This window comes from Hemitrygon akajei, chromosome 14 (assembly GCF_048418815.1).
Source record: "Hemitrygon akajei chromosome 14, sHemAka1.3, whole genome shotgun sequence".
NCBI classification, from domain to species: domain Eukaryota; kingdom Metazoa; phylum Chordata; class Chondrichthyes; order Myliobatiformes; family Dasyatidae; genus Hemitrygon; species Hemitrygon akajei.
The window spans coordinates 55,599,186-55,671,274 of NC_133137.1; the positions used below are offsets into that span (position 1 = coordinate 55,599,186).

The 72,089-nt window shown below is 42.0% G+C and overlaps 1 protein-coding gene and 1 pseudogene across 1 annotated transcript; one reads left to right on the top strand and one right to left on the bottom strand.

Moving 5' to 3' along the window:
- The first annotated feature begins 7,938 nt into the window (after positions 1 to 7,938).
- LOC140738598 (ATP-sensitive inward rectifier potassium channel 8 pseudogene) lies at positions 7,939 to 43,539 on the top strand (annotated as a pseudogene).
- Positions 29,503 to 35,675, bottom strand: LOC140738597 (ATP-sensitive inward rectifier potassium channel 8-like). The gene has a single exon (XM_073066120.1). The coding sequence runs from the start codon at positions 35,134 to 35,136 to the stop codon at positions 33,895 to 33,897; it is 1,242 nt and encodes a 413-aa protein (XP_072922221.1). The 5' UTR covers positions 35,137 to 35,675; the 3' UTR covers positions 29,503 to 33,894.
- Positions 43,540 to 72,089: the final 28,550 nt, after the last annotated feature.

The window sequence follows — 72,089 nt, forward strand, 5'->3', positions numbered from 1 at the left end:
CAATTAAGGGCTTATATAAGAGAAAAACTAGGTCAAACAATGTTATTGCCGAAATCTAAAGAAATAGAAATTTTAATTCAAAAAGGAAATATTAAAAAATTTATATCTTGTATGTATAATTTGATTCAAAAACAGGCAACTAAACAAGGAGTCCATAAGTCAAGACAAAAATGGGAAAGTGATTTGAATATTAAAATTGAAGAAACAAATTGGTCAAGACTGTGTCTTGATAGTATGACAAATACAATAAATGTTCGGTTAAGATTAGTGCAATATAACTTTTTACATCAATTATATATTACACCACAAAAAATAAATAAATTAAATCCAAGTTTATCTGATCAGTGTTTCCGATGTAAACAAGAAACTGGTACATTTTTACATTCTACATGGTCTTGTTCTAAAATTCAACCTTTTTGGATAAATTTAAGACTTTTATTGGAACAAATTACGGGAATAAAACTTCCTCATAATCCAATATTACTTTTACTAGGTGATATTGAAGGGACAAAACCAAAACTCAAACTTAATAAATATCAGAAAGAATTTATAAAAATTGCGCTGGCTGTAGCCAAAAAGGCTATTGCAATTACTTGGAAATCAGATACATATTTAAGTATAGATTTTTGGAAAAAAGAAATCTATGGCTGTATTCCATTAGAAAAAATTACATATAACTTAAGAGATAAATATGAAACATTTTTGAAAATCTGGGGCCCTTATTTACAAAAGACAGGACTAAATATATAGGTGCTCTGAAGAGAAAATTAATGGTTACTTGGGGAAAGAAATAAATATATATACTAAAGTTATTAAGAACTCCATGGAGCATGTGGAGACCTTCCAACAACCAGGCACTCTTTCTTTCTTTCTTTTCTTTCTTTCTTAATTTTTTTTATATAGGGAAGTTAGGGGGGAGGGATTAAGGGGAGGGGGGAAGGGTCACATACTTTTTTTTTCTACACTTGTAATCATTTAAAAATGCAATTAAATAAAATTTTAAAAAAAAAAAAAAATTCTGGTTCATTACACAACACCCAAACCAAAATAGCTGATCCCCTAGTGTGCTCAACTATGAACAACTCTAAACAGCCATCTCATAGGCTTTCTACAAATTGCCCCTCTTAGGATCCAGCATGATTGATTTTTCCAATCTATCTGTATTCTGAAATCCTGCATGACCAGCATTACATTGCTCTTTTGACGTGCATTTTCTATTTTGCGTTGTAATTTGTAGTGTACATCTTTACAACTGTCCGGAGGTCTGTATATGACTCTTATCAGGGGCTTTTTACCCTTACAGTTTTTTAGCTCTACCCACAATGATTCTATACTTTCTGATCCTATGTCACCTCTTTATAATGATTTGGTTTCACTTTTATCAACAGGGACACACTACCCCTCTGCCTACCTGCCTGTTCTTTCGATATCCTTGTATGTTATGCTCTCAGCTATAATTTTCTTTCAGCTATGACTCAGTGATGCCAATAACATCATACATGCCAGTCAATAACTGTGCTACAAGTTCATCTGTCTTATTCTGTAAACTCTGTGCATCCAAATATAACAGCTGTACTCCTGGGTTCATGACTCTTTTTGATTTTGCCCCTATTACAACTCATCCCCCTTGATTGCATTATTTCCCTAACATCAGCCTATCTTTGCTAGCAGTCTCATTACACACTGCCTCTGTTTGTAAAACAACAATGCCATCCTCAGTGCTATCACTCCAGCTCCCATCCCCCTGACAAAGGATATTGGGCCCCAATGGGTTCAGGTGTAACACATCCCTTTTCTACAGGTCATACCTTTCCCAGAAAAGATCCCAATGATCCAGAAATCTGAATCCCTGTAACTTGCACCAGTTCTTCAGCCATGCGCTCATCTACTATATCATCCTGTACTTTCCCTCAATTCAGAATCAAAATCAGGTTTATTATCACCGGCTTAGAAACATAGAAAACCCACAGCACAATACATGCCCTTCGGCCCACAAAGCTATGCCAAATATGTCCTTACCTTACAACTATATAAGCTTACCCATAGCCCTCTATTTTTCCAAGCCCCATGTACCTGTCCAGAAGTCTCTTAAATGACCCTATAGTTCCCGCCTCCATCGGCAGCCCATTCCACGCACTCACCACTCTCGACGTAAAAACTTACCCCTGACATCTCCTGTCTAGCTACTTCCAAGCGCCTTAAAACTGTGCCCTCTCATGGTAGCCATTTCAGCCCTGGGAAAAATCTTCTGACTATCCATACGATCAATGTCTCTCATCATCTTATACACCTCTATCAGGTCAGTTCTCATCCTCCATTGCTCCAAGGAGAAAAGGCCAAGTTCACTCAACCTGTTCTCATAAGGCATGCTCCCCAATCCAGGCAACATCCTTGTAAATCTCCTCTGCACCCTTTCTATGGTTTCCATGTAGTGAGGCGACCAGAACTGAGCACAGTACTTCAAGTGGGATCTGACCAGGGTCCTATATAGCTGCAACAATGGCATGTGACAGGAAATTTGTTAACTTAGCAGCAGCAGTTCAATGCAATATACAATCTAACAGGAGAAAAAATAATAATAAATAAACAAGTAAATCAATCGTGTATATTGAATAGATTTTTAAAAACGTGCAAAAAACTGAAATACTGTATATTTAAAAAAAGTGAGGTAGTGTCCAAAACTTCAATGTCCATTTAGGAATCGGATGGCAGAGGGGAAGAATCTGTTTCTGAATCACTGAATGTGTGCCTTTAGGCTTCTGTACCTCCTACCTGATAGTAACAGTGAGAAAAGAGCATGCCCTGGGTGCTGGAAGTCCTTAATAATGGATGCTGCCTTTCTGAGACACCACTCCCTAAAGATATCCTGGGTACTTTGTAGGCTAGTACCCAAGATGGAGCTGACTAGATTTACAACCTTCTGCAGCTTCTTTCGGTCCTGTGCAGTAGCCCCCCCATACCAGACAGTGTTGCAGCCTGTCAGAATGCTCTCCATGGTACAACTATAGAAGTTTTTGAGTGTATTTGTTGACATGCCAAATCTCATCAAACTCCTAAAGAAGTATAGCCGCTGTCTTGTCTTCTTTATAACTACATTGATATGTTGGGACCAGGTTACATCCTCAGAGATCTTGACAACCAGGAACTTGAAACTGCTCACTCTCTCCGCTTCTGATCCTCCTATGAGGATTGGGATGTGTTCCTTCGTCTTACCCTTCCTGAAGTCCACAATCAGCTCTTTCATCTTACTGATGTTGAGTGCCAGGTTGTTGCTGCACCAGTAGTTGGCATATCTCACTCTGTATGCCCTCTGATCACCTCCTGAGATTCTACCAACAATGGTTGATTCATCAGCAAATTTATAGTTGGTATTTGAGCTATGCCTAGCCACACAGTCAAGTGGATATAGAGAGTAGAGCAGTGGGCTAAGCACACACCCTGAGGTGCGCCAGTGTTGATTGTCAGTGAGGAGGATATGTTATCACCAATCCGCACAGACTGTGGTCTTCTGGTTAGGAAGTCGAAGATCTAATTGCAGAGGGAGGTACTGAGGCCCAGGTTCCGCAACTTCTCAATCAGGGTTGTGGGAATGATGGATTAAATGTTGAGCTATAGTCAATGAACAGCATCCTGATGCAGGTATTGGTGTTGTCTAGGTGGTCTAAAGCTGTGTGGAGAGCCATTGAGATTGCATCTGCCATTGACCTATTGTGGCGATAGGCAAATTGCAATGGGTCCAGGTCCTTGCTGAGGAGTTCAGTACAGTCAAAACATACCTCTCAAAGCATTTCATCACTGTCGATGTGAGTGCTTCTGGGTGATAGTCATTAAGACAGATCACATTATTCTTTTTAGGCACTGGTATAATTGTTGCCTTTTTGAAGCAAATGGGAACTTCTGCCTGTAGCAGTGAGAGGTTGAAAATGTACTTGAATACACCCATCAGATATTTGGCACAGATTTTCAGAGCCTTACCAGGTACTCCATTGGGACCTTCTGCCTTGCGAGGGTTCACTCTCTTTAAAGACAGTCTAACATCAGCCTCTGAGACAGAGATCACAGGGTCATCAGGTGCACAGATGTAGTTGTGTTCTCCCTTTTGAAGTGTGCATGGAAGGCGTTGAATTCAATTCAAGTTTAATTGTCATTCAACCATAGATGAATACCAATGAATACAGCCGAACGAGACAGTGTAGCTCCAGGACCAAGATGGCAAAACACAGTGCACACAGTCACACACAACACAAAGCACACGTAGCACATACAAGATAGTAAACACAAGTAAGATATCAGTAAAATACAGCCACTCAAAAAATACAGTGCAGACCCTGAGTCCATGAATGCTGCAGAAATCTGCACTTGACCACAACACAGCTTGTCTTCTGCTGAGTGAATACTGGAGGTGGGGTCAGTACTGACTCCAGCCTGGATGCTATATCACATCACCCCAGGGAGCACACCGGCTTTGATGTGTCTCTACTGGCAGCTGTAGTAGGGTAATTCTAGGCAGTTTCTAGAGTAGGTTACGGTACATGGTGGGCACAACTTTGTGGGCTGAAGTGCCTGTAATGTGCTGTAGATTTCAATGATTCTAAGATTCGATGACACCGCAGCTTGAGGCCTACTCCTCGCTTTCACTGAGGCCACACCATCCCTCACCATCCGCCCCAACTCTCAGCAAGTAAGTCAGTGAATTAAACTCACTGATGTATGGCACCGGCAGCAATCCAGGGATTACTACCCCAGAGGTCCTGCTTTTCAGATTTCCACCTAGCTCCCTCAAATCTCTGTTCAGGACCTCCTCACCTTTCCTACCCATGCCATTGGTGGCAATATTTACCAAGACTTCTAGCTGCTCCCCCTCCCCCTTAGAATGTTGTGGACCCGATCCAAGATATCTCTGGCCCTGGCACCTGGGAGGCAACATACCATCTGGGTGTCTCTATCGCATCCACAGAATCTCATCTCTATTCCTCTAACTATAGAATCACCTATCACTACTGCAGTCCTCTTCACCTCTCTTCTCTTATGAGCCATAGCGCTGTACTCAATGACAGAGACCCAGTCACCCCCTTGTTAGGACGTCCTCCTCAACTGTATCAAGTGGTCTGCTTACCTTCTCCCTTTCGAAGTGTGCATGGAAGGCATTGAATTCAATTCAAGTTTAATTGTCATTCAACCATACATGAATACCAATGAAAGTGGGAACGGTCACAGGGGTGCTCTGCACTGGCTATCCATTTCCCTTCCTTCTCCTGACAGTCATCCAGTTACCTGAAGACTACCAGTTATGAAGACTAGTTAAAAGCAGCAGTTCAGAATTAAACAATCTGAAGTGTTGAAAATCTGGTAAATAGATAAATAAGCAAACTTGAGTACAGATCTATCATATCATTTGGAGAAAATGAATTTAGTTTTAATGACAAAATCAAAAGTGGCCAAATGTCATATGCAAAAAAAACACAACCAAGTTACTGAAATTCTTAAAGAAATTCAACCTGCTTCCTTTATTGCCTCTGATCTGCCTGAATTCATCCCATACCAACATGATGAACCTCTAACTGCCCTGTGAGATAGCCTCACAAACACCTTGTCTGCATCCTTTTAAATCTGTAACTGGATAAGCTCCGTCATTCAGCTCTGGGACGTGTTCTCCCTGGAGCAAAGGAAGCTGAGGTATGATGTGATTAAAGTACATAAGATCATGAGGGACATAGATCAGGTAGACAGTAAAAATCTTTTTCGTGCAGTCGGGCTATAAAACAAGAGGGCATAGGTTTAAGGTGGGAGGAAGAAGATTTAAGAAGGATCCGAATGGAAGTATTTTACACAAAAGTAGTTGATTTCTGAAATAATTTGTCAGAGGACATGATGGAATTAAATAGAATTGCTGTATTTGGAAGGTGTTTAGACAGACATTTAATTAGGCAAGGCATGGAAGGATATGACCCTAATGCAGGCAAATAGGATTAGTGTAGATGAACAAAAAGGTTGGCATGAATGCAATAGGCTCAAGGACAAATTTCAGTGCTATACATGTGTCTCCATGACTCTATCTGTCCCTCTTGTAAGGATGTTAAAGATTGCAGGAAGAAGCAAAAGAATAGGATTGAGAGCTAAGTTACATCAGCCATGATTGAATGGAGGAGCAGACTAGATAGGCCAATTGACTGATCCTATATCTCACGGTCATTTTAACTAGACGCTGATAATCATTAATGACCTGCTAAAATGCAGAAAATGAAAGGATAACACTCTATTAAAGTTAAGCTTGAGAAATGTTTTCACCAATTAATTTATCATTAATCATTCTTATTTTTCTGTGCCCTTTCTACTGTGATATTATAGGCATCTTGGCAATAAAAGTTGATACGGTGCTTTGTAGGGAAGATTGGAGCGGGTGAACTGTTTTAATTTTGTTTTATTCCTTACTTTGACAATGACAGCGTTCCTGGAAGCCCACAGATCTCCAGGGCGGTCTCTGTGGTTGATGCATTATGATGCCCTGACAAAAATTTTATAGAGTTTAATGTTAATAGGGAGCCTCGTGATCAGCAGAGTTCTACTGGTCATGATTCTTTTGTTTTCCGTTAGTCCGTGTTAAAATGCAGTCAATAGCCGGGGATATCTCAACCATCTTCTCATTTCAGCTGTACATTATTTAAGGCACGTCGTTAAGTTTGTCTTCGTCTTTATCCGAATTTAACGAAGAGGAAAGGAAATGCAAAATTTGTTCATATAATTTGAATCTTGCAACAAGTTTTCCATGAGTTACTTGAAGCTTAACATCTTTAAGGTCACGATGGAGATTTCAATTGATTTGTTATGGAATACGGATTTCCCTCTAAGCATTTTCCGCGTGTGCTCTCTGCAATACGATGCAGTGTTTTCATTCACAAGGTCCAATGTGCAAACTGTTCGAGTCTCTGCTCTTAATACTCGTCGTGAGGCACAATATGCAGCAGGTAGCGCTACTGCCTCGTTCCTCTAATAACCTTCATTAGAGTCTAACCCCGGGTGCTAACTGTCCGAGGCTTCCACATTCACTTGTCAATTTCCTCAATTTGCTCTGGTGTACTCCCGCATCCTACAGACGCTCAAATTGGGCACTCAGGTGTATGTGAGTGATGGGGTAGTCAGTGGCATATGATAGAGAATACAGTGTAAGGAAATAAATAGAGGGGTGAGACTAATGAGATTACACTGGGAGGTTATATGGACATAATGCATGCACATTCTACAAAACACATAAACAAGATGCGGAACTTTTTCAGCGCTGAAAAAGAAGTCAGTATCTGCAGCAAGACACAGTTTGTTCCAGGAACTCAGCGGGTCATGAATCTCCCGATAGATGCTGCTTGGCGAGCTGAATTCCTTCAGCCGACTGCTTGTTGTTTCAGATTCCAGCGTCTACAGATCTCGTCCATCTAGACGACATCCCTCTCCCCATAGCCTACCAAGCCTATTTGGCTAGCTCCCCGTCTTTGGTTATTTAAAGAAACGCGGGGGTGTACACTGATGATGAAAAACTTCAACAATTGAAGCGTGCAGTCCTTTCACTCTGCCAGGTCAAAAGACAAGAAAAGGTCACAGAAGTACCCGCTCCGGGCTGTTCAGCTTTCAGAGCCGACAGAAACCATCATTGTTATGTGGAACCCGGCAGCGAAAGATATGAGTTCCAATATCAAATAAAACTTTAACATCATTCTCAACGTTTCGACTTTTTATGGGTCGAAATAAGTTTGAGAGACTGTTTGAAACGGGTTTCTCCCGTGCAGTCAGCCAGCGAAGGTTTCATCTAATTCACTCTCGGAAAATTACGCACCGCGGCGTCAGTCGCCTCTGGTGTTAATTTCAGGCGGAAGTGTTGAAGAACAAATGCATCAGATGGGAAGTCCTCTCGCAAACGTCAGAAGGTTCGTGACTGAAGGCAAACGGAGAGTTTGAAATTGGATTCATTTATGGACGTAACCTGCCCGACCACGCCCACTCGCCACCCCTACCCCTCCCAAGATTTAGGAGCAGCGAGCGAACAAGATCCAGAGTGCGGTAGGCTGACTGCCGAGGTCACTAGGTTCCTCGCGAACCCGCGTTGGATGGACCAACTTGTCAGGTGCCTCCTGAGCAGCATAGAGGAGGTAACGATATCGGGGTGGTTTAATTCGCTGTTGTGATTTAACTCCTAGAGGAGGGGGAGCGAGGTAGAAATCCTGGCGGGACATTGGTACTTGCATTCATGTGCAGGTTGGGCGCCTAAGTGAGGCTGAAACGTCCAACGGAAGCACAGTCGTTGCTCGGATTCCCTGCCCGGTGTGAAGTCAGGACTATGCTGCCAGAATGTTGGCCAGGAAGAGCATCATCCCAGAGGAGTACGTCCTGGCCCGGATCGCGGCTGAGAACGTCCGGCAGCCCCGCTATACAATACGTCCTCGCCAGCCCCGCTTTATTAACAAGAACGGAGCTTGCAACGCGGCGCACAAGAACATCAGGGAGCAAGGTCGCTTCCTGCAGGATGTCTTCACCACCCTGGTGGACCTGAAGTGGCGCTACACCCTTTTCATCTTCACCATGTCCTTCCTCTGCAGTTGGCTCCTCTTCGCCATGATGTGGTGGCTGGTGGCTTTCGCACACGGGGACCTGGACCACAGACAGAGCACGTCCGTTGAGCCGTGCGTCACCAAGGTGAGATCCTTCACCTCGGCCTTCCTCTTCTCCATCGAGGTGCAGGTCACTATCGGCTTCGGCGGCAGGATGATGACCGAGGAGTGCCCCATGGCCATCACCGTGCTCATCATGCAGAACATCTCGGGGCTGATCATCAACGCCGTCATGCTGGGCTGCATCTTCATGAAGACGGCTCAGGCTCACCGGAGAGCGGAGACGCTGATCTTCAGCCGGCACGCCGTGGTCGGCCTGAGGAACGGCAAGCTCTGCTTTATGTTCAGAGTGGGCGACCTGAGGAAGAGCATGATCATCAGCGCCTCCGTCCGGATGCAGGTTGTGAGGAAGACCACCACCACAGAGGGAGAAGTTATCCCCATCCACCAGATCGACATCCTGGTGGACAACCCCATCGACAGCAACACCATCTTCCTGGTGGCGCCGCTCACCGTCTGCCACGTTATAGACAAGCGGAGCCCTCTCTACGAGATCTCGGCCACTGACCTGCAGCACCAGAACCTGGAGGTGATCGTCATACTGGAAGGCGTAGTGGAGACCACTGGCATCACCACCCAGGCCAGGACGTCTTACATCGCCGAGGAGATCCTGTGGGGCTACCGCTTCGTCCCGATCGTGACCGAGGAGGACGGTACCTACTCGGTGGATTACTCCAAGTTCGGCAACAGGATCAAAGTGGCAACTCCTCGCTGCACGGCCAGGGAGCTGGATGAGCAACCCTCCATCCTGATCCAGACCCTGCAGAGGAGTGAGCTCTCGCACCAGAACTCGCCGAGGAAGCGGAGTTCCATGAGGCGAAACAACTCAATGAGGAGGAACAACTCTTTCTTAAATAAAGTGCAGTTTTTTACTCCGGATAGCACAGAATACTGATAAATTCTATCATTGACTGGGAAATGAATTTTACAGAGGTGCATGCATTTTGTTTGGAATTTTACACGTTTTCAAATGAGTCGTGACTTGCAGACTGAGAAAGACATCTTTAATAAAAATCGTTGTATTTTTCTTTCTGTGCCCATATGAAGTTAATGTATATTACACTACGAGCTCGGTTCTACGATGTTAACTTTTTTTTCTGTTAGATGTTCTGTAAACCCATTGGAAAGTTAGCGAGTCCTTTGCGGTTCCGCAGGTCTCTTCGCTGTTTGCCAAGAATTTGTCTTGTACCTCATTGGCAATACATCATTTATTGATGGAACAATCAACCAATGAGGTGAAGGATGCGTAACAGGTTATCCAATGCTCGATTAACTTCAATAAGCAAGGGAACAGAGAGTCTGCACTTTTTTTTGTTGTTCGGGCTAGCATCCTCGAGGAACCTCCTGCTCCCTGAGTGTTTCTCCTCACGCCCTTTGCCCTTGCATCTTGCCCCCAGTTTGGCGAGTTTCCAGTTCTGAGCTCAGTCCTTTTTCTCTTGCCTTTCTTCACCCTCTCAGTTTACATGACTGTGGAAATTATTTAAATTAGAATCCATTTATCTTTATTTAATTAGTTCAGTTGAAATAAATTGAACAAACAGTTGATCTGATTTCTCTGTTGCTTTGAAGATTGGTCTGGGCCCTGTGTCTGAGCAAGGGACAAAGCGAAGGTGCAGTAGAGAAGGATTTTTGATAGTGATGATAAGGGAATTGGACTTGGAGAAACCCTTTACAACGGGACTGAAAGGGTGAAGGAGATACAGTAGATCGTGTTAATGAGTTTTGTTGACTGCTGACTTGTGCTACAGGATAAAATAGACTGAGCTTGTGACACAGTATATATGGGATTTTCACAGGAAGAATGCTCTCTCAGAACGTGGCTTATGTATCACTAATATACACTGAGACTCATCTTGAGCCTTGGAGCAAATGGAATGTAAACATTGCTGTTCTGTAACTCTTTCCACTCAAATATGCCTATAAAATTTACAAGGACTGGGAACTATACTGTGTCAAGACTGAAGGCCAATAAAGATGTCAAAATATTCCACTTGAGACAGAGTTTGTCCAGTCAGTAAAATGCCTGTAGCAGCTCTCCACAGAAGAGTTTGGCTCTTTATGTCCGGGCATGTGATTAGAATAAATACTAAAGTGTGGCACTTGTTTAACATATGCTTTAAAAAAAGATAAAATAGAAATGTCTTTGCTGAATGTGACAGATTTTTTCACCATTTTAATACTCAGCAGATATAGCTCCAACTGTCACTCAAACTAGGAGGTATAAATGGCATCTTTAGTTGAATGAAATCAAAGTTTGCTAGAAGCACTCATGCCGCATTTGTGGAAAGGGAAACAGAGTTAACCTTACAAGTTGAAGTGACAGAGACTGTGGCAATACTGGTTTCTAGTTCCATATTGAAGAAGAGTCTTGGAGGTAAAATGTGAACTCAGTTTCCTTATCCACAGAAGTTACCTGACTTGTAGAATCTTTTCAGGATTGTCCATATTTATTTCAGACTTTCAGCATCTGCAGTAATTTTATTATTGTGTACCTTTAATACAATACTTGAAAACAGATCGCTGGCAGTTCTCTCAACATTGGGCAAAATAATATTAACAAGATGGCAGCTTTTAAGTGCAGCTGCATTCTGCAGGTCCTAGAATGGATAACTATGTTGCTAATATGTAGCTGTATCTACCACAACTGTAAATCGGTATATCATGATCACCAATTGCTTACAGACATTTGAAACTTTTTGGTTGCTCTGTAGAGTTTTAGAGAGAAGCAGGGAATGACATATTATATAATGGTTGTGACTTCAATTGTAATGTTAGCTTTATGAACTTGCTATTGGCTGAAAAAAATCATACATTTGCACATTTTCTCTGGATTCCAATATTGACACTTACCCTTCTCACCACTTTTAATCTAATTGTTGCATAAGAGGGAGTACCAACTCCTGGTATAAAAATATAGTAATTGTCTAAAAATTTCACACCAAATGAACAGGCTGGAGATGTGAAGATTGTGATGGTACAGTCTGATCAGTTTACTGGATTACAGAGTTGAACAAACCTGGCTAGAGAAAGTTCGATTTTATTTTTTGAATGAATCAATAATTCTTCTGGCCCCACACCAATGACCGTACCTGCGCACAGCCACACCAAGCCCCAGCCAGGCAGTCAAGAAAGAGTGTCCGTGTCACAAACTGTGCTGAGATTATCATCAGACTTCACTTGTTGCAACAGTCAGATTTAATTGTTGGCAGTGCCTCAGCATTACAGCTAGGTGCAGATGTCCAGCCCGAATCAGAAGTGCCCACTCTGCAATAATATGAAAATTTGCAATACTGCAACAACTTTAATGATTCTGAGGTATGCAGCTTCTCTGTGTCCTTGACCAGTCTGATCTACCTTAAGATGAAACCATCAGCTATCTCTCTGTGTGGTTATATCTTAAAAGTCTCCTCATCAGTAGTTTTCCATTTTTTCTTTGTTCTGGCTTGGAGAATTTATTTATATACAGCTTCTTCTCTCTTCCTTTCCCATCCTGATGAAGAGACTCAGGCTGAAACAATGCCAATTTTATTGCTTTCTATAGATGCTGCCTGACCTGCTGAATTCCTCCAGCATTGTGCGTGTGTTGCAGGATTTCAATCTTTTGTGCTTATGATACTGCAGAGTGACTTGTGCAAGTGTTTCCTTCGCTCATTCTCACACGCCCATCTCTCAATTACCTCAATGCTTCTTGATTTAACTTATCATGTTTATCTAAAGTTTATCCTTTGATAGTATTGGCCAATCAGTTGGATTCTCTGTGAAGAATCATGTGTTTACAATTTATTCCATTTTCTTGAAGTAGATTTGATTCCTTTTTCTTAACAAGCACATCTTTTCTTGAGGAATTCTTAACTCATAATAAAACCTTCACAGACTAATCAGTTAAAGATCTGAAACCTTCTTTTAATTTCTAAGAAAATCAATTAAGATTCTCATCTCTAGTTTATGAATTCTTGATTTCTGCACCCGAACTTCCAAATTTATTGAAGTTCCCAAGATCAAATCTTTCTTTACCATATCTTTCTAAGCTCTAATGTGCCATTTATTCAACACCTTTGCTATGTTCAAATCAAATCATTTACACAGTATTTTTTTATTTGCAATTACCGTAATTTAATCTCTCTTGAGTAATTCTTTGCTTTCTTAACTTTTTCACCATAGGTCATAGTCAAAGAGTCACGGAAAGATGCAGCATGGGAGCAGACCCTCTGGCCCACTGAATATGTGCCAATCATCACTTGTATTATCCTTTTGTAAGGCATTTTATTTTCCCCTCATCAACCTCTCCCAGATTTTACAACTCGCCTGTACTAGTGGTAATCTAGAGCAGCCAATTAACCTACCACATTTTGAGAAGGTGTGAGGAAATTATACCACTCAAGGGAAACCCATATATTCACAGACAGCATGCCAACTCCATACAGACAGCACCAGATGTCAAGACTAAACCCAGGTTACTGGGAGCTGTGAGGGAGTAGCTCTACTAGCTGCTCACCGTGCTGTCCCAAAACTTCAGCTGCAATTTAAAACTTGAGGATTCATTTTTTTCAGCTTTAGGTTTCAGAAACTTGTTGGTTTGGCAATGTGGAATCATAGAATAACAGAATATAGAGCAAGGAAATAGGCAATTAGACCCAGTCCATCCACGCTGAAGTGTAGGCATTTTCCCATGTTATTGACTGCACCCAGTGATTGGTCCACAGACCTTGGTACCTAAGTGATTGAAGAGTTTGTCTAGAAGTGCTCAGCTAGAAAAGTCTTGGAAAATCTTGGCACTTTAATGTGGAGTCTCAAAAAAATCTGCATGTTTAAATAAATAGTTTGTTGCTGCTTAGTATATTTATATCAGTGCACTGCTCTTTTTTACTGTAGTCCAAAATATTGCTATAAATACAGCTATTTATTATTATTTATCTATTTATTCCTTAACATCAGACTGTTCTTACTCATATAGTGGTGTGCACATAACTGTTAGGTAGGAGTTGTGGACTTAGCCTTCTCTTCCAGGCTGAAATAAAGGCTTGTATCTCTTTTCTAAGAGTAAATATTTGTATCGGCACTGAAACAGAAAACAATGCATACAGGATAAGTGTGATTTGGACACAGATTCTGGCTTATTGCTCCAACACAGCACTGAGGGATTGCTTTAAATCTTTAAGCAACACTCATGAAATGCTGGAGGAACTCAGCAGGCCAGGCCGTGACTATGGAAAAGAATACAGTCGATGTTTCGGGCCAAGATATCAACTGTTTACTCTTTTCCATAGATGCTGCCTGACCAGCTGAGTTCCTCCAGTATTTTGTGTGTGTTGCTTGGATTTCCAGCATCTGCAGATTTTCTCATTGTTAAAGATTTAAAGATTAGCTTTATTTGTCACATGTACATCGAAACATACAGTGAAATGCATTGTTTGTATCAGGGATGAGATGGTGGCAGCCTACAAATTGTCGCCGTGCTTCCAGAACTAACATTGCATGCTGCACTGTTGGAGGCACTTTTAAGTGAGATGTTAAGTAAAACATCTATCTGCAATTTGAATGGAAATTCTCCCATGTCTTTTGTCCTCATTAAACCAGACTACCTGGCCATTGTTCTGTTCTTGGTTTGAAAGCTTGCTGAGCACAAATTGACTGCGCTGCTTCTATTTCTACAACATTGGATACACTTTAAAGCTGTTCCATTGTCTGCTTAATGTTTGGGACACCATACATTAATGAAATATGCAATGCAACAGTAAACCTTTGTTCTTAAATTTGATAAGTGGCAATTGAAAGGCCTAGTTAGCACAACTTTAGTTATGGAGTAAAATTCATGTTATAGGGAGACTCTTATTAATTGCAATCAAGTCTGCTGGGGTATAAACACTAAATTCGATTTACTGTCTGCTTTATTTTATGCACATCTTTTAATCTGCTTGTAACACGTGTGTAGCAATAGACTACAAAATTGTTTTTGTTGCTTTGTTTCATTAATATGTATTAGTAACATAATCAGAGCAGCAATTTCACTCCTCCATTTTCTGTAGAGTATTTAAAGAAATCCTGAAATTGTGAATGATGCCATATTAGTGCAAGTGAATTTTTTTCCTAAAGAAAATAACCTTGTATCCAGATTCTTACTATGATATGTATATCTAGTAGTAGTTATTTTAATATTTTTGCTTGCTACTGAGCAGCAGCTCCATTTTATTAAACTCTGGAATTTGAAATATCTTTTAATTAAAAATAAATTAAAAATTAAAAAAAAATGAACAAGTGGATTCCATTGGGAAAAAGAATAAAGGTTAAAGTATTATCCATTTACTGTATTTGGATACATTTATCACAAAAATTCCATTCAAAATAGTGACCAATTTTCAAGTGTTCGTTGAAAATATAAGTGATACATATAAATTTGTAAAACAGCAGTAAAATCAAACAGTACTTCACAATTATTGTCATAGCCTGTATAAATGAATGGCAAAGCTAATGCTTTCATAGATGCAATTGATAATTACATCCACGTTAGTTGTCATCCTCATCTGAGATATTCTTTATCAAATATGTTGGCTGTACTGCTGCCACGAAACAACAAATCTCACATTATCTAAGACAGTGATAATAAATCTGTTTCTGATGCTGTACCTAAGCAAGAATTAAATTGAACTCATTTGTTGTATGTATTTTTCAGCAGCAAAATATTTAATACACTGCACACATTATTTCCCCTTTTCATGTGCTGGTAATACTTAAACTAACAAATGGTTATACTCAGACAAAGCAGTTAAGTAAACAGTAACCGATATAACAAGGTATATGTAACAGATCTCACACATGCCCTCTTTCAGAATTAGAAGTTTTCCACTAATATCTACAATTTAGCTGAGCACATTTGTTAAACTGCCGTTAAATATTAGCTTTAGCATAGAGAGGTCTTTTATTCTTCACTGACAAATTCATGTTCATTTGACCACACTTCCAATATAAAATATTTTGGCACATCATCAGCCATGAATGTTCCCAAGCAACTTCTACATCTTTCTTCCACTAGTTGAAATGGATCATGAAGTAGGAATATATTTCTGCCAGAAGAAGGACCTGACAGCAATTTTATTTTTAGCCTGTGAGTGGACTGTAGTAAAATTTGAAAATGCTGGATACACATCAGGGAGTAATTGTGGAATGAGAGTTTCAAGTCCAATTTGCAATTCTGATGAAGGTACTTTGACCTGAAATTATAATGCAGTTTGTTCTCTAGATCAGGGGTTCCCAACCTTTCTTATACTATGAACTCCTACCATTAACCGAGAGGTCCCAGGTTGGGAACCCCTGCTCTAAATGCTGCTTGACCTGCTGAGTATTTTCAGTGTTTTCTGTTTTGTTTTATTTCAGATATCCAGCATTTGCAGTTTTTGATTTTCTTTTAGTGTGCCTGCCCAAATCTAATTAGTTGATAACCAAAATCAAGTTTTGACCTCAGAATGACCTTTAAGATTCCTAATAGAAATACATCTATATCTGATTAAACTGAAGAAAATATTTATTGATTATTATTGAACAGAAGTATGTTATGATAGAAGCAAATAGGTTATCCCCACCTAACCAATACCTGGAGATGAACCATGTGATGCACAGTAAACAATATTGATTTGACCAATCATAAGATAAGGAAATGTGGCTAAGTATATAAAGGACTATCATTGTTTTACCCGTTTTGCACCACTAAGCAAGACAGATTTTATCTTCCTAACAATTAATCTTGTGCATCACATTCCCTCTTTATACTTATGGAGGAAACTACACTCAGTTTGTTTATCTTCAAGAAGTACACATCATGATAGTTTTAATCCTTTAAATGCTGATTTTTGTAACACAAAATCTTGTATGAAAAGTTTAATTTAAAATATGGACATATGTTTACCCGTGTCTGCACACAATATTCAGTTGGAAATGATTAGGTTGAAAATTTCCAAAATATTATTTTTTGATTGCTGTACGTTCCTGTCATTTGTCATGTGTACCTGAGCATGAGATTGATTTGTTTCTAGAAGTAAGCAGAATGTGCAATATCAGCTTTTGGTTACTTAAATATTGATATTAAATCATAAAGAGTCAACATAGGTAGTAAGCACACTCAGTATCTGTGGAATGATTGAAATATTACGTGTCTGACATTACCAGTTAAAACATATTAACAGAAAAGTCTTGGCAAAGCTTTATTTCTGTACAATACTAAAACTACCCCAAGCCAGCTTGAATGGGCAGTGAGAACAGACACAACATTAACTCTCAAAATGTATTTTAATGAATACCTAAATAGGAGAACTTTTGCAGTGATATTAACAAAGCACTGGGTAATGGTACTTATCAGATAGCTCTTTGAAAGAGCCAGCACAGATACAGAGGGTGAAAGTCCCACCATTACTTGACCTGGTAGATGCTGCAAAGTCAATTGCCCTCGAAGACCAATTTGGAACATGAGGGTAGGGGGCATAACTTCATAAAAAGGGATTGCCCATTTCAAACAGAAGAAAGAGAGATGTTGTTTTTCTTGGAAACACAAAGTACACTGCAGATGCTGGGGTCAAATCAACACGTACAAACAAGCTGGATGAACTCAGCAGGTCGGGCAGCATCCGTGGAAACGAGCAGTCAACGTTTCGGGCCGAGACCCTTCATCAGGACTGAAGAAGAAGGGGGCAGGGGCCCTATAAAGAAGGTGGGGGGAGGGTGGAAGGTGCCAGGTGAAAAACCAATCAGAGGAAAGATCAAGGGGTGGGGGAGGGGAAGCAGGGAGGGGATAGGCAGGAGAGGTGAAGAAGGAATGTAAGGGGAAAGCACTATGGGTAGTTGAAGAAGGCAGAGTCATGAGAGAGGTGATAGGCAGCTAGATGAGGAGGCAGGGTGAAAGTGGGATGGGGGAAGGGAGAGGGAGGGAATTACCGGAAGTTGGAGAATTTGATGTTCATACCAAGGGGCTGGAGACTACCCAGACGGTATATGAGGTGTTGCTCCTCCAATCTGAGTTTGGCCTCATCATGGCAGTAGAGGAGGCCATGTATGGACATATCCGAATGGGAATGTGAAGCAGAGTTGAAGTGGGTGGCAACTGGGAGATCCTGTCTGGTGTGGCGGACGGAGCGGAGATGCTCGGCGAAGCGGTCCCCCAATCTGCATCAGGTCTCGCCGATGTAGAGGAGGCCATTTCAATTCCTGTCCCCATTCCCATTCCGACATGTTGGTGCATGGCCTCCTCTTTTGCCATGATGAGGCCACACTCAGGATGGAAGAGCAGCACCTCATATTTCATCTGGGTAAACTCCAACCTAATGACATGAACGTCAATTTCTCCTCCTTGTAGAAGTTTTGCTCCTCCTTCCCTCTTCTTCTATTCCCCACTCTGGCCTCTTACCTCTTCTCCTCACCTGCATTTCACCTCCCCCTGGTGTTCCGCCTTCTTCCCTTTCTCCCATGGTCCACTTTCCTCTCCTATCAGATTCCTTTTCCTTCAGCCCTTCACCTATCCCACCCACATGGCCTCACCTATCACCTTCCAGCTAGATCTCTCTATCACCACCCCCTGACTTTTTATTCTGCCATCTTCCCCTTGCTGCTCCAGTACTGAAGATGGGTCGCCATCCAAAATGTCAACTGTTTATTCATTTCCACAGATGCTGCCTGACCTGCTGAGTTTCTCCAGCATTGTGTGTGTGTCGCTCTGGATTTCCAGCATCTCTTGTGTTTATGGATATAATCTAATGGACACCTGCACTTAGCTCAACGAGATCTTTCGTGTGCACCACCACAGCCCTTGGCCATCTCAGAAAGACCAAGGCCCAGGGTCAGATAGCAGTGCAGTCTGAGATCTGAATTGTGTGCAGCATGGCACCTCAGAAGTACTAGCAGGATACCATGAATGTTAACTCTGTGTAGTGGTTCGTGCATTGCTGTTATAGCTTGGAGCGTTCTGGAGTTCAAAGTTAAATTCGGCATTGTCTGTATGGAGTTCTTATGTTCTCCCCATGACTGCGTGGGTTTACTCCCAGTGCTGGTTTCCTCTGACAGTCCGAAGACTTCCGGTTAGTAGATTAATTGGTCATTGTAAATTGTCCTGTGATTAGGCTAGGGTGAAATAGGTGGGTTGCTGGGTGGTACAGCCTGTTGGTCTGGAAGGCCGTATTCTACCCTGCATCTATAATAAAATAAAAAGCTCTAAATCCACTGGCTGATGTTTCAGGCATTGAGGCTAGACATACATTCATTCAGCTGATTTGGATATACAGTACTTATCATTTGCACATGGTATCAGATTTCAGACACTCTATTCCAGGCTCCAAAATGGGTAGAGCTAACCAGATGGACAGACAAAATGATTTAGAGATGTCCTTTGAGCCTCCTTGAAACAGTATAAACATCCAAAACAACTCATGGGAATCTTTGGCTATTTCTGCTGAAAATGGAGAGAGGGCGTACAGAACCAAGAGAAAATCTGCGGATGCTGGAAATCCAAGCGGCACACACAAAATGCTGGAGGAACTCAGCAGGTCAGGCAGAACCTATGGAAAAGAGTAAGCAGTCGACGTTTCAGGCCAAACCCTTCATCAAGACTAGAACAAAAAGATGAGGATTCGGAGTAAGAAAGTGGGGGGAGGGGAGGAAGAACCACAGGGTGACAGGTGAGAGGGGGAGGGGCGAAGTAAAGAGCTGGGAAGTTGATTACTGAAAGAGGTACAGGGCTGGAGAAGGGGGAATCTAATAGGAGAGGACAGAAGGCCTTGAAAAAAGAAAAGTGAGGAGCACCAGTGGGAGGTGATAGACAGATAAGGCGATAAGGTGAGAGAGGGAAATGGGAAAGGGGAATAGTGAAGGATGGATTGGGGGGCATTACCAGAAATTTGTGAAATCAATGTTCATGTCATAAGGTTGGAGTCTACCCAGGTGGAAAATAAGATGTTGCTCCTCCAACCTGAGTGTGGCCTCATTGCAACAGAGGAGGAGGCCATGGATTGACATGTTAGAATAGGAATAGGAAGTGGAATTAAAATGGGTGGCCTCTGGGAAATCCCAGATGGAGCGGAGGTGCTTGGTGAAGTGGTCTCCCAATCTACTTCGTCTCACCAATATATAGGAGCCACACTGGGAGTGCCGGATACAGTAGATGGCCCCCTCAGACTCATGAGTATTCAGTACGGCATTGGCCACTGCAAATCCAGTCTTCTGGAGCCCATGGAAGCTCAGTATAAGTGTCCGAAGGAGGGGACACTTCCCATAAAACCCACCTCCTGGCTCCATCAAGCACCTCCTGCCTCACCTGTGGCAGAGTGTCCTGAGTGTGCTGACTAGCCTCATCAGCCAGCTCAGATCCCAAAGAAATGGAGTGGAAACAAGCTTTCCATAATTATGCAAGACTGCTTCAGATGAAGTTCCAAGGAATGACTCCACACTACATTTGGTCCAAGGTAATGATGAGTAAATCACCTAAAATCCAAAGCCATTTGGATTTCAGTGAATATACCAAAGGTTGTATTAAAAGTAAAGATGAGTGCAACCCACACTCTCTTCTAGTCTAAAAACATCCATTTGCCTTTGCCTTGAATATAGTCAATGACTCTACAGACATGAGTGATTCTGCAGATGTTGGAAACATTAAGTAACACACACAAATTGCTGGAGGAACTCAGCAAGTTAGGCAACATCCATGGGGAGGGGGAATAAACAGTCAAAACTTTGGGTCCTGATGAAGGGTCTAGGCAGAAATGTTAACTGGTTATTTCCCTCCATAGATGCTTAATAACCTGCTGAGTTCTTCCAGCATTTTATGTGAGTTGCGCAATGATCCCATCATGAGTCTCTGAGGGATAGAATTCCAAGATTCACACGTACAAACAAGCTGGATGAACTCAGCAGGTTGGGCTGCATCCGTTGAAAGGAGCAGTCAACGTTTCGGGCCAAGACCCTTCATCAGGACTGAAGAAGGAGGGGGCAGGGGCCCTATAAAGAAGGTGGGGGGGGGGAGGGTGGAAGGTACCAGGTAAAAAACCAATCAGAGGAAAGATCAAGGGGTGGGGGAGGGGAAGCAGGGAGGGGATAGGCCGGAGAGGTGAAGAAGGAATGTAAGGGGAAAGCACTATGGGTAGTTGAAGAAGGCAGAGTCATGAGAGAGGTGATAGGCAGCTAGATGAGGAGGCAGGGTGAAAGTGGGATGGGGGAAGGGAGAGGGAGGGAATTACCGGAAGTTGGAGAATTTGATGTTCATACCAAGGGGCTGGAGACTACCCAGACGGTATATGAGGTGTTGCTCCTCCAATCTGAGTTTGGCCTCATCATGGCAGTAGAGGAGGCCATGTATGGACATATCCGAATGGGAATGTGAAGCAGAGTTGAAGTGGGTGGCAACTGGGACATCCTGTCTGTTGTGACGTTTGGAGTGGAGGTGCTCGACGAAGTGGTCCCCCAATCTGCGTTGGGTCTCGCCGATGCAGCCTCCTCTACCTCAGCGAGACCTGATGCAGGTTGGGGGACCGCTTCGTCGAGCACCTCCGTCCTATGGATTATGTCCATGTCTGATTGAGAGTCTGCAATAATGCTTGCATCAGCCACACCATAAACAGGTAACATCAACATATACAAAATGCTGCAGGATCTCAGCAGGTCAGGTAGGGGAATTAACAGTCAATGTTTCAGCCAAGAACCTTCATCAGGACTGGAAAGGAAGGGGGAAGAAGCCAGAATAAGAAGATTTTGGGTGGGGGGGGAGGGTAGAAGTACAAGCCGGCAGGTGATAGGTGAGACAGGTGAGGGTGGGTGGGTGATGGGGAATGAAATGGGAATCTGGAAAGTGGTGGGTGGAAAAGGTAAATCAAGGACTGTTGAACTGACTGCTTCCTAATGTGCACTTTTATCTCCAACAGCCTGATTGTTTATAGTTTCTGCACGGCTCTGAAATCCCCTAGAATTAATACCTTTGAGGAGACCCTTCATCTGTCCCAGACTGGTAAAGATCTCTTGTGCTGGGAGTGCACATATGGACAATCTCATCTGTTCCCTCAACACCACCTCTTTGGTGAAGAAAGCGTGGCAGTGTCTCCACTTCCTGAGGAGATCGAGGAGAATGAGGCTTCCCTCCTCCCCCATTCTATATAACTTTTACAGGAGCACAATCCAGAGTGTCCTAACCACCTGTATAACTGTCTGGTATGAGAATTATAAGTTCCTACAAAGGATTGTGAGAACTGCTGAGAGGATCATTGGAGTCTCTCTTCCATCCATCGGAGATATTTACCAGGAGTGCTGCTTACACAAGACCTTTAGCACCAGCAATGATCCCTCCCATCCATCCAACAATCTCCTTGACTCCCTACCATCGGGCAGGAGGTACCATAGCATTAGGACAGGAACTGTTAGGATGGGAAACAGCTTTATCCCCCAGGCTGTAAGGCTACTGAATTCTCTATCACCACTCAGGTCTCATCATGCGTAAAGCACCAGTAGCATTACATGAGTTACTTCTTAATATGTGTCGCAAATGCCTCTTATTATTTATTTTTATTTATCTTATTTACTGAAATGCAGCACAGTATAGGCTGTTCTGGCCCTTAGAGCCATCCCATGCAGCAATCCCTTGATTTGTTTTTTTAACCCTAGCCTCAAAGGAAAATTTACAATGACCAAATAATCTACCAACCGGTATGTCGTTGGACTGTGGGAGGAAACTAGAGCACCTGAAGGAAACCCACGCGGTCACGGGGAGAATGTACAAATTCCTTACAGGCAGCAGCAGGAATTGAACCCAGGTCACTGGTACTACAGAGCATTGTGCTAACCATTACACTAACATACCACCATAATTTTTAATTTACTAGTGGTAATAGTAACTTAAGTGTGTGAGCTACAGTATATGTATGGTGGTGTGAAACTTGGTCTGGAGGAACCTTGTTTCATTTGGTAGGTATACATGTGTATGGTTGAATGACAATGAGCTGAATTTGAAATTGAAAACACCAGAAATGGTTTGCTGAAGTCATGAGATATTCTAGCCAAAGAAATCCCCTTAGATAATTCTGCAAACACTTTCTCACTTTTGCTACCAATAATACTTCAGCCTAGTCTACCACAAGCTAAAGATTCTAAGTTGTCTAAGTTTCATACTATAATATTCCTCTCTAAATAGCCTAGGAGTTTTATCCTCAGTTAATTCTCATTACTCATTGATTTGTAGTGTAATCGCAATACGTAATCTGAAACCTCTCTCTAACAAATTCTACTGGGCACTGCTTTCTAGGACTGCAATCAGACTCTTATTTAATAAAGCTTCCTGTTTCACATCATTCACTCTCTTGAATATTTTAAAGTCTGGAATATTAAGTTCTCAGGCTCATTCTGAGCGAGTTAAGTTTCCAACGTGATAGCAATGTCAAGGTGACATTGTAATTTAATCTACGATGTTAAGTTTTTTATACTATGCAGGGCAGGGCTCACAGTGGACAAAAACATATGGTACAGTTTGTCTTTGGGATAGGCTGTTGGTGATATGCTGACATTTATTGTAGCTACCATTTGTCAGACTAGCTGCTGTTGGTTCATTTGCCACAAATGCTGATACATTGAAAGCTCAGTCTTTCACTGAAAGAACCAACCCAATGGATGTAGACAGATAAGTGAACACCCCTTCACCACAATTGAAATCATCTTCCTTCAAAAGGCTGGTACGAGTTTGAAACTTGCTTCTGATTCTGTAACCATTGTAACTGACTATGTAGGAGTTTATCAAAAAATCTCAGGTGCTGGAAATGAAGATTAAAAACAGAAAATGCAGGAAAAACAAAACAGGTAAAAGTAATAGTTATTATTTAATGTTAATGGCCCTTCATCAAAACTTATTAAGTGAAAAGAGAAGATAAGAATCTCGACCCTTTGCAATTTGCCTATTGCCACAGTGGGTCTATGACATATGCAATATGAATGGTTTTTCACATTTCCTTAGATTACCTGGACAATACCAACACCTATGTCAGTATGCTGTTTATTGACTAAAGCTCAGTGTTTAACACCATCATTCCCAGAGACCTGATTGATAAACTACAGAAACTGGGCTCTGTTCCTCTCTCTGCAATTGGATCCTTGATTTCCTAATCAGAAAACCACAATCTGTGTGGATTGGTAATAATATCTCCTCCTTGCTGCTGATCAACACTGGTGCACCTCAGAAATGTGTGCTTAACCCACTGCTCTACTCTCTCCATACTCATGACTGTTTGGCTAGGTATAGCTCAAACGTCATCTATAAATTTGCTGATGATACAAACATTTTTGGTAGAATCTCAGATGGAGACAAGAGGGCGTACAGGAGTGAGATATACCAGCTAGTGGAGTGATGTCACAGCAACAACCTTACACTCAACGTCAGTAAGGCCAAAGAGCTAACTGTGGACTTCAGGAAGGGTAAGTTGAGGGAATATGAACCAATCCTGATAGAGGAATCAGAGGTGGAGAGAGTGAGCAATTTCAAGTCCCTGGTTGTCAAGATTTCTGAGGATTTAACCGGGTCCCAATATATCAATGCAGCTATAAAGAAGGAAAGACAGTGGCTATATTTCTTAGGAGTTTGAGGAGATTTGGTTTGTTACTTAAAATACTTGAAAACTTCTACAGATGTACCATGGCAACATTTTGACAGGCTGCATCACCATCTGGTATAGGGGTGGGAGGGGCCACTGCACAGGATTGAAAGAAACTACAGAGAGTTGTAAAATTAATCAGCTCGGCCTTGGGTACTAGTCTCAGTAGTATCCAAGACATCTTCAAGGAGCAGTTCTTCAGAAAGGCGCTGTCTATCATTAAGGACTGCCGTTACCCAGGACCTGTCCTTTTCTCTCTGTTACCATCGGGAGGGAGTACAGAAGCCTGAAGGCACACACTCAGTGATTCAGGAACAGCTTCTTTTCCTGATTCCTGAATGGACACTGAACCCATGAACACTACCTCACTTTTAAAAAATATTATTTCTGTGTTTGTACTATTTTTAATTTAATAATTTAATATGCATATATATATTACTGTAATTAATTACTTTTTTCTGTATTTTCATGCATTGCATTATACTGGTGCCACTATTTAGCAAATTTCACGGCATTTGCCAGTGATATTAATCTAATTCTGATTCTGATTCTGATTCTGGTCTTAAGTCCCTGGGAGGGCAGGTGAGGGATGGAGTGGGAATATCTCTGGTAGAGTGAGGCCAGGGTTGCTATGGTGATGAGTTGTTGATGGAGTCATCGATGGATAGGCTAGAGACACAAGAGACTGCAGATGCTGGAATCCGGGGTAAGAAATAATCTATTGAAGGGCCTCAACAGGCTGAACAGCATCTGTGGGATGAAAGGCTCTGTCAGCGTTTTCTTTCCTGCCATAGATGCGGTTTGAGCCATTGTATTCCTCCAACAGATCGTTTGTTGATCTATAGCTTAATCAGGGAAGTTAGGGAAAGAGAGCATAAACAAAGGGACAGGTAAAAGCTGTGAAACATGGAAACATAGAAAACATACAGCACAATACAGGCACTTCGGCCCACAAAGCTGTGTTGAACATGTCCCTACCTTAGAACTACCTAAGCTTTACCCATAGCTCTCTATTTTTCTAAGCTCCATGTAGCCATCCAGGAGTCTCTTAAAAGACCCTATCGTTTCCGCCTCCACCACTGCCAGCAGCCCATTTCATGCACTCACCACTCTCTGCGTAAAAAAATTACCCCAACATCTCTTCTGTACCTGCTTCCAAGCACTGTAAAACTGTGCCCTCTCATGCTAGCCATTTCAGCTCTGGGGAAAAGCCTCTGACTATCCATGCAATCAATGCCTCTCATTAACTTGTACACCTCTATCAAGTCACCTCTCATCCTCCGTCACTCCAAGGAGAAAAGGTCGAGTTCACTCAAACTATTTTCATAAGGCACTCTCCCCAATCCAGGCAACATCCTTTAAAATCTCCTTTGCACCCTTTCTATGGTTTCCATGTCTTTCCTGTAGTGAGGTGACCAGAACTGAGCACAGTACTCCAAGTGGGGTCTGACCAGGGTCCTATATAGCTGTAACATTACCTCTCGGCTCCTAAACTCAATCCCACGATTGATGAAGGCCAATGCACCCATATGTTGTGAAGCGCAGAGCTTTACAACATTCAGGGAAAGCAAGTCTGTAGATAGGAAAAAACAGACAATTTTACAGGTGAGTGACAAAATGAATGCTTGATGGGCACAAATATCAAGTGATATGAAGTTAAAGGAGTTAAATGGACTCCAAGGTCTGATTGGCCTCTGAGCAGGCTTTCCATATTATTCTGCTATCTCATTCCTAATGCTCCCACTTTTTCATTGTGGGAATTTCCAGTCTGAAAAATAGACTGCCTGCATTTGTGCAGACAGGTAAATTCATAATTCTGCAAAAGCATTTCAAATAAAAGGTAATAATTTTTTTTTTAAATCAAAAGGTTCAAAGTAAATGTATTATATATATATCACTTATATGTATATTAATACAATATAATATATAATATAAAACAATATGTAATATATAACAATATATGTATTATATATATCACCGTATGCTACCTTAAGTTTCATTTTCTTGCAGGTATTGACAGGAAAATAAAGAAATACAAAAGAATTTATGAAAACTATACCCAAGCAAAGTCCAAGAAACAAACAATAGGCAAAAGAAGCCAAATTGTGCAAATAATAAAAAGGTAAATAAATAATACTGAGAAAATGTGTTGTAGAGTCCTTGAGAGTGAGTCTTTAGGTTGTGGAATCAGTCATTATCAGAGTGAGTGAAATTATCCTGGTTCAGGAGCCTGGTGGTTGTAGGGTAATAACTTTCCTGACCCTGGTGGTGTGGAACTTCTTGCCCAAGGGTAGTACAGTCATTGTAGCAGGTGGTAGTAATAGATAGGTTATTTGGCCATTTCCCTAGAGATTAATCTGGGGGAAGTTGGTGGGGATATAGTGAAAATAAAAAGAGAATAGTATAATATTAATGTAGGTGAATGTGTGATGGTCAGGGCAGACTTACTGTCCTGTTTCTATGTTCTGTGATTCTCAAAAAATCAATTCTAATTCATTCATAGATCCTGTTCACTGCTGGTCTCAGCCTAACCTCCAATAATAGTGTATTTTTTCCAGAAATAAGTGGTTGATAAATTCATACTGTTTTAATAATCCCGAGCTGTCCAGGATTATCATTTAGTGAAAAGAGGGAACATGATTTTTCAACTGCAAAGTAGTATTTTTTTTATTTGGAAACAATTCAGGATTAACTCATCTAAAATATGTACAGTTTAAATAAAGATCGACCGACTTGTGACAGTGACAGACTCTGAAAGCCAAGTTTTTGCAGGACAGGGTGTGTTGAAAATCTTCTCTTTTGTGGCTTTACAGAAGAAAAACAGTTTTCCATAGGATCTAACCCAGATGTGATATTCCACAGTGTTTACAAAATATGCACAAATCAGCTTCAAATTAAACTGGCAAAATTAACCAGACCAGGTAATTTGTGTATCTTTATGACAATGATGCAAACAACTGATCAAAGAAAATACAATGAGAGTTCAATAGCTACAAGGTAAGCAGTTTCAGCGACAGGTTACTATCGATGCAATGCTCCTCAGACAGGATGAAGAGGTCAATACTCCCCAATGCCATTAGGCTTTACAATTCTACCGCCAGGACTTAAGAACTTTTTAAAAGCTATTATTAATGCTTTTTGAGATAGTGATTTAGATGCATATCATATTTTTTTACTGAGTTAAGTATGTAATTAGTTTTGCTACAACAAGTGTATGGGACATTGGAAAAAAGTTGAATTTCCCCATGGGGATGAATAAAGTATCTATCTATCTATCTATCTATCTATCTATCTATCTATCTATCTATCTATCTATCTATCTATCTATCTATCTATCTATCTATCTATCTATCTATCTATCTATCTATCTATCTATTAAAACAAATTCCCTTGTGCAAAAAATAAAACATGTTGAAATGTAACTTTAAACAGACTTTGTGGATTAAACGTGCTAGACAAATTGAACAATTATTTAATATAATGAAATGTTTTGAACCGTTATTTAACCTTTCACTTTGAGTGAAATGCCAGCTCCATCCAATACGCACATTCTCCAAATCTAATACACATTTCCCACTTGTTCCCTTGTTTCACTAAGTTTTTGCATCGTGTCTGTGAATTTCTTATGGGATTTTACCCTTTATTTGCATGCTGGTGAAGAAAAGTCACCTGCACAACCACTAAAGGGCTTATCTTGTAGGTTTTCGCTCAATGGCTATACTCACGTCAATGATAAATATCAAACGTTCATATTAACCAGAATGTAGCCCTTTCAAAACAAAACACTTCATGATCCTTTTCAGAGAAAGGCAATGCTGTTATTCACTCTGTTCTGACAATAGCGACACAAATTATGCCTAAAATAAATTTAACCATTCTTTCCATTGTTGTATGTAAAGTTTACTTCATATGAAATGGCTGTAATCTTTTCAACAGTACAACAGTAAACAAACTGTCAAGGTATAAGGAGCTTTGTGAGCCTATGAGGCTATGGTAAGTGCCCTATTGTTTCCCTCTCTCTTAAATTAACTCCAAACACAATCTCCTAAAGCAGCATTAAATAAAACAAGTGCTGTAAAGAACACTCTTGAAAAAAACAGGCTCCAAATTTATTTATTGAAACTGTTATTTTGAACATCCATAATAATATCAAGTTTAATTGTGTTCATATTAAGACTGATGCGAGTCCTCTGCACCATATACTTATAAATTACTAGCTCCACACATGCTTTACAAATAGAAGTCCAGATTTCTTTTCATTTCTTTCCAGATCTGTCTTCCACCGACTTCCTAATGTTTGGAAGTCAGCAGACAATATGATCAGATTTTATTTGATCTGACGGGCAGTAAGTTAACATGTTTCCATGAGACATAGAAATAAGTCATTTCAGCCCACTGAACATATGCTAGCTCAGAGTAGGCACAGGAAATTAATAATTTTCCCCTGTAATTTATCAATTTCCCCTGGATTCTTCCACTTAGCTACACACTAGAAGCAATTTACATTGATTGATTAACCCAACAACCTGCAAGGAAACTGGTGGAGAAAGTGAAAACCGCATATAGATAGCACCTGAGGTCAGGATTAAATATGGGTCACTTGAGATGGGCCTCTTGCCTTAGGTAGTTAGGTTTGCTTTAGTTACATTTCATCTAGTTAAGATAATATTACTTTCTTCACACAATTTAGATTATAGGACGATCATACATTGGAGAAGAATTAGGTCATTTGGCCCATTGAATCTGCTCCATCATTCACTTTCCTTCTTTCTATAACCTTTAATGCCCTTAGTAAATCAGTACCTATCAACCTTCTCTTTAAATATACCCGATAATTTGTCCTCCACAGCATCTGTGGCAATCTGGCTAAAGAAATTCTTCCTCGTCTCTGTTCTGAAGAATAGCTACTTCTATTCTGAGTCTGTGCCCCTTGGTCCTAGACTGTCCCATTTTTGGAAACATCCTCTTGAAATCCAATCTATCTGTATCTTTCAATATCTGATAGATTTCAATGAGTTGTCTCCCCTCCCCCCATACTTCTGAGTTCTGGCAACTACAGACCCAGGACCATTAAATGTTCTTCATACTGCACATTCCTGGGATCATTCTTGTAATTCTCCAACTGTATTTCCTTAGCGTTTAGTGTTATTTTGTTAGAGTGTTATTTGTCTCAGCTGATCTGTGCCCATGATGATCAGGAGTACAACTTTTGTATGCAGGATTTTGTGAAATGATGAAATGATCAAATAATCATTACAAACAGTGTTAACTCCTGAACTCCTTCCACCAATCACTGGAAAATATATGAGAGAGCATCACAATAATTCTCTTATTTCACAGAAGACAGAGTGGAAAACAGATTTTGAGTCAATGTTCTTTATTTTCATAAGATGTAAGAACAGACAAGATAGAGGCTTCATAACAGGGATACAGCTTTCCTTACATCCTTGATATATAACATTAATATATACATATTGGAGCTTAGAAGAGTGGAAGGTGATTTTTTCAGATATGAAATATTATCTCAACATCAGAGCTGCTAAGAGATGTTTTCTTCCAACTAGAGAAGAAAGAGCTAGTCTGTTAAAGCTCCAAACGAAGATAAACATCTCTATGCAGAGACTAGTGAGCTTTTAGAATTTCCACTTCCATCGGCTGTGGATACTTAGCCATTAATACTGTATATTCAAGGTGAGCTTGCTGGAATGTGTTATTCTTAAGAAGTGGGAAGATATGAAGATTGAGCCAGAAAGTGGTTCTGAATTGAATGGGAGGGGTACGGAATGTTTGAGTGCCTATATGTGTGACCAAGGTGTTTCATAGACATTGAAACGCTTCTGGCATGCTTAGAAGAGGGGCAGATAATCTTCATGCAATGAAATTCCAGGTACCCAGAATGAGGTACTGACCAGATATCTATATTGAGCAAGGTGACTAGCAAATATTGGTATGCTGTTGTTCAAAATGAAGCCATTAGATCTTGTGAACTGGGATCTAATCTAGTTGTCCACTGCTCCCTATCTTTGTTACTGATCACCCCAATCCAATAAATTTCTAGTGATACAGTTTGGCAGCCATTATGTCCCACTATATTTTGCTGTAACATTCCAGATATTTTAAAATGATCAGCATTAACTAATAGAAATTAACTTTCTCCATGTATGATGTGTGCAAAACAGATCATTACCAAGTAAATAAATGCAAGAGCATGTTGGAATTTAATTTGCATTGCTAACATAAATGTCCGGATTACACTGACAAATGCCATCTGTGCTGGTTACTAAAACTGAAGTCTCAGATTTCTGTGTATGTGTCCCAATAAGGCAGTAACTTGTTGACAGATTTAATTGGACAATAATGATGGGGGGGGGGGGGTTGTTGGGAGATTTCCCAGCTTACACTGGAGAATCGTCGGACAAGGGAAATAATGGGATGGATGTATAATTAGGGGAAATGAGTGCTTGATGATTAACGTGGATCTTATGATCTGAAAATCCTGTTTCTGTGCTGAATGACACTATGACTCCAGAAGTTGCACCCAGTCAAATCGAGCAGTTCAGTTCCAGATCCCACTATGTTCAATGGGGATTGTAGAGCCAAGGAATAGGAGGCAAAAGAGTAGGATATAATATACAAAGGAGTAATAAGGAGAAAAATATTTTGCCTTGTTAAATATTTAATTATATGATTTATGAGCATTTGGTGTATGTTTATTGTTCTAAAGGTTTATTTAATTATTTACTTCTGTCAGTAGTTTTCAATGTCTGAACTTTCAACAGTTTAAAAGCTGACACTCCAAAGCTAACTGTACAGCCCTATGACACAGCTGGTGGAGCCATTGCCTCACAGGTTCGATCCTGATGTCCAGTGCTGTCTGTGTGGAGTCTGCATGTTCTCCCTAGGGTTTCTTGCAGATGCATGAGTTTCCTCTCACCTCCCAAGGACTGCAGGTTGGAGGGTTAATTGGCCACCTCAAATAGCCCCTCCTGTATAGGTGAGTAGTAAAATCTGGTGAAACTGATGGGAAACTGGGAAAATAAACTAGAATTAGTGTAGGATTGGTGTAAATGAGTGCGTGCAGATTCAGTAGGCTGAATGGCCTCTTGCTGAGCTCTATGGCTATGACTTTCCCAACTGGCAATGTTTCACACATGCTTTGCCAGCTGTCACAGACAGTCATGGGCAGTCCTCCAAACTGGCCTCCTGATGAACAGAGTGGTATCTCGAGTAGAGAGAGTCAAAGAGAAAGACCCCCTACTTGTGCCCCAGTTAAATGCAGATGTGTGTAGGCCAAGTGGTTAACCCAGGTATGCAGACTGTATGGACACCTTTTAGATAAGTTTGTACAGGTGTATTTATCCCTTCAGTGCATATAATTACCCTATGCTATTACTCTGAACAAAAGTATACCATTTATCCCTCATATCCTGGCTGATATTTATTCCTCAATCAAGAATGAATTTTTTAAAAAAGTCCTTTATGTAGTAAAATCAACAAAAATTTGTAAACTCTAGTCTGGGTAACTAAGCACAGTTAGGGTGTAGAGTGTCACAGATTTTGCAGTGCAATTAAATGGACTTGCTTCCATGTTGTCTTTCATATCCCAGCCCAAGCTAAAAACAATTCACACCAGTAAAGTACTTTGGATGTGTATTCCTTCTAAGGAAGCATGACGACAACTTGCCTACTCCAAGACACCACAAATTTCAATATGAAAAAAACACATTTTTAAAATTCATGATTGAGGAATAAATATCAACCAGGATATTAGGGATAAATCATCTACTTTTGTTCAGAATAATAGCATAGGGTAGACACAAGCTCACCTGAAAGAAGGTGTCTCAATTGTGAAATATTTCAGGACTCAGGTGTCAGCTTGCACTTTTCATTCAACTCTGAACTGGGAATTAAATCAAGCCCAAAGCAGAAAAAAAACTATGGGAAATTCCACTCTTCCCCCTCATCTCCCTTAAGCACAGGGGTGGTGGGGTTGAATATGGACCACATGCATGTTGCCTGCTCATTTCCAATATGCATGAATATAAGAATATGCAGAGAGGAGTGTTCACAGCCTACCTCACCATCAGAAATATCTACAAGTCTCTGCCTCAAGAAGGCAATATCCATCATTCTTACTCTGGCCATGAGTCAACCTATAGCTGGGGAAGTGATGACCCCCCTTCTGCTAGACTGTTGCAGGCAACTTATTTTTTATTCTCTCTTACTTCTCTTCTAATATTCTATACTTGTATAACCGTGCACTTGTAATCCATGTGATACTGTAACTTCCTTTGGAATCAATAAAGTATCTATCTGTCTATCAAAGGTCCCCACCAGCCTGACCATTCTGTCTTCTCACAGCTGCCATTTGGCAAGAGGTGCAGAAACCCAAAGTCCTACACCACTAGGTTCAAGAATAGTTACTTCCCTTCAACCATTCCACTCTAGAAGCAGCCTGCATAATCCTAATCAGTACAGTTCAGCACCATTCTGATCACTTTAAGTATTTTACACTAAAATGGATTTTGCTTTTTGTTTGAATTGTGTTCTTTGTTGTAAAAATTGTTCATGTTTATCTTGTTTCTCTTTTTTGTGAATGCTGCTTATCTGATGTTCTATGCCTGTGATGCCGCTGCTGGTGAGTTTCTCCTGTCACCTGGGCATGGATGTACTTGGTGCATATGACTATAAACTTGAGTTTAACTTTGACAAGCTGCACTTTATATGGTGCTGCATGATAGGTAGTTTTATAGAAAAGCACGGAATTATAAATTTAGGATTGTAGTCCGCAACTCTTGGGGCAGGGAGGGAACTTTACACTAGAGTGTAAAATCCATTACACAAACCAAACGCTAGTTTCCAGACAATCTTAAAACCGAGTGGTAATGGTTAAATGGGTAGAATACCTTGGCCAAATTCAAAGTTGGCAGGAGAGAGAAACACTCATGTGATCTATACAGAAAGAATGCAAAACAAAGATATTCACTATACTTCAGCAAATATGACAATAATAAATCAACTTAATTTAACTCAGTGCATGCAGGTCTTCGTGAGTTGTTCTCCTGGTCCTCGCGCACCCACTATGGGAAAGAGTGGGGAGTTGGAACAGTGAGTTTCATAATTGCCACCGTTATCAATATAACTGGAAACGGGGACTGTCCCTTTCCCTGACCTGCCGAGTTCCTCCTGCTTCTCGTGTTTGTTGCATATGTATCACAGTCCCTGCCCGTGTTGTTAGTGCTTATAGTGCCGCTGTACTGCGAAATCAAGTGAACTAGTGTACTGTAAACATCAAAGTTCAAATGTGCAACTGTTGACAAACATCCAAGGCTCTAATAATTCGATGAAACGATGTCACTTTCAACATTAAAGGGCAAAAACAAAGAGGTTGGTACTGAACCGTTCTTACTGAGTCACATTCAGTTCCATCAGTTCGGCTGAAGGATCTCGATCCGAATGTCGATTGCCGAATCCCCTCCAGAAATGCCGCCTGACTTGTTGATTTCCTCCGGCGTTTGATGTGTTCCTTGGTTAAATCAAGGTGAACGGAAAGTGGCAAAGATTCCATGTGGCATAATTGTTCATTTGCTCGTAGTTGGAGATCTGAAGTCAGCAGTGAATTCTGCAATGCCGAGGTTGCATCAGTTAAACTCGGAGTCAGCAGCATCAATATTGCCTTCGGGAGTAAGGAATTGGACTTTAGGGATCAGAAGGGACGAGTTGTTCCTCCTCATTGAGTTGTTTCGCCTCATGGAACTCCGCTTCCTCAGCGAGTTCTGGTGCGAGAGCTCACTCCTCTGCAGGGTCTGGATCAGGATGGAGGGTTGCTCATCCAGCTCCCTGGCCGTGCAGCGAGGAGTTGCCACTTTGATCCTGTTGCCGAACTTGGAGTAATCCACCGAGTAGGTACCGTCCTCCTCGGTCACGATCGGGACGAAGCGGTAGCCCCACAGGATCTCCTCGGCGATGTAAGACGTCCTGGCCTGGGTGGTGATGCCAGTGGTCTCCACTACGCCTTCCAGTATGACGATCACCTCCAGGTTCTGGTGCTGCAGGTCAGTGGCCGAGATCTCGTAGAGAGGGCTCCGCTTGTCTATAACGTGGCAGACGGTGAGCGGCGCCACCAGGAAGATGGTGTTGCTGTCGATGGGGTTGTCCACCAGGATGTCGATCTGGTGGATGGGGATAACTTCTCCCTCTGTGGTGGTGGTCTTCCTCACAACCTGCATCCGGACGGAGGCGCTGATGATCATGCTCTTCCTCAGGTCGCCCACTCTGAACATAAAGCAGAGCTTGCCGTTCCTCAGGCCGACCACGGCGTGCCGGCTGAAGATCAGCGTCTCCGCTCTCCGGTGAGCCTGAGCCGTCTTCATGAAGATGCAGCCCAGCATGACGGCGTTGATGATCAGCCCCGAGATGTTCTGCATGATGAGCACGGTGATGGCCATGGGGCACTCCTCGGTCATCATCCTGCCGCCGAAGCCGATGGTGACCTGCACCTCGATGGAGAAGAGGAAGGCCGAGGTGAAGGATCTCACCTTGGTGACGCACGGCTCAAAGGACGTGCTCTGTCTGTGGTCCAGGTCCCCGTGTGCGAAAGCCACCAGCCACCACATCATGGCGAAGAGGAGCCAACTGCAGAGGAAGGACATGGTGAAGATGAAAAGGGTGTAGCGCCACTTCAGGTCCACCAGGGTGGTGAAGACATCCTGCAGGAAGCGACCTTGCTCCCTGATGTTCTTGTGCGCCGCGTTGCAAGCTCCGTTCTTGTTAATAAAGCGGGGCTGGCGAGGACGTATTGTATAGCGGGGCTGCCGGACGTTCTCAGCCGCGATCCGGGCCAGGACGTACTCCTCTGGGATGATGCTCTTCCTGGCCAACATTCTGGCAGCATAGTCCTGACTTCACACCGGGCAATGGTGGCTCCTTGTGGCTGTCGTTTAACCACAGGTGCGCAATAGTCGGGATCACCTTTCAAATCTCCAAATTCCCCATTCAGATCAAGGGGAACTTTGGGGTGCATGCAAGTTGGATAATGCAAATTTGGCTCCAAGGACTTCAAGAGATCTCCGACTCGCGCTTTGCGTCTTTCTGTCCTTTTTTTTTGTTGATATCTAGAGGTTATGAGATTTTCTTCCGTGAGTCCCTTCCTTATCCAGGGGTAATGCTGCCAGGGCGGGATCCCGGTGCCGTGATGGGCAGCCTCTCCCCCCGCTACCTGTGACTTGCCAGGATGCTGCGAGAGAGCGCTATCCAAGAGCTGAACGGATCCAAGATCTGGACTTCCACACGGTGCTGGGGAAGAGTGTCATCGCTGAGGGGATCCCACATCGGCGCCGCCGGACCAGAGGGATGTGCCGCGTGGCGCTGAGTAAGAGCCGGCCTCAAGGAGAGACAAACTCTGCCGCTGTTCCGCAGTAACTAGGGCCTCAACAGCCAGTCCGTTTTCAACCTAGTTCCCGAGCCCCCGGCTCGAACTTTCTGACGTAAATAGGAGGACCGTTCCTTCTTATTCCCAATGGGAAATCCAGAAAATAGAGGTCATTCTGTTAACCCTTTCAGATCCTCAACGACATCAAAGACACAAGAGTTTGCAGATGCTGAAATCCGGAGCAACAAACTCCCGGAGAAGCTCAACTCTGTGTGTGTGTGTGTGTGTGGGGAGGGGGGTGGGGGTTGCGGAATATATTGTCGGTTTTTCACGTCGAAACCCTGTATCAGGAGTCAGTTGATAATTGTTGATAACGAAATGTCGACAACCCCTTTCCTCGCACAGATGCTATTCCACCCGTTGGGTTCCTCCAGCGGGTTGTTCGCTGCCCCAACAACTTCTGTTTTATTTGGCTTGTTTAATTGGGATGGCTTGATTCAGAGCAGAGGCTTCACTTCTCTAATGACCCTTAGAATCGTGGAACATGGACACTTCCCCACCTCCCCACGCCCCTGAGGTACGATAATTTCCCGCTCCCCTTTTCAGTCCCAAAGAGCGGCAGAACCCGGTAAACCAGTCTCCCAACCCCAACACTGCCTCCCTCCCCCCCCCCCCCGGAAATGACCAATCTCTGCCCCGTAGAGTCCGCTCCGAGAAACCGCCTCCTCCTCCACTGTCACGTATAGGAAACCAGGAGAGAAAGAGGGACGAATGGACTGGAATTCCGGTCCTAAGTGGAAGGAGAAGAGTCGAAGATCGGGGTTGGGGCGGATGTAAGGAAAGGGTAGCAGCAATGAAGTACTAAAGTGAGGCGAGAATAAATCCCATTCATTCACATGTTGTATTCGTCTGTGTTGTGAGGCTGAACCCAAGAGTCAAATCTCAGTCAGCTTTGCAGGGTCGCGACCGCCAAAGGAAGTCACAACCCATATTCACTCTCTTTCAATACGTGCAAAATAGACCGTCAGCACACGGTGAAATGAAGCACAGTTGGGGAAATGGGACTGGGGCGTTTGGGGCGAAGTGAACGGGGTTGTCGGTAGTTAACTGGGTCAAGTTGATTCACTACATTGAAAGGGGTTTGCTGAAAATATAATTGTAATATTGCATCTGCTGTAAAGGAGGCACCCTGGCTGAATTTTGACAGGGTAACAGGGTACAGATGGGCAGACACACGGACCCGTCACGACCTCAGGTCGTCGGTTGAGTATTCTGAGCTTTTTTTTGGCTTTTTTTTATTATCTGTGTTTTATTAATTAAAATTATCCGTATTGTTGTGTTTGGGTTTTATTATGTCTTATTGTTAAGTCTTCTCTGGTTTATATTTAAGTTACAATTGTCCCTTGATATTTCCAATTAATGCTCTGAGACTTTGCAGGTGTCCAATTAAGTATCCTTGGACTTTTTTCTCTTATTAGAATGACTGCTTGTAAGCTTGTTCTGAGAATGGACACGGATTCCTTCGTGCTCTGGAGTATATTTAAAGGGGCAGTGCTAACTCCTCCGTGTCTCGGTCCTTGCCTAGTGAAGTTCTGGTTGAGTTATTTAAGACCGTGTAAGTTCTGTTGTTTTGTCTCTTGTTAATAAAATTCCTAGCTTTGTTTAATCCTTCTGGGATCTCTGTGATTACGTGCTTGGGTCCAAAGATGCAGCGTGACACAGACAGATAGAACATAGATAGATCCTAGTAGGTGCCAGAACCATTGAAATCCATTATAGGCATATGGGAGTCAACCCAAATCAGAAACTGACTTCCATACAACAGCCTTAATCATGAGCTCTAAGCTCCCAGATGCTACTACACCTCTTCAAGTAAAGTTAGGCATGACAAATATTGTACACATAACTAAAGTGCAGTATTTAACATTTTACTCTAAGCATTCAGAGTAATTCTTCTCCCTCATCCATCTTAATGAATACACTCTGAATCAAACTGTGCCGAACACAAAGGTGACGACATCAATCACTTCCTTTCACTTTAAGGTACTTTACAAGGTTATCGCCTTCAGTGATAATGAGGACTTGAAGTCTATGATGAGGACTTTTAATCTTAAAATTAAAATGATGAACATAACTCTACAGGGGCATTGGGTGCTATCTGCCAAATTGGTATCCTAGTGGTGAAATTGATAGCTATTATGTGGTGCAGTGCAGAATGTGGTTCCTATTGAAATCATTTGCCTTATTTGCAGTACCAGCATTACTTTCTCTTCAGCTCTTTCGTTACTACATTGTCTTCTCCAATTCAGTAAGCTATTCTGATATTGCATGGTATTTCATCCACTAGGATCTTTGATTCCACTCAGTCAGAACTTATGGGGTAGAGATGCAACTCTACCAACTAAATCATATTGGATGGCAAGAACTATAATTTGCCTTTTGTACAATACCCTTTCCTTGGAAAATATCTCATGGCACCTCAGGGATAACATAAAAATACACAGACTTTGAAATATGAAGGAGATAGGAGCAACATAGTTAAGATGGTGATATTTATTTATTTAGTAATACAGTGCGGAACATGTCTTTCCAGCCCAACAAGCTGTACCACCCAGCAATCTATTCTAGTCTAATCACAGGACAATTTACCAATCAGTATATATTTTGACTGTGGGAAGAAACTGGAGCACCCATAGAAAACCCATGCAGTCAATGGGAGAACATACAAACTTCTTATAGGTGGTGCTAGAATTGAACTCCAAACTCTGACACCTCGAGCTTTCAAAGTGCCGTGCTTACCACTACAGTGTTGCTCTTAAGGAGAGCCTCAAAGAAAACACTTGTGGTGGAGACTGACAGGAACCTAGAAAGGACATTCCTGAATATGAGGTCCAGGTAAGAAAAGCCAAAGCTGTCAGTTTTTAAGAGGACAGAAAGTGGAAGAGACGAGAGATGTACAAAAGGCCAGTGTCGAAGAGCTGGTTGATGTGGGATTAGATGTGAACTTAGCAATTTCAGAGACAATAAAATTGTGGATAACATCGCCATTTCTACCTTTCCATCAATGAATCATAGGGTCAGAGCCATTTTTTGCCTCATGCTAAGACTTATAATTAATTACCATGGTAATCATTATTACCATCTAATTTTATTTGCCATGAAGCAACGTGATCCTGGGATTCTATTATCAGCCAGCAGAGGGCAGGGAATTGACTGCACGGACAGTTCTTGTTAGCAACAACTCTACTAGAGGAAGAATTAACTCTTTCTGAGCGATTTAAAGGAAAAATACTCAGACATTGCCTGTCAGCCCTGCCTCATTCCTTAGCAGAAATACCACAGACTATTGTTGGACTAATAGCTAGAGCAAAAAAATCCAAGATGCTGGATAAACTTAGCAAGTCAGGCAGCAACAATGGAGAGAACTGGAGTGTTAATGTTGCAAAGTCAAAGTAAACTTATTATTAAAGGATGTATATGTCTCCATTTACTACCTTGAGGTTCATTTTCTTGTAGGCATTTACAGGAAAATAAAGACATATAATAGAATTTGTGAAAAAACATGCATAAACAAAGACCGACAAACAACCAATGTGCAATAGAAGACAAAATGAGCAAATTAAAAAGTAAATAAATAAGTGAATTATAGAGAATATGAGTTGTGAAGTCCATGACAGTGAATCTATAGGTTGTAGAATCAGTTTACTCTTCATCTGGACTGTGTCCTAATATCCTGATACCTTGGGCAATCTCAATGAAATTCAACAGAGTGGCCGGTGTGAGGATGCTTCCCTTTCTGGGTGAATTTAGGATTCGGATATCTTGCCTCAGGCTAAAGGATCACTCTTCTCCAGTATTGCAATCCATCTGCAAGTGAATGGTGCTGTCTACCTATACTAGGTGTAGGCGTTAGTGCTGTAGGTCACATTGTAGCTTGGAGCAGGAACTTCTAAGGAAGAACAACAATCAAAGATCTGCTGCCACTGAACTCTGAGGAACTGAGTCCTGTTTATTTGCCTCTGCAACATTCTGTGGGTGTCTTGTATAAAGAGTAAACATAATTAGCACTGCTGATTTGTAAGAGTACTATTTGTTTGAAGACTCACTAAATATAAAGAAAGACTTGAACGAGTTTTATTGCACTTTCCACATTTTTTATGAATAAAATGTATATTTGAAATAAAAATGATCAGAGGGCTATAAATCTTAGGAATTATATAGGATAAATAATTATGTTACGCTGTGTCACTGAGTAATTTCAAGTCTGAGATAGACACATTTTGGACTACAGAAGAGCTAAAGGTCATAGAGATCAGACAGAAACGTGAATCAGATCAGCTACTACATTATTGAAAGGCAGGAGACTCTCAGCTGTTGTGTGGTCTACTCCAGTTCCAGTTTCTCATATTCTAATGTTTTAAAAAATGTTTGAACATCTCAAGAAGCTTTAATTCTGAAAGTAAACATATTAGTCATATTGTTTGATGTGACGGATGCACTCAGTGAAGCTCTCAAAGGATTCATGAAAGACTTGGCAGGGGACATTCACTCTCTGCAAAGTCTCTCAAATGCAGTCTCTGCTCATGGAAATTGTTTTCACTCCCACAGTAACAATTTTAATCATCAGATCCAACTGATGCAGTTTCCTTCTGTATGTGTAATAGGCTGAAACATCTACTCAATCTTTTCTCATGATATATCAAGTGCAGAAAACTGAAACTGTTCTGTCATTGTGTTTAATCCACACTCACTTACATTCCTTTTTTAAATTCCTTTTTAGAGTACGCACTTTATTATAAACTAACTTTTAACTTTCTCTGCTCTGCATAAGAAATCAAAGTTAAAGTCAAGTTCATTGTCATACGAATAAATACATGTATGCACAAGCACAATGTACAATTTACTTGCAACAGCATCAAAAGCATATCTTATCAAGCAAGCAAAATACAAATTAAATATTATACACAATTTTTACAAATAAGAACAATAGAAATAAAGTTTATTGTAGTGCAATAATGCTGCTATACTGAAGTAATGATTATTAATGTGTAGGTTGGTTCAAGAACTGAATACTTGAAGGGAGTGTCGGCCAGAAAGAATTAAAATTGGCAAAATCACTAGCTCAAAAGAGCCAGGGACAGTGGAAGCAGACAAACCAAATGTTTTTGTTCTTGCCATGTGATCAAAGGAATCGATGCTGCCATTTTATGAGGATGAGCTTGTGGTCACTATTTGGTGAACTGTTTTGTGAACTGATTCCTGCTCAGGGATAGCAGCTGAAAATGGGCACAATGAGGTTTCCACTGATGATCTGCTAAACTTACAATCATTTCCAAATAAGAAGCTGTTTTTTAGTTAGTTTATCATGGCAGGCCTGTGGAAAGAACAGCCTGTGACCTGAAGCAGCCTGAGCCCAGCTGGCTGACGTAGGTAAACTGCTTTGATTCAGTGAATACAAAGAAAGTGATGAGGCACAAGTCTGGTGGAGGAGCAATAAAATATAACTGCTTGTAGTCTTGGGCCATATGCAATAATAAGCTGACAGAGGTGAGCCAGATAAGGCTGAGCCAATAAAATCAAAATGCAATGATTTGATCTGAAAATAAAGAGGGATAAGAATGGAGGCTTTGGGAATAGAAAACTCTGGAGACCAACCATCGCAAAAGTGGCCGAATGTGTCATTGCTGATTAACAGGACTCTGAATACTTGCACTCATTTGTTGAACACACTTTACTTACTTGTGCACAAGGAGAAAGCCTGACCCTCTGTCACTAAGTTGTTCTGAAATCTGAGCTAAGAACTGCTATTTTTATACCAAATTAGCTAGTTGGATACAGATCCTGACCAAATGGTAACCTTGTGTATGTTCAAGTTCCTTATTTGCATGATCCATCCTCAATCACACTACAATAATATTGGTATTAATAGCCAATAGAATTGACACAGAAAATGATTAAAAAGTATCAGAATTGGTAAAGTAACTGATCAATAGTAAGTGTCACCCTAGAGTGCTTTGGTTGTATTCTTACCTTGTTTTGGTATGCCAAATGGCTCCAGTACCCTGCTGTGTAAAGAAAAGCTATGTTCTTCAAAGACCTTTCTTGTCTGTGCTGCCTGCATGCCATCATAAACTATCCTTGCCTGGACATGATCTTAACCCTTGCCTTGCTGCAACTTCCACAATCCCATGTCCGAAGGATAATGTTGCAATCAAGAGAAACACTGGGCCATCATGAACTCCTATTCCCAGGTGTTATCTTTTCTATTTTTGACTGCTCATAGAGGTTGAGGGAAACCTAGTAGGTATGCGCACAGACACCTGTTTTTACATGACATGAGTATTTGTCTTAAACTGAACCAATAAGTTTATCCTTTAATACAGATTTTCTCTGTGCCTAGCCAGTCATTATTGTTGCGGTTAATCATGAGGAACAGGAAGCAGCAGACCTTGAACGGGGGATAAGAATAGAAGAAAGAGAAGCTGGAGGCAGTCTTGTGTTGCACAGTGCCCGCTCCACCGTGCACTAAGATTATGGCACTTTATCACCTAATCACCCCATCTCTTTCATCCTTTCCATGATAAACATTTGTTAGACTTAGCATTACATATACTCAGCATAATTATACAAAACATTAAACTCATATTTCCTTTATTGCCACTGTCATGTTTCATCAGCTGTGAAGGGCTTCCTGGCCCCATGAATGTGCCATGTAAATACTTAAACTTTCTTCTTTATTAGGTGAGCAAGATTAGCATTCAGAGGTCATTTTTGACTTTTGAAGAGCATCATGCTGAATAATAAGGCAGATATGCTAACAATCATTCATACTAGTGTATTAACATGGCTACACTGCTACATGTTTTCCTGTTCTCATATGATAACCAGTGACCTAATCCCTGGTTTAATTGAAGAACAAACTGCATGAAGCTACATCAACTCAATTTCATTCACTTGGTTTATTTGCAAGGGGCCTGGTCTCTGTCACTGTCAGTTTGGTCGTCCCCTGCCAAAGGAAGAGACTCACTCAAAGGCTTAGAGACCTTCGGTGATGCTCTCCAGAACAGAAAGACAGTTTAATGTTGAGCTGAGTGCTGAGATTACTAAAGTACTCATGCCTCAATGGACAATAATCAAACTCTGAACATCATAGTTAAAACTCCAAATATTCCATAAAAGAAAGACATGTTTATACAGTAAAGTGTCTCTAACACCAACATCTCATCCCAATGCTTTTGAAAGTCTAAAATTAAACCTTAACTGCCCGATACAGGTGGGTTTGAATCAGATAATAAGTTACAAATTAAAAGCCCCGAGGAAGGCTCCAACCTGCTCCTTCATCTCAAACTATAGTAGAAGTTAAACGAGGAATCATCTAGCCTCAGTAGAATTAGTTATCTCAGCTCAACCTTAAACTATGCTTCTGCTTTGGTAAAGTCCTTCAGGACACCCGTTTTGGGTTTCTTGCATGGAGATTTCAGTAATTCAAATACTAGTAGTTCATTTTAAGTTATTCTATGTTTTAAAAAAGAGCTATTGGAAACCGGGCAGGTGAGGGAAGGGTGGAAGGACTGAACCCATGGGGTATGTGATTTTACAACCACAATTGAGGGAGGGTAGTGCAGATATACTCGACAAGTTAATCAGTAGTCCCTGCTCTACCCCATATCATACCTATTGGCTACTATCTCTATCTCATCTATCAGCAATCCTCAGTGCCAGCGCTCCATCACATTACCATAAAGCACATCCCTCCATCCAATCGCTATCATCATAATTCTAAATAATCTTTTGTTCCATGCAACCATCCCAGACAGTCCCATTGATGGAAATTCTCCTACCAGCAAGCAAGATTCGTTCCCCTCCTACCAACGATCTTTTCATCAAATCACTTCCATCCTGGATCTACCTGGTCTTCTGAGCAGTGGCCTTATATTATGGGCTTTCCCATGGAACAGACTGATGCTTGTCAATCAAGCTGCCTGTGAGGAACCAACAAAATCAATTTGAAAGGGGATATCCAACTGAAAGCACCATCCAAAAGGAATCATATCACTGAGGAGAATCTACTTCTCCTCAGTATTACACAAGCAAAATAAGGTAAGATACCGCTGCGTTCCCAGTGTTTTCTCAGTATACAAGACTCCAGTTGACTTAGTATTTTATAAGTGTCCAGATACCCTCTGTCTACAATAATCCTATTGAATAATTTATACATTAAGAGGAAGAATTTTAGAAACCAAGGATTTTCTGGTGCTTACATCAGGGAAGAATATTTCATTAAATGTTGGAGCCTGTTATTGTCAGCCTGAAGGAATGTTTATGACATTGCACTTCAATGTAATATAGTGAGTCAGATGGAGATTTTCTCTTTGACATCGTTTGTGTAGAAGTCAGACTTTGGTTTGCTGCACATTCCTTAAAGCAACTTCTCAGGGTTGTCTGAATTCTCTGTGTCCAAGGCATGTTATCCCGAGGATATAAATATCTTCTTGTCTTGTTCAGAAGAAACATCTGGTTCAAAATGACCAAATTGTGCATCAGTACTTTAAGCAATGTTTAAAGTGAACAATGTTTCCTTGGAATTGAATGCTTTAAAAAAAAAACAGCTATATGCTCTGCACAAATCTCTTCCCAACCAACCTGGTTTATCCCTTACTCTATATTCTTATAATATATTTAATTTTTAAATTATCTTTTGTTATAATGTGGGAGGTGGCCCTTTGGTCCATTGTGCCTATACTAGCTCACAGAGCAATCTCATTAACACCATTCCAAAACTACTTTCTCTGTAACCTATCTCTTACAAACATACATTAATACCTGCTGACTCATTCACCAGCCAATGACCACAACTTGGACAGAAGAGAGGAAACTGTAGTAACTGGGGGATTTCCAGAATTGGAATCAGAATTCGGTTTATTATCATGTAGTGAAATTAGTGGTATTGTGGCAGCAGCCTAGTGCAATACAGAAAATTACAATAGAATATGTAAAAAAGTACCTAGTGCAAAAAGAGAGCAAAATAGTGAGGTAGTGTTCATGGGTTCATTGTTGGTTCAAAAATCTGATGTCTGAGGGAAGAAACTTTTCTGAATATGTTGAGTCTGTGTCCTCAGGCTCCTGTACCTCCTCTCTGATGAGAAGAGGGCATGCCCTGGGCCGTAAGAGTCCTTAATGATGGATACCACCTTTATGAGGCATTGCGTTTTGAAGATGACTCCGATGGTGGGGATGCTAGCGCCTATGGTGGAGTTGACTGAATATACAACCATCTGCAGCTTTTTCCAATACCATGGCCCCAATTGATTTAGAGACATACTAAATCTCTTCAAACTCCTAATGATGTAAAGCAGCTGGTGTGCATACTGCATATATCCATGCAGTCACAGGTGGAACATGCAGACTCCACCTGGACAGCAGCAGAAGTATGGATTCAACCCAGCGACATCTCTTGCAGCTCAACTGTGGTGCCCTTTTTGTGGATATTCCTCCCTCATGTATCCTCTCTGATAGGTTTGACATGTTTGTTTTATAACAATACTGATGGTTCAATAAAAGCCAACATTTTCCAGGTGGACTGAGAATCTAGGAATTACACTTGGTCCCTCTGTCAAAGGAGGATGAGAGAAATAGAATATCAGCCCTGGCATCTACTCCTCTTGATATATTCAACAATCGCTTCTTGAATGATGTGTAAGTAGGCTTCAGATATTGACCAAGAAATGATATGAAGAATGACTCCAAGTTCCTGGCAGGTTTTAATGGTCCTCCTCAACTAATATTATCACTCATTGGTAAGTTGTGAGAGAGAGCACATCCAAGGAATGTTGAACTGGACTGGAGGCTTGAAAAGAGTTTGTATAGATTCATCTGGAATCATCAGGCAGCATGTGTGGAGGGAAATGGACAGTCAATGTTTTGGGATTAGACCCTACATCTAAACTGGCATTTGCCTCCTCAAATGTTGTCTCATTCACTAAGTTCCTCCAGCAGATTGTTTTCTGAACCAAATTTGGATGACTTCATGATTGGATGTGCTATGCATGGTCTTTAAGTAAGCATATCTATAGACCTCTTCTACAAAATTCTGGTGTTCACAATCTACAGAAATCACGTCAAGGAGAAAATCTCCATCTGATCACTATATTGTAAGAGAATGTGAGCAAACATTAACTAGAAAAGCTTAAAGAAATGAAAGATGTCCATTATGTACACCCTAACAATCTTGACTAAAGATACATTTCTAGGTCATGAAGAGTGACATATCACTAAATGAGGCTGTTTAGCCTGTTCTGCTTGTGCTGACTTTTGGAAAATTTTCCAATCCATCGCTCTCCTCTTACTTTTCCATCACTGTAAGTTTCTCTCTTTCCTGTATTTATATAATTATTTTCTAAATGTTGCAATGAAATCTGTATCCAGAATTGCTTCAGGAATTACATACCAGATAAGAATGATCAAACTGCCTATTTTCAAATCACTTATATCTATTCTGATGAAAAGCTGTTGGCCTAAAATGTTAGTTCTCCCTAGAGGTTGTCATGTTTAGTAAGATTTTGGTTTTTATTCGTGCTTCCAGCAGCCACAATACATGGAGACACAAGAAACTGCAAATGCTGGAATGTGAAACAACAAACAAGATTTGTGAGAAACTGTGGAGGGATTGGACAGTCTACTCTTTGACCCAAAACTTCAACTGATTTTGCTCTACACACACTGACTGACTCATTGAATTCCTCCAGCATCAAAGAGATAGATTCAAAGATTAGCTTTATTTGTCATATGCACATCGAAACATATAGTGAAAGGCATAACTTGCATCAAATCAAATTAGCAAGCATTGCACTAGGCACCTGCAAGTGTCACCATACTTTCCAGCACCATGTCTTCATCTCAATAACCCTACCCCATATACCATTGGAATGGGGAAGGAAACCAGGGCATCTGGTGGAAACCCACACAGTCACAGGGAGAATGTACAAAGTTCTTACAGATAATGGTGGGAATTAAACCCTGATCTACAGCTGAGTGCTGCAAAGCATTGTGCTAACAGCTACATTCCCATCTCACTGGTTCTTTTGTTTGTTGATCGACAATACTTTGGTTCTATCAGTGTCCTTTGATTACCAAAATACTAGATATCAGTCCAGATTTGTACAGGATGCAACATCTGCCTTTTTAACTCTTTCCTCACTGTTAGGCGAGGACACAGCTGGTCCTTCCAGGTGACAGTGATCCACTTTATTGTACTTCCATCTTAATATACTACATTTGGCTGTAGACGGGTCATATTCTGCACGGAGCTTGGTGACCAGTGGAGTGCCTCAAGGATCCATTCTGGGACCCTTACTCTTCGTGATTTTTTATAAATGAGGAAGTGGACGGATGGATTAGTAAGTTTGCTGGTGACACTAAGGTTAGGGGTGTCATGGATAGTGTGGAGGGCTGTCAGAGTTTGCAATGGGACATTGATAGGATGCAAAACTGGGCTGAGAAGTGGCAGATGGTGTTCAACCCAGATAAGTGTGAAGTGGTTCAATTTGGTAGGTCAAATATGGTGGCCAAATATAGTATTAATGGTAAGACTCTTGGCAGTGTGGAGGATCAGAGGGATCTTGGGGTCCGAGTCCATAGGACGCTCAAAGCAGCTGCGCAGGTTGACTCTGTGGTTAAGAAGGCATACGGTGCATTGGCCTTCATCAATCATAGAATTGAATTTAGGAGCCGAGAGACAATGTTGTAGCTATATAGGAGCCTGGTCAGACCCAACTTGAAGTACTGTGCTCTGTTCTGGTTGCCTCAGTATAGGAAGGATGTGGAAGCCATAGAAAGGATGCAGAGGAGAGTTACAAGGATGTTGCCTGGATTGGAGAGCATGCCTTATGAAAATAGGTTGAGTGAACTCAGCCTTTTCTCCTTGGAGCAACAGAGGATGAGAGGTGACCTAATAGAGGCATATAAGATGATGAGAGTCATTGATCGTGTGGATAGTCAGAGGCTTTTTCCCAGGGCTGAAATGTCTGCCACAAGAGGGCACAGGTTTAAGGTGCTTGGGGATAGGTACAGAGGAGATGTCAGGGTAAGTTTTTTACTCAGAGGGTGGTGAGCACATGGAATGGGCTGCTGGCAACAGTAGTGGAGGTCGATATAATAGGGTCTCTTAAGAGACTTTTGGATAGGTACATGGAGCTTAGAAAAATAGAGAGCTATGGGTAACCCTAGTAATTTCTAAGGTAGGGACATGTTCGGCACAACTTTGTGGGCTGAAGGGCCTGTATTGTGCTGTAGGTTTTCTATGTTTCTATGTTTCTATTTGTTGTTCATGAAGTTGTATCTCCACTTTGGAGAAATTAAACTTAAATTGGATAACCACTTTGTACAACAGGATCTCCATTCTGTCCAGAATGAAGACCGTGAGTTTCCAGTTGCCTATCTCTTTAATGTTCCTTCCAATACACTGCAAACCTCTCTATCTTTGATCTATTGCACTGTATCAAGAAAATCCAGTGCAAGTTCAAGGAAGAGCACCCTATCTTCTGCCTGGCTAGGTTTCAGCACTTAGGACTCAGCACTGGGTTCAATGATTTAATACAATTCTTTAAGTTGAAATTGGCCAAGTCTGATGAAGGTTGTCATGCTTGGTAACTCCAGAAACTAATTAAAAAAAACACAGAAGCCGGGATATTTGAGTACATAATTTTTCTTTCCTTTTCTTTTAGTGAGGCACTCACCTGTGATGTGGTGAAGTAATGATGCATGCCTTTCATGTATTTCTTAGATATAATATGTGATGAATTATTAAAACAAACTAAGTGCTTAATCAAACAATGTATTTACAATATTACTCATATATTATGGAAATATTAAATACACTACACTCCTTCCAACTTAGCTATAAACTGCAGCTTAATATAGCATGCCTCTCAACATAAATATATAACATATTGCTCTCCAGTCATCTTACATACACTGTGCATATGCTATACAATATATACAAATTCTATGTAGACATATGCAGCATAGTAAATTTTGAATTGTCCCATTCTTTCCTAAAGATTTAATCGCTGTGGAGGATTTCTTACTCTTGTGGGATAGCATTTTTCCTAACAAGGGGCGGGTAATCTGCTTGGCAGATGATATATGGCTGTGAATCAATCTCGGGTTCTGGAGACTCCTCAGTGGTGGTCGTAAGAGTTGACTCTGGGACTGCAGGAAGTGGTTCTGACAACTCGGGACACCTTTCTTCTCTAACAATTGACTCTGGTCTCATCAATTGATTGGTGTTTCATCAGACACAAACTCCAATGTGGAGGAGAGTGGTCCGGTTCTGTCCTTAATCAGTCCAAGTGCCCACTTTTGAACACCTCTGTAGTCCCTCATTGGGGCTGCTTGCCAATGAATGAAACATCAAACCTCCCTCTTTGAGAAGCCTTCAGTTTGTCTCAGCTGTTTGTCCTGCATCCTCCTTCTGAGACTGAGTATGAGGAGATCCAAGTGTGAGTGCAAGGAACAACCCAGGGACAATATAGTTAGTTATGGGGTGTGATGCAGTGTGATATAGTGAGTTTCTGACTCCGTGTCAGTTGAAATTGCTTGAACTGCGTTCTTTAGACTTTGGACAAACCTTTCAGCCAAGCCACTTGTTGCTGTGTTGATACTGTACAGACGTAACTTCCTATTCCATTCATTTTCAGGAATGACTGAAATTGTTCCACAACAAAATGTGGTCCATTGTCATTGACTAAGTGTTCTGGAACGCCGGTCCTTGAGAAGAGGCTTCTCAACACGTCAACAGTGTGTGAGTCTGTAGTGGAGGCTGTTGTGAACACTTCTGGCCACTTTGTAGCTGCATCCACTACTACCAAGAAATTTGTGTCCATGAATGGTCCGGCAAAATCCACATGAATCCTCTGCCAAGGCAATGTAGGGCACTCCCTGAGATGGCAAGACACTGCTCTTTGCATTTTCTGGATGTGTTGGCATCCCAGTGGATAGCAAGCTACTGAATCTGCTCATTTACCCACAACAAAGCTTTGAGCCAATGTTTTCATTTTGACCATGCCAAGAGACCAGCATATAGTTCCTCCAACATCTCAGCTCTCAGCTTGGATGGTACAATAACTCTCAATCCCCACATAAGGGACTCACCATCAAAGGCAAGTCTATTGCAGTGCTGGTGAAAATGGGGGAACTAGAATTTCTGCTGCATATTCCGGCCATTTTGGGTGGCCATGTAGACCTAAGACAATGTAGGGTATTTTCTGGTTTCCCTTTGGAGCAACACTGCCATAACAGGGAGAACGTTAATTTGCATTACAGAGAATACATTAAGAGGAGTCTCGTCTTCTATAAATTTTTCAGTTATTTCCTTTTCCAAGAGTAAGCAAGATAATCCATCAACATTTCTATGATTAGTCTTTCTCTGGAGTTCAATCTTGTAATTGTGTCCTCCAAGAAACAGAGCCCACCTCTGCATCCAGGATACTTCTCTTTGCGGAGCACCCTTCTGTGGGTTGAAAATGGACACTAGTGGTTGATGATCAGTAATGAGGGCAAACTCTCTCCCACAGAAGTACTGGTTGAAATGTTTTACACTGCAAACCAGACTCAAGGCTTCTTTGTCAATCTGTGCATCATTTTTCTCTGCAGCAGTGCATCGTTTCCAACAATGATGAAACCTGTGCAGGGGGAGTTTTATAGTGTAAAAGCCATTGCAACGGGGCAGTTCCACTCCCTCAGCCTTAAAAATCTTGGTCCAATGGTATGAGAAATTGTCATGACTGGAGACTTCCTCAATTGCAGTGGACAGCCATGACACCTTCTGTGCCTCGTCATGCCCTTCACACTCCACAAAGTGTTGCAGCACTGCCTTCCTGGCTGATCTCATCCGCCCAGTCCGCCAGAACTGGCTTCGTATACTGGGTTAGATATAACCCTATCTCACCGGGGTTGAAGGTTTGGCTACACTCACCTGGTTTAGCCTACCTGTTGAAGCAGTTTACCCGGGTGTGGCCACTGTCAAATGCTCGGAGCCACAGGCGAGAGCCGGATGGCAGGTGGAGACCAAAGGTGGACAAGTTGCCCCTGGGTAGAACACAACAAGCACACCACCAGAATTTCTAACGCTCTCTGGACACCCCATACATCCTGTAGCAGTAAAAGAACTTGATGCAAAAACTATGAGATCATTTCCATCACTCATAACATGTGACAGGACTGCACCTATACCATATAGTGAGGTTTCACAGGCAAGCTTCACTGGAGAATGTGGATCATAATGTGTGAATGTAGTATCTGACATCACCATTTCCTTTGTCTTTTGGAAAGCCACCTCACACTGCTTTGTCCATTGCCATTTCTTCCTGATCTGAAGTAATGAGTTCAAGGAGTGGAGCAGAATAGCCATGTCTGGCAGGAACCAGTTACAGTCGTTGACAAATCCTAACAAAAACACAACAGTGACATGCTCTTTAGCCTTGGGGCATCCACCACTGCTTGAATTTTCTCAGCACACTCATGTAATGCTTGTACGTCAATGGTGTGACCAGAGTCAATGACGCTTGCTTGAAAGAATTCATACTTGTTGTGTTGTGCTCTGAGCCCACAATCCTCGAAGCTTTTTAACACTGCCTTGGGAGATACTTCTTGTCACCCCTATGGGTAACAGTGATGTCATACAGGTAACGCTGAGTGCCTGGACAGCTTTGCAGCATCTGGCCAATAGCTTTCTGCCAGAGTACAAGTACAGACGCTACTACAAAAATAACCCTATACTACTGATAGAGCCCTTTGTGAGTGTTTATGATAAGAAACACTTTGGGCTCTTCTTCAGTCTCCAACTGTAGATTGGTGCCAAGTCCACTTTGCTAAAGTGTTTTCCTCCAGAAAGGTTTGCAAAGGTTAGCTTCTATCCAGGGAGGGTATTGATCTACTTTCAATACTGGGTTGGTGGTGACCTTAAAATCACAACAGATCCTGACAGACCCATTCTTCTTAGCTACTGGGACTACTAGCCCATGAGTTCCACTCAACCTTGGAAAGAATTCCTCCAGCCTCCATGTGATCCAGCTCACTGACTATCACAGATGGTATAAGGAACTGGATGTGCTTTGTAAAACTTGGGTGTAGCATTTTCATTTAACACTGTTTGACTCCTGATATGTTTGAGTTTCCAATGCCATCCTTGATTATTATTGTGGCATCATTCACCACTTCCTTAATTATCTTTCAGTTGACACTACTGCAGGGATGTAGCATGCAAATACTGAATGAATCTCCAATCAAATTGTGGTCTGAGCCTATCACTGCACCCAATGCCCCTCCTGTTTTTATCTCATACAAGCCCAATCTGGCTTGTTGTTTGTTGTGAAGAGTGAAACATTCGAATCAGTGTCCAATTCCATTTTAATTAATTTGCCATTCATTTCTGATGTAAGCCATATTGCTTGTCTATTGTTAGTCTTCACAGTGTTAATCGCAAAGCTATTGAATCCTGTGTCACTCTCATCCTTATCAGATCGTTCATCAACAGCGTGCAAATTAGGGTTCCTTTGGATAATGCAGCTTAAACTTTTATTGTTTTCTCTTCCCTGTGCAGTCCATTTATGTCTTTCTGCCTGACATGCTCTTTGTACGTGTCCTACTTTGTTGCATTTTCTACAAGTTTCACATTTAAACTTGCATTGGTCTGGTGTATGTGAGCCCTGCCACTAATTTGTTCAGCCAGGCAGTTTTCTGTCTAGATATTACAATTTTGTTCTGTTCACTGACTACAACTCACTTGCATCTCTGTCTGCTGTTTCCATTGGTACAGCAATTTCAACTGCTCTTTTCAATGGCAGCAGTTCTTGAATGCTTTCTTGTAAGTTTCCACAAATAAGACAATCTCTCAGTGCATCAACTGACAATGCTCAGACAATTTCTTCAATTCAGCCACGTAAAGTTATATGGATTCTCCTTCCCTTTGATTCTGTTTACGAAACCTAAGATGTGCTACAATCAACAATGGTTTCAGTTCTAAATGTTCCTGCAATATGTTTATATCAATAAAGCTCATTTTAGCTGGTTTGGTTGGAGCAGTTAAACTTCTCAGCAACTATATGCTTTCCACCTATTTCCCTCAGTAGCACTGGCACTTGTTTTCATCGGCTATTTCATTTGATTCAAAATACTGCAGAACTCATTCAGTGTACAGTATCCAGTTATTTGTTGTGCAACTTAATGGCTCTATATTTCTGATGTAGCCAGCAATTTCTGCTTCTAAAAATTTGTTATCATCACCCAATACTATCAGCTTATGAACCTATGGACATATTCACTGATTGTTAATTTAATCTGTTTTCAGTCTTGTTTTAAAACTCAAACATCTCCCTCCCCTTCTGAAGAAAAATGCGCAGTGCTTCAACAGGTAGGTAGTTATCTCGGGTTAGTTTTAAAAATTCCTTATCCTCACTGTTGTGTTTTGTAAGTCCAGAAACTAATTGAAAGAGAATCATGGGGCTGGTCTATTTGCATCCTTAGTTTTACTTTCCTTTTCATTTAGTGAGACACTCACACATGATGTGCTGGTGTAATGACATATGCTATTCACATACTTCTTACATAAAACCCATAATTGAATTGAATTGAATTGAACAATGCTTAATCAAACTGTATAGTTACAATATTACTCAAATATTACTGAAATATTAAATACACTACAAAAATCAATTAGCCTGTAGCTTTATTTCAACTTTTCTCTCTCCACAGATGCTGCCTGATCTAATAGGTGTTTCTGGCCCTCTTTATTATTCAGCTTGTCAGTAGCTTAAATGTGTTGTATCATGCAGTTCCAACATATTTATTTTCTTTTTTCCATCTGTTATGATCCCAGCCCCCTCCTTTGTGAGAATCGCCAAAGCCCTAGTGAAGGGGGGGTTAATGACCCAAGAGAAGAGAGAGATACGTGCGGTGTCCCTTGTTTCACGGCGAGGCAAAGCTGGCAACTGTGGTCATTGTCTCGTGGAGACACCTTTGTGAATTGGGAACTGTACTACGTGTATACCCTCAGGGCAACGTGGGTGGAGAGATGGAGAGAGATTGCATCATCCCAACCTAATTGACATCTGAGACCCCGTGAGTTCAGATAAAAGAGGGGTTGTAAAGACGGCCCCCCAGACACGCCAGAAGACACGCTAGAAATCCTGCGACAGCGTTTAATAGCGACAGCCGGTGGTGGGGTTCGTGTGCGTCTTTTCCTTGCCTGGGATTGGCGACCTCACCATGAAAGAACGGCTTAGCTACAGGGGAGGCCACAAGTGAGCGTCCATTCCCCAACGAGACTCCGACGAATCGAACTCCTAAAGGTTGGAAAAACCCGCCGGGTAACTGTTTCACTTAATCTCTATCTCTCTCTCTCTAACAAAGTGCACCAACACGACACCACAAAAGACGGCAGCTGGTGGAACTGCAGTGACCGCAAGAGACTTTCAGATATACAGCAGACAATATATACATTACCCCTAGACAACAATAGAGTTTATTTCTTATTGATTATTACTATACCTGTGCTTTAGATTGAGTATTGACGACTTAGGTTATCTGAATGTTTGTATTAACCTTACTTTTGTGCCCTTTTATAAATAAAAACGTTTGAAAATGGTACCATCAGACTTCAGCGGACCTCTCTACCTTTGTTGGTAAGTGATCCAGTTACGGGATACGTAACAACGTGGGGCCTCGTCTCGAGATTTGAAACCAAAATTGGGAGGGCAGTGAATTGGGTTTGTAAGTCAAAAAAAAAATTTAAAAAATTTGGATCTGGTACGCGGGTAGCCAGACGGGAAACCAGCAAAGATGGACGTGGATGAATTTATGAAAAACCCGACTGTAGAGGCACTAGAGGCGGCCACCAAATCAGACTTGTTAAATTTGGCGAAGGGATTGGACCTCGCAGAAGTGAGGTCGTCCATGAAAAAGCGGGAGGTGCGAGGGGCCATAACTCGGTATTACATTGGGAAGAAAGTGTTCAAAGCTGAGGTCTTGGAAAATATCCCTGAAAAAGTACCAGCGAGTGGAATGGATCAGCTAGAGTTGGAGAAATTAAGGTTGGAACATGAATTTAAAATGAAGCAGCTGGAAGCGGCTGAGAGAGAGAAAGAACGGGCTGAGAGAGAGAAAGAAAGGGAGCAGGCGTTCCACATAAAGGAGTTAGAGGTGGAAAAAGAGCGGGACCAAGCTGAAAAGCAAAGACAGCATGAAATTCAGCTAAAAGAGCTAGAAGTAGCCGAGAACGAGAGAGAATGAGCCGAAAAGCAAAGAGAGTATGAGGAGAGATGAGAACAGAGGGAACATGACTTGGAGATGGAGAAGTTAAAGAAAGAGCGAAGAGATCTAGGGTTAGAATGAGAGGAGAGGTTTAATGTTAGTCGGGAGTTGAGGGTAGTACCTCCATTCGAAGAGTCAGATGTTGATAGTTATTTCTTGCTTTTTGAAAAGGTGGCAGTAAATCAAAAGTGGCCCAAAGAGCAGTGGGTGGCGTTGTTACAAAGTGTGTTAAAGGGGAAGGCACAACGAGCATATGCGGCATTGGCCATCGAGGAAGGGGAAGCGGAGAATTATGCCAAAGTAAAAGAGGCCATTCTCCGGAGTTACGAGCTAGTACCGGAAGCGTATAGACAAAGGTTCAGAAATTTACGGAAAGGGTGGAATCAAACGTATACCGAGCTAGCCTATGAAAGGGGTGTGCTCTTGGACCGTTGGTGCACCGCGGAACAGGTGGACGGGGATTATGGGCGTATCAGGGAGTTATTTCTGATTGAGGAATTAAAAGGGTGTGTTCCGGAGGAGATCCGGATGTATTTGAATGAGAAGGCGAATAAGTCCATCTCAGAAATTGCTAGGTTCGCAGATGAATATGCCCTAACCCACAGGATAAAGATTTCCTCGCCAAAAGGTTACCCGAGAGACCGTCGGAACGGTAGGGAAAGTCCGCCGGCTGAGGCAGAGGTCCCGCCGGGAGCTAGTGGTAAGGTTGAGGGGGAAATGGCAGGCGGCCCGAGATTTCCGGGCTTGACCTGTTTTAATTGTGGGAAGGGAGGACATATTGCCTCTAGGTGCTTTGCTCTGAGAAAGGAGCCAGAAAAAGGGAGAGCAGCGGTCCCTATTGGGTGTGCCGTGGTAATCAGTAAATCGATGAGAGAGCCCCAGGTAGACAGAGTACGAGAAGGGTCAGAGACTTGGCTGTCACCTGGAACCATGTCCGTGAAGGGGGGTGACCCACCCATTCCCGTCTGAATCTGGCAAGACACCGGGGCGGAGCTGTCGTTGATCCGCCGTGAGATACTAGATTTCGGTCGGAGAAGGGGAATGGTCGCCGTGAAGGGGATAGGTACAAGAATAGAAATGGTGCCCCTACATCAGGTAATTATGGATTGTGAGCTGGTATCTGGACCAGTTGAAATAGGGATGCCATCAGAATTCCTGAGAACTGACGCGGACGTCCTCCTCGGAAATGATTTAGCCGGGGGGCAGGTTTGGACACGGCTCAAACAGCCTGTGAGGATTGCAGCCCCGCCCCTCATATCTCCAGTCTGTACCACAGGCGCGAGCATTCGCACCCTGTCAAGAAAGGCAGCTGAGAAAGCGAGCAGTTTAAATCTGGCCAGTATTGATTTGGCCGAGATGGTCCTACCAACCCTGTACCATGAGGGTTCTGAGGGTGGTAAACCGAAGAGTAGTAAAGTGAAAGGGGTTAAGGGAGAGGAGCGAGATCTGCCCTTAGCGAAGAGAAAGGTCCTAGAGGTAGGAAATAAAGAGGAGAAACGGAAACAGCTGTTAAAAGGTCCAGAGTTGGACATGGATGATCTGTCGGGAGTGGCAGCCCTGTTTGAAGAAGTTGAGAGTTATCAAGGTGTTCCCGATAATGAGATGAAGGCAGTCCTAGATGAAAAGGATGTCATTACCTTGGAGAGGTCTGCTGGGTTGGCAGACGAGGTTGTTTCAGCCCGCGGGGTTGAGTTTACTCCGGAAGGGAGTTGCCCAGAGAGGAATTAGGAGGATCAGGGGAAGTTAGAATTTGAAAAGGGTACGGGTATTGAAAGCCTGGAAGAGGCAGATGTCCCGTTTGAGTGTGTCCAAGATGTGGATGCACGTGGTACTGAACCTAGTAATGGAGCCCAGAAAAAGTCTGAGGTATTTGATTCAGTTGAAAAGGAATGCAGTCCCTGTGGGTCAGATGGACTGGGTTCAGTGAAGACAGGGTTAACCCTGGTAATTGGGGGAAGGGAGGGTTCCCAGGTGTTGGTACACGAAGGGGTGGTGAACCTTAAAGTGGAACTCGACCATGGGGGGATAAACATTATTATTGAAGGGAACGGGCAGTTTGTAGTTCCCAAATCGAACGAAGAAAATTTAAAGTTTAGATTGGTGTCAGAAGAAGCAACCAAGCTACAGAAACGAGGGCTTGGTAACGCGGTGCCTGCGCATCGATTACAGGTTGATTTGGAATGTAAAGGTGCCCCACACGCTGTTGTTATTCAAGAGAGCGCTGTGAAAAGGCCGAAATTTAAATGCGGCCTGAGGGAAAGGTTTGAACTGAAACCCATCAGCCTGCATGGTCTTGACGAAAGGGTTAGCTACCTGTGTAACATTAAAGATTTGGGTGGAAATTCCCACGATGATTTAAGTTTGGGACATGGTGTTGAGAGAATAACCCTTATGGAACGGGAAGGCAGGAGAGTACCTCGCCAAATTACCCAGGTCCCCCACGTAGGAACTCACCGGAAAAGAGGTGACGGCTAATGGGGGCGCCATTTTTAAATAGAAAAACCGGCTGTATGGGATTTTGACAAAGCATGTGAATAACAAAGACAACCCCCTTGGAACCCTGCCTGTTGAAATCTGATGCTACCAGCCTTTAGTCAGGGACAAGATGTTACCATATTAAAGGAAGTGACACTGTAATCGTTAACTGTTTAGACACTGAAAAATGTATGACGGTACAGCTCTGTAGTTAAAAGAAAAGCTTTTGTACTATATTAAATCCTAAAACTCTGTAAGACTCTGTACCACTCCATTTTAACTGCTGGTAAAAACGTTTTTCAGAGGGGAGGTGTTATGATCCCAGCCCCCTCCTTTGTGAGAATTGCCAGAGCCCTAGTGAAGGGGGGGGTCAATGACCCAAGAGAAGAGAGAGATACGTGCGGTGTCCCTCGTTTCATGGCGAGGCAAAGCTGGCGACTGTGGTCATTGTCTCGTGGAGACACCTTTGCGAATTGGGAACTGTACTACGTGTATACCCTCAGGGCAACGTGGGTGGAGAGATGGAGAGAGATTGCATCATCCCAACCTGATTGACATCTGAGACCCCGTGAGTTCAGATAAAAGAGGGGTTGTAAAGACGGCCCCCAGACGCACCAGAAGACACGCTAGAAATCCTGCGACAGCGTTTAATAGCGACAGCCGGTGGTGGGGTTCGTGTGCGTCTTTTCCTTGCCTGGGATTGGCGACCTCACCACGAAAGAACGGCTTAGCTACAGGGGAGGCCACAAGTGAGCGTCCATTCCCCAACGAGACTCCGACGAATCGAACTCCTAAAGGTTGGAAAAACCCGCCGGGTAACTGTTTCATTTAATCTCTATCTCTCTCTCTCTAACAAAGTGCACCAACGCAACACCACAAAAGACGGCAGCTGGTGGAACTGCAGTGACCGCAAGAGACTTTCAGATATACAGCGGACAATATATACATTACCCCTAGACAACGATAGAGTTTATTTCTTATTGATTATTACTATACCTGTGCTTTAGATTGAGTATTGACGACGTATGTTATCTGAATGTTTGTATTAACCTTACTTTTGTGCCCTTTTATAAATAAAAATTTTTGAAAATGGTACCATCAGACTTCAGCGAACCTCTCTATCTTTGCTGGTAAGTGATCCAGTTACGGGATACGTAACACATCTCTATTTACATCTTACCCAATCTAATCAGTAGTAAAGAACAAGCCTTCTCATCTCCCAGGTGCAACCATAACCTATACTGTCACTTATTCTATGAAACACATTTCCTTTATTCTCTCTCTACATCCCACTTGTAGCAACATACAGCTCCGTGTCAGATTCAGATTTATTTTTCGTGTATACATCAAAACATTTGTGTTACAATCAACACACCCAAGGATGTGCCGGTGGCTGCCCGCAAGCATTGCTGCACACTGCAGTGTCAACATAGCACACCCACCACGCTTGTCAGAACAACACAGTACACGACAAAGCAGAACATACCAAGTGACAAAGTGAAAAGAACTAAACAAGCCCCATTCCTCCCTCCCACAGTGCTCTAACCCCAGCATATGGTCATCTTCAACATCCATCTTCCAGTGGACTCATGGATTCGCAGATGCTGGGCCCTCAACTTACCGATGATCTTAGAGATTTGCTTATTCTATTACCAACTTTTCTTAATTCTGTTGAAAGGACTTTGATATGAGATGTCAATTTTCTGTCTTTCTCCATGCATGCTGGCTGGCCTTCTAAGTGCTTCCGGTATTTATTGTTCTTATTTTATATATACACACACACACACAGTGGCCAATTTATTAGGTACCTCCCCTACCTATAAAAGTGACCACTGAATGTACGTTTGTGGTCTTCTGCTACTGTAGACCATCCACATTAAAGTTCACCAAGTTGTGCATTCAGATATGTTCTTCTGCATTCTGTTGTAATGTGTGGTTATTAGAGTTACTGTTGCCTTCCTGTCAGCTTGAACCAGTCTGGCCATTCTCCTCTGACCTTTCCCATTAACAAGGTAGTTTTGACCACAGAACTGCTGCTCACTGGATGTTATTTTCTTTTTGTATCACTCTCTGTAAACTCTAGAGAGAGTTGTGCATGAAAATCCTAGGAGATAAGCAGGTTCTGAGATACTCAAACCACCCCATCTGGCACCAACAACCTTTCCATGGTTAAAGTCACTCAGATCACATTTCTTATCCATTCTGATGTTTGGTCTGAACAACAGCTGAACCTCTTGACCATGTCTGCATGCTTTTATGCATTGTCCTGCTGTTCAATGATTGATTGATTATATAGTTGCATAAGGAGGAAATGTGCAGCTGTACTTCATAATTAAGTTAGGTGTATATTCATTCAAGGGATGTTGCTTTTGCAGGCTGAGCCAGCAATTAATTCCCTATCGCTAAATACCGGCTTCATTTGCAGGTTAGCATCTGGGTGGCGGTGGGCTGACTTCTTGAACTGCTGCATGATTGATTTCCAACTTCTTCGTTTTGTTTGCTCTTTGATCACAGTCCTTTAAAGGGAATATGTTACTTTCGCCATTAATGTTATAGTTCACTTTATCTGTTATTTTTATGCCCCAGATAAAATCAAATTTATGAAAAATCGGTTAGCTTTCTATCTGTATTCCCTTCCAATGCCCTTGACTGTGAATAATTTGTTATGAGATACCCTGATCTTATTAAAGGTGGAAGGTTAATTCTAGTCTTTCTTCACTTGTTAAGTGCACAGCCAGTTCAGAAGGGAAAGACATCGTAACTCACTTATAGTTCTTATCTAGTCTCTTTAGTGGGGGAGTTGGAGGGTCTGCTAAGGTTATGTTTCCTCCAAGAAATATACTTGGTAATGGAAAGTTGGAAGCGAGTCAATCCTCTGTGACAAATTTGGTAATCTGATGCCAAGTCCAGCAAATCTCAATAGTCTGGGACATTGCTCTTGTTAACCAGTCACCCTGACTCAGTAATGGGAGAGCAAGAGGTACATCCATCAGTTAATTGTGAGCTTTTTTTTCTATTCAGCTCCAAATAACTGCAAGGCAATTCCATAAGAGGTAGTGTAGTTATGCCTTACACAAATACCCGGATGCTAACCCGCAAATTACGCTGGTGAATTATAGCATTTTTTGTTATAAAGTGTAGTTCTTTCCAACAGGTTACTTAAGAACATTTGAACTTAAGTAGGTATGGCAAATCCTTACAGAGACAATGCATTTGTGATTAATTTTCTGGCATACAATCAGTTTCCTCAAGTACATATTCAGAGGTCATACAATGCTGAAATAAGAGTTTAGACATGGGTATCACTTAAATGAAGTTCTATGTAACTGTCACTATCTTGCCCCCCTTTTCCAAAGAAGGTTTATTCAGTGATGACACGTTATTACATTAGAATATTCCAAATCAATAGTTTCAAATTATAACACAGTCATTTCTATCCAGAACACTAGCCTGTAGAACACCCACTAGTGTTGGAAATTCCCTATTGTATCCATAGACACTGTGTACTCCAACTCCAAGGCCACATTGACACAGTTGTAACCCATGAAACAGGGACATGCAGACATGGATGTAACCTTGGAACAGCAACAGGCAATCAGCTTGGGCAGATGCATAACTGTCATTATTATATCTTGGCAATATTTCAGCATTTTTGATCCCCCGAGACAGTTAAAATGTTGAAATTAATGTTCATAACTTCTCCTTTATGGCTTTGCCCCCTTCCTGACACTGTAACTTTCTCCTGGCTTGTAACCTATTACCTACTCTCTGTTTAGTTAATCAGACTTCTTACTGTACAAGGCAAAGTATTGGGAATAATATAGATGGATAGCAGTTTGGCCAGCCAATGGAAAATAGTGATTTACAGTAAACGGGTTATTTCTGACTTGGCAAGCTGTAACTCATGAGGTAGCACAGAGATCAAAGTTGGGACCTTGACTACTTATGACCTATATCATGACTTAGATGAAGGGACCAAATATAGTGTAGCCAAATTTACTGACAACACAAAAATAGATGAGAAACAAGTTGTGAGGAGAGTACGAATAGGCAAAAGTTTGGCAGATGGAGATCTGGGTATCTTGTGCATGCAACACAAAAAAGTTGGCGTGCAGAATCAGTGAGGAATTACAAAGGCAACTGGAGAGTCGCTTTGAGAGAAGTTTTGCTGCAAAAGTACAAGGCAGAGGCAGGACCACATCTGGAGTTCTACATATAGTTTACTTTCCATTTTCTAACTTGTATTTGATAACGCAATGACAAATGTACAACAGTAATTGTTATCAGTAGTAATGACTTGTTAGTTGATAAAGCTGCAAGGTTAATTCCAATTCAGCACTGATCTGAAGGAGGTGAGGTCATGTTGTGAAGGCCATTAATTTTTCGATAATTGATCACTCCATTTTCTGTTTAGTCATTGATCTGGTGGCAGCAACAAGCTCTGTGTTCATAGCATGTGTAACTGTGATTATAAGATCTTCCACAACCAAAAATCTCTGGTATTTCCTTCCCATATCATCTCCTGTCAGCTTAAAGATCCCATTCATCTTGCCATTTTATGTCATTAATAGCGTAGCCATCCACAACTAGGATCAATAATCATCATATCAATTGATACCAGGAACATCCACATTATGAAGTATCTTCATACCTCTTTGCTGGTTATGTAAAGGCCAATCAGAAGAACATCAGCATGCTTGCCAATCTTGGATGCGGACATTCCAATGCCTCTGTAGGAGTGTTCCTTCTCTCTGGACCACGTATCATTTCATACACAAAGAGGAGTGCTAAGAAGAAAAACAGCAGATGCTGTAGCATCAACAGAGGTGAAATCCATGTTTGCTACATACTAGTAGGAATGGATTTTCACTGGTCACAGCTCAAAGAAAGTTCATAAGGTTGAGTCCTGGGATAAAGTAGTTGTGCTATGGGGGAAGGTTGAGAAGAGTGAACTCATTGCAGTGTGGAATTTATTGAAAAATGTTAGATTTTAACAGGTTAGATTCCATTCATTTGGGTATCTAAAAATGAGGCAGCCTAGTTTCAGAAAAAGGGGTCATCCATTTACAATGGAGAGGAGGAGAAATTTTGCCTCTCAGAGGAAAGTGAACCTTTGAATTCTCTACTCAGAGAGCTGTGGAGGTTAAACCATACATATAGTCAAAGCTAGAGCTTTGGTCTATGGGGTGACATGGGTTATGAAGAATAGGCAAGAAGGTAGAGCTGAAACCTAGCCATAACCTTATGGAATGACAGAGCATTCAGTTACCTAGTCTAATGTTGAAATTTTCTCACTTAACCTCATAGACTCCCTTCCTTTGAGATATTCTTCAAGTTTTCCTCTTTTCACTTGATGGAGGTTACTGCACAATTATGTCCCCCTTAACCAAGAAAGGATATCATTGATCAGGCTGTCATAAAGTCAAAAGATTGCACAGGTGCTGGAAATCTTGAGCAACACATAGAAAATGCTGGAGGACCTCAGTAAGTCAGGCAGAACCTATGGAGAGGAATAAACCTTTCCAGTCCTGATGAAGGGTCTCAGCCCAAATTTTTAACTGTTTATTCTCCTCCTTTGATGCTGCCTGACTTTCTGTGTTCTTCAAGCATTTTCTTGTGTTTTACTCACCTGACTATCTCCTAGAATCAGAGTTTTATCCCGTCAAGAGAGCTAAACAGGTTGGGTCTGTATTTTTTTGTAAGTTAAAAGAATGAAAGGTGATCTTATTGAAATATATAAGGGGACTTCACAGAGTAGATGTTGAGATGCTTAAGCTAGTGCTGGAATCTTGAACAAAGAGATATTGTTATAAAATATTATTAAATATATAGTAATTTATTCTCACAGAGGATGGCGAATGCTTGGAATTCTATTCCCAGAGAACTGTAAAGGCTACATCATTAGAAGTAAATAAAAAAGAGGTTAAAATTTTATTTGGAAGATCGGGAAATTGAGAGCTATGGGGATCTGCAACAGAAGGAGACTTGAGGTGTGAGGTATATTACCCATGATCATTTGAATAACGGGCAGGTTTGAGGGGCCTGGTTGACTGTTCCTGCTCTTACTTTTATTGTAATTGTGTCAACTTTTCTCTGTGCTTTATTAATCAAAGTGAAATGTTCGAGAAACAGGACACTGCAAATGCTGGGATCGAGGGCAATGACCAATCTTCTGGAGGAACTCAGCGGATTGAGCAGCGTCCGTCGAGGGAAAGGAACTGTTGATGTTTCAGGTTCAAATCCTGCATCAGTGAGATATCAGCCAGTTCTATCACAAACACAACTCTCACCACCATCAAGGCATCTACAAGTGGTGATATCTCAGGAGGGTGATATCCGTCATCAGGGATGCACACCATCTGAACCATGTCCTCTTCTCCATGCTCGCGCCAGGCAGGAGGCAGAGGAAGCTAAAGATCCACACCTTAAAGTGTAACAACAGCTTCTTCCCCAGTGCTATTTAAACTTGGTATTAGTTTATTATTGTCATATGCACAATAAAAAAAACTAAAGCATACTGTTTGCAGTAGACAGTTACACTGTGCATAAAAGTTCTAGGTCCAAAATACATTTTATTATCAAAGTATGTAAACATTATACAAACTTAAGATTCATCTCCTAACAACAGCCATGAAACTAAGAAACTCAGAAACAAGCCTCATATATATGAAGAAAAGACTGTCTAGTGCCCAGTATGCAGAGAGTAAAAAAAACACATTATGTCCATAAGAAAATAAAAGAGTAAAATAGCCCACAAAAGACTGTTGAACCTGAGGTGCATCAAAAAAAAGAACATCATGCAAACAGTAAATTCAAGCAAATAGTGTTTCTTAACTGAAGTCCGCAAGAGAGTCCCAAAGTTTAGCTCAGAGCTGAGTAAATGTGATGGAACAGCGATCTTAATTGGCCTGTATTTCGCCTTGGGCTCCGATACCCTGACCATTCTGACACGCTGACCTTTTCATTAAGCTAGAATACGGAAAACAATAACAATTCAGAATGTCAAAAACACAAGAATAACAATCCAGAAAGAAGTGTAAAAGTTACCAAAGGAGTATGGTGTAGGTAAATGATAAAGTCCAGGATCATAATGAGGTAGATAGTGAGACCAACAGTCCATTGAAGAGTCTGATAACAGTGGGCTGTCCTGAAAACCCTAATGTTATCTCAGATTGTATTTCCTTTTCAACTTGCACTAATGTCGTTTAGTGGTTTATTTTGTTGAGTTTGTGTATGATTTACGTAATTTAAGACTGTTAACCTACATTTGTCATTTTCATAATGTACAATGCTATCGCTGCAAAGAGCTACTGTAATTTTCATGCAATTTATACCCTATGACAATGAACTTGAACTTGATGTTTATTATATTAAAGTTGTGTCATAAAAGCACTTTTTAGTGTTATTGTTGAGCAAAACTTTAAAGATCACATACAGAATGTTTTCTATTACAATTAGCCTCACTAAGTAGAACCAACTGGAGCCATTAGTAAAAAATCCCAAATGATACAGTCAACTCGAAACGGGTGTTTGTTGGGAATGCACTTGAAATGGACATGGTACAAACTGGTCTGAATTTATGAATGTTTTTGTGCTAAAAGAGCGATTTCACCTCACTGTTCCTGAAGTAAGCTATTCATAGTAGAGGGATGTCCATCACCTGTCTGGCTGCGTATCTCAGATACGTTTCCAGGACAAGTCCTACCACTCACAAAACAATGGAGACAAACCAGGAGGCAGCTGCAAGTCTCAGAAGTATGTAACTGTGCACCTGGCTGCTGGAGAATTTGGGAGTTGGGTTTCATCTTCTGTAACTTGCAAGGAGTCCCGAAGGACTCAGTGGCCTGTGGACTGTCCTTACATTAAGCTCTACCAAGATGTTTATTTGTTATCAGTGGGATGTAAAACTGGGCAGGGCACCAAAAATGGATTTAGCTCAAAGAATCAATACTCCCACTAGGATATGAGTGAAACTGATGTCTGACCAGAGCTGCTTTACCTTTCATGTCAAACCAGGAACAAGGAGGTTTCCATCCCCAATGCCAAATAACCAGTAAGGTGAGCTAATCACCACTAAAGATCAGATAAACTCATACATAGCAAGATCCAAAGTTAAATATCCGGAGCTAAATACTCAGATCACCAAGCTTTGGGTACTGTTTTGTGCAGAAAAACTCAGTTATATTGCTTGTTTACCGTGCATTTTTGATATCACAACATTGTTTAGAACGTAAATTCTTCGTTGATCAATGGCATTAAACTTGTCATGTACACTCAGTCACCACTTTATTAGGTACATCAGTACACCTGCTCGTTAATTTAATTGTCTAATCAGCCAATCATGTGGCAGCAACTCAATGCATAAAAGACATGGTCAAAAGGTTCAACTGTTCAGACTAAACATCAGAATGGAGAAGAAGTGTGATCTAACTGACTGACCATGGAATGATTGTTGGTGCCAGATCGAATGGTTTGAATCCCTCAGAAACTGCTGATCTTCTGAGATTTTCAGACACAACAGTCTCTAGAGCAGGAGTCCCTAGCCTGAGGTCCATGGACCTCTCCGTTAATGGTAAGGGTCCATGGCATAAAAAGGTTGCTCTAGGGTTTACAGAGATTGGTGAGAAAAACAAAAAGCATCCATTGAGTGACTATGGGTGAAAATACCTTGTTAATGAGAGAGGTCAGAGGACAATGGCCAGACCAGCACATGCTGACAGGAAGGCGACTGTAACTGAAATAACCCACCCATTACAGCAGTGGAGTGGGGTCAGGTGAGTCCAGGACTGGACGTCCTGCTCACTTAAGGAAGGTAAAGCATCTTCCATAGCCTCTCCTTTCCTGTTGTAGTGATCACCACAGCACCATTTGGCTTACCATGCATGACGTCACTCGCATATGGCCTCTACTGTGTCCATAGCAACGCCTTCACGTGGCGTCTCTGTTCTTACGGAGTTTGCTAAGTCATAGCACAACTGAGTGTCCCGCTATAACTGGGCGTGCAGGCTGGACTTATCAGCCTTGGCTGGCCAGCCTAGGAGAAGGACAACTCTGATTCAGATGGGACTTGTTAGCCCTGCCAGGCAATCTGTCTAGAAGGAAAACTCACTCTACAGCCTTGCGGTCGCTGCAGTCATCATGGCTTGCTGTACCATTGTGGAGCATCCCCCAGTCTAAAGAATGGAATCAGTCCACGTGCACCAATCTTCACTATAAACCCAAGCAGCGCAGGTGGGAAGAAAAGCCCTACAGCAATGGAGAAGAGGTGAAAGGACAGCTGTGAGATGACACTGGAAGCCGCAGTCTCAATTCTGCTTGATGGCGACTCAGACCCATGGGTCGACTGTCTATTGATCTGAGACAACACCAGCATTCGGCAGCTCTCTGAGTGATCAAGCAGCCCTCTTCAGGGATAGCACCGCTTGCTCTGGATGGAGAGGAACCTAGATAAGGTGGGTCCAATGAAAGCTAGCCTCACCACCACCTGGTTGGTTCGCAGCGGCCAACGTGCATCTCACTCAAGTGGTAAGAGAAAGGAAAACAAATCAAAGAAGTCGCCATACCTCAAAACTGTGTGCTGGAATGTAGGCACAAAGCAGGACTCTACAGAAGGTGACCGACCCCAAGGATGCTCAGCACTTGTGGCACGATAACTAGCTCGGCTGGACCTTGCTATTGCTGCTGTAAGTGAAGTACACTTTGCAAATCAAAGATCTTTGATAGAACATGGTGCAGCCTACACTCTCTTCTGGTCAGGCAGAAGCAGCAATGTGAACTGACTCTCAGGGTTAGGCTTCATGATCAATAAGCTTCAAAGCCTACCGGTCAGACACTCGGATCGACGTATGTCCCTGTGACTCACGCTGCAAGACAAGCAATTTGTCACCCTTGTAAGTGTCTACGCCCCCACACCGCAAGCAAGCCCTGCTGCCAAAGACGCGTTCAATCGGGAGCTGAAATCCCTCTGATTGTAAACATATAAGGCAGGCAAGATCATCATCCTCAGCGACTCCGATACCAGGGCGGGTAGAGATGTCGAGGTATGGCCAAGAGTCCTAGGTCATCGTGGTGTCGGAAGCTGTAATGACAATGGGGGGATGCTCCTGAAGCTCTGCACAGACTTGGTCCTGGTTATAATAAACACGCTGTTTCAACAGAAAGCCAGGGTGTGTCGGATGTTCTACACACCAGGGTCATGCCGAGCGCAGACAGTTATACGGATCACAGTCTGGCCAGGGTGAAAGCCAGTCTGGTTATCAAGCCAGCAATAAGGAAAAGGGAACCGGGGTTGAAGAGGCTCCAGGTGGATATGCTCTTTGGCCTCCGAGATGTATTCAAGATCAGGCTAAGGGAGGTACAGAACAGCAAAGACTCCCCAAGCACAGACTGCGACGCAGAAAAGAAATGGGAGTACCTAAAGACTGCTATCCAAGATGTGGCTGTCGAGATGGTTGGTTTCTCCTGAAGAAGGAACAATGACTGAATTGATGAAAACAACGTTGAATTCCGAAACCTGCTCCAGAAGAAATGCTCCTCCCATAAAGTGGTGCTGTCCAGACCCGACGACCAAGCGGCAAAGGAGAGGACAGAGCCGCACGCAGCACCCTCCAAGCCAAACTGAGACAGATGCAAAATGATTGGAGGACTGCTCTAGCACAACAAACGTAACACCACGCACACACCTTCTATGAATCGCTGCACCTAGTGTATGGTCTGACTCACCAGATTCTAGCCCCTCTATGCTCAGCCAATGGCTCCAGCTTGCTGACATACAAGGAAGCCATCATGAGGCGATGCACAGAGCACTACGAGAGCCGTTTCGGAGATAATCATTAAGGACAAGAAGGTCCATTGAATTTATCCCCCAGCAAGAGGTTAGGATTAAGCTTCATGGCCCACCAACTCTGGACAAGGTCAGAGCCATTATTTCCAAGCTGAAATGCCATAAAGCCCCAGGCATTGATGGGATCCCAGCAGAAGTGTACAAAATAGGCAGAGACATCCTCCTGATCAAACTCACAAACCTGTTCACATTCTGTTGGAGAAAGGTTCAGTCCCGAATTATCTACGCGATGTTATTTCTCCCTGTACAAGAACAATGGGGAGAAATCAGATTGCTCAAACTATAGAGGCGTTACCCTGCTGTCCACCGCTGGGACGATCCTCGCCTGAATTCTCTCGGGTAGAATCATCCTACCATTGTTGAAGGCAACTTCACAGAGAGTCAGTGCTGATTCGGAGGGAAAAGAGGCACATTCGGCACGATCTTTGTGCTGCGCCAACGGAACGTGAACAGAACATGGGACTGCATGTAGCATTCATTGACCTGACCAAGGCCTTCGAAACAGTCAGCTGCAATGATCTCTACAAGATTCTGTCAAAGCTCGGCTGTCCCCTAAAGTTCCTTACCATCCTGCAGTAGCTCCGTGAAGGCCAGAACGGTCAGGTTAAACACAACGGCGACCTGTTCGACCCATTCCCTATCAGTACCATCATGAAACAAGGCCGTGTTTTGGCGCTAACTCTCCTAGCCATCTTTTTTCTGCTTGATGCTATGGGAAGCGAAAGAGACCATCTCGGAGAGCAGCTACATTCGGTTCCACACTGACGGAAATAACTTCAACCTCTGTTGCCTTCTCGCCCGAACAAAAAACATGCAAGTGGCCCATTCTCTAGCTAATATCTGCGACTGACTGTACTCATTTCACGCACACAGCTCCAGTTACTCAGTTCGCCAAGGCTGCAAGGGTTTTCGGGTTAACGATCAATCTGAAGAAAACAATGATCCCCATCAGAAGCCCCCTCGTAGCATTTACAGCCCACCTCAGATCACCATTGATGACCACCCTCTCACCACGGTTGAGCAGTTCACCTACCTGGGCAGCATCATCTCCAGCGTTACGGTAGTAAGGGACTTTCACCATCGACTCGCCAGAGCCAGCAGTGCCTTCAGGTGCCTCCAGAAACGTGTGTGGAAGAACCACCAGCTACATTTGTGCACAAAAATGCAGGTGCACAGGGCTGCCGTCATCGCAACACTGCTATATGGCTCTGAAGCCTGGGTATTGTACTCCGGTTGTTGGAGTGCTTCCATCAGCACTGCCTCTGCTCCATCGTGGGTATCAGCTGGCAGGATCGTGTCTCTGACAACAAGGTCTTGGATGAAGCTCAACGTCCAAGCATTGAAGCCACATTGCTGCTCAATCAGCTCTGCTGGCCCAGCCACGGGTCCCGCATGGGCAACTCCAGGTTACCGAAAGCAGTCCTCTATGGAGAACTCACTTGGGGCAAGAGAGATCTTGTACCTCTTGCCCCACGCAAGAGGTACAAAGACCAACTTAAACAGCAGCTCTCTCAGGTCAAAGCATTGCAGCAGCTGTTCACATGACTGCACGGGTGCTCCTGTTTGTACCCACATCCCAAAGATGTGCTGGTAGGTAGCTTGATCAGCCACTGCAATTTGCCCTTAGAACCTAGAATCTGAATCTGAGGGGAACTGATGGGAATGCAGGTAGAGTAAATTGGGATTAGTTTAAGTAGGTCGGGACACAGATTCAGTGGGCATTGGTCTTTCTTGATATTGTATGATTCTAAAATGGACTGTGCAGGGAGCAGATTATAGCTCATTTAGTGGAAGGCATAGCTGTGATACTCCGCATTGGCTTTTGCAAAGAGCTTTGTATAACCTATAATCAATATTGAGGCTGATAGTATATGGAATACAAATACGCAAAGACGAGGAAGTAGGACGTCTGAAAATACTTTATGAAGGTACATCACCTGGTGAAGTTGGGAAGAGTACCACATCAGACTGGTTGCGAGACGAGTGATGAGCGCACATGCGGCAGATCAATTGCACAGCGAATCAATCAGGCCTCTTACGTTTGGGGGGCACTCTCTCCTTTGAGTTCAAAGTTTAAAATTTCAGAGTAAATTTATTATCAAAGTATATACAGTATCTGTCAGCATATATTCCTGAGGAACATTTTCTTGCAGCATACTCAATAAATCCATAATCGAATAATAACCATAATAGAATCAATGAAAGACCGCACCAATTGTGTGTTCAACCAAAGTGCAAAAGACGACAAACGGTGCAGACACAAAAAAGAAAGAAAGAATAATAATAATAGATAAACAATAAATATTGAGAATATGAGATGAAGAGTCTCATATACGTTCTGGGAACATTTCAAAGATGGGGCAAGTGAAGTTGAGTGACGTTATCCCCCTTTGGTTTAAGAGCCTGATGGTTGAGGGGAAATAACTGTTGCTGAACCTGGTGATGTGAATCCTGTGGGTTCTGCACCTTCTTCCTGATGATAGCAGTGAGAAGGGAACATATCCTAGGTGGTGGAGGTCACTAATAATGGATGGTACTATCCTGTGATGATGCTTCATGTAGCTGTGCTCAGTGTTTGGGAGGGCTTTATCCATTGTGGACTGGGCCCTAACCACTACTTTTTGTAGGATTTTCCATTCAAGGGCATTGATGTTTCCATACTAGGCAGTGATACAACTAGTCAATATAGTCTCCAACTCACATCTATAAAAGTTTGTCAAAATTTTAGATGCCATGCTGAATCTTCACAATCTCCTAGGTAGAGGCACTGCCATGTTTTCTTCATAATTGCACTTACGTGCTGGGCCCAGGACTAATAAAAACACTGAGGAATTTAAAGTTGCTGATCTTCTCCACATCTGATCTACTGAAGAGGTCTAGTTCATGGACCTCTGGAAGGATGTGGTTGATTAGCGAGAATGCAAAGGAAATACACAGGGGTTTTGTCTGGATTGAAGGTATTTAATTTTTGGGGAGAGGGGGGCCAACTGGTTTTGTTTTTCCCGAAGTTTGAGGGGTGACTTGGCCAAAGTATATAGGATCTTAAGAGGCATAGACAAGGTAGGTAGGCAAAATCTTCTGCCTGTGATAGGAGTATCTAAAACAAGAGGGCATGGGTCTATGGTGAGAGGAAGGCATTTTAAAAAGAATCTGAGCTGTGAAGGTTTTATATAGTGAGTGGAATCTGCTGCCTCAGAAGGTGGTGGAATTAAATACAAGTACCATATTTTTGAGGCATCAGACATACATTTAATTAGTCAAGGGATAGAAATATATGGTCCTAATGCATGCAAATAGGACTGGGGTAAATGGGCAAAAAGGTCGGTATGGACATAGTAGACTGTAGGGCCTGTTATCATGCTGTACAACTGTGAGAAACATGAAGAAACAAAAGAGAGCCTGCCCAGATTTTCTAAGGGAAAATCATGCTTGACTATCATATATTTTTTAACAAGTTAGCAAAGCAGGTGCTCAAGATCAGTGTAGTATACATGTCTATATGCACTTCCAAAAACCAATTGATGAAGTACTACTTGTGAAGCCTGTTAGCAAAATTGAAGTGCAGCTGATTAAAATGGCATTTGCAGTAAGGATATAAAAGTGGCTAATGGATTAAAAACCAGCAGTGCTAAATGATATTTTGTTTTGATCCATAGAAGGAGCTACGGTATAGATGCTCAAGGACTGGTATTCTTCACGTTCAAATTCAAGGTTGTTGCCAATTCGACCATAGTAATGTATACTGAAAACAAAACACCATTCCTCCAGATCAAGGTGCACAATACAGTACGTATAACTCACATACAATACATAAAGTAACATTACTACAAATAAATTGA

Coding starts and splice junctions, on each gene's coding strand:
- LOC140738597 (XM_073066120.1), bottom strand. CDS start 35,136: ATGTTGGCCAGGAAGAGCATCATCCCAGAGGAGTACGTCCTGGCCCGG.